The sequence below is a fragment of the Hydractinia symbiolongicarpus genome, chromosome 7 (genome assembly GCF_029227915.1).
Source record: "Hydractinia symbiolongicarpus strain clone_291-10 chromosome 7, HSymV2.1, whole genome shotgun sequence".
Classification (NCBI taxonomy): Eukaryota; Metazoa; Cnidaria; class Hydrozoa; order Anthoathecata; family Hydractiniidae; genus Hydractinia; species Hydractinia symbiolongicarpus.
The window spans coordinates 4,244,514-4,316,602 of record NC_079881.1 but is presented as its reverse complement, the minus strand read 5'-3'; the positions used below and the strand labels follow the sequence as shown (position 1 = coordinate 4,316,602).

The 72,089-nt window shown below is 34.2% G+C and overlaps 3 protein-coding genes and 1 pseudogene across 3 annotated transcripts; 3 read left to right on the top strand and 1 right to left on the bottom strand.

Moving 5' to 3' along the window:
- The first annotated feature begins 27,610 nt into the window (after positions 1-27,610).
- On the top strand, positions 27,611-28,674 carry LOC130649320 (uncharacterized). Its single transcript, XM_057455577.1, has 2 exons — positions 27,611-28,082; positions 28,211-28,674. Exons 1-2 carry the CDS (start codon positions 27,611-27,613, stop codon positions 28,672-28,674), a joined length of 936 nt encoding a protein of 311 aa, XP_057311560.1.
- Positions 28,675-42,114: 13,440 nt separating this feature from the next.
- Positions 42,115-47,297, top strand: LOC130649472 (uncharacterized). Its single transcript, XM_057455752.1, has 4 exons — positions 42,115-43,011; positions 44,722-44,926; positions 45,184-45,444; positions 45,902-47,297. Exons 1-4 carry the CDS (start codon positions 42,655-42,657, stop codon positions 46,114-46,116), a joined length of 1,038 nt encoding a protein of 345 aa, XP_057311735.1. The 5' UTR covers positions 42,115-42,654; the 3' UTR covers positions 46,117-47,297.
- Positions 47,298-48,738: 1,441 nt separating this feature from the next.
- On the bottom strand, positions 48,739-52,526 carry LOC130649262 (uncharacterized; annotated as a pseudogene).
- Positions 52,527-60,519: 7,993 nt separating this feature from the next.
- Positions 60,520-66,354, top strand: LOC130649152 (zinc metalloproteinase nas-36-like). The gene is made up of 7 exons (XM_057455379.1): positions 60,520-61,176; positions 61,999-62,153; positions 62,361-62,606; positions 62,684-62,836; positions 64,295-64,469; positions 64,692-64,885; positions 65,237-66,354. Exons 3-7 carry the CDS (start codon positions 62,378-62,380, stop codon positions 65,731-65,733), a joined length of 1,248 nt encoding a protein of 415 aa, XP_057311362.1. The 5' UTR covers positions 60,520-61,176; positions 61,999-62,153; positions 62,361-62,377; the 3' UTR covers positions 65,734-66,354.
- Positions 66,355-72,089: the final 5,735 nt, after the last annotated feature.

The window sequence follows — 72,089 nt, the reverse complement described above, 5'->3', positions numbered from 1 at the left end:
TGTTTCTAACATCCCATTGAACTTTTGGCAGCCTACATGTAATATGCCATGCTTTTTGCAGGGTTTTTTTTACGTTCGATTGGAAATTTACGTGAGTTTAGGATGACTTTGGATTAAAAAAAATTATAAGAGAGTGGTATGATTAAGTCAGTTTAATATTGTTTGTGTTGCAAAATGCTGTTTTTTAAAATTTTGTGTAAATTTTTGTAGAAATAAACCACATGCAATGTATACTGAAAGAACAAATTTTTGTAGAATCAGACTTCACTGTAAGCTGTTGTATAAGCTGATGTTTTTATACTTCATGATATTAACTATTGCTGGGGAGAACTAACTGTATGTAATGTCATTTTTGGTGGAGGAAAATTCCATGGTTTCACGGTTTTGCTTTTCTTGAGAATTTTACAAAATTTTGTAGGGATATATAAATGTTTGCTGATGATAAAAAAACACTTAATGTTCTGACTGAAACTGTTTTTGGTTTTTATATTTTGTAATTTAACGGGCGAGGACTGTATACACTTAAATTACTGATTTTTCTAAATTTTATAACCTTTTTGTGGAAGATTAATGGGTATTGGCAATATACGATATGCTGAATGAAATTATTTTTGTTGGTTTAGATGTGTTTCTCAGAAACCAATCTGTTTTACATTTTGTGTAAACTTTTGTTTACAAACCGTATACAATGTTTCCAAAATAATGAGCTTTTTTATTCAAGTTTATTCTTTGCTTATTGATTTTTTGACATTTAGGTTCAAAATTGTTGGTAAAGGGCGGTACAGATCAACATACTAAAAAAGAAAATTTTTTGTCTTCTTAACTGGTTTATTTTTACATTTTGTGTAAGTTATTTGTGGGAGAGGATGGTATGCAACTGAAATGACTGGTTTTTGTAGATTTAAATTTAATGTTTTCCAAGCTATGGCTTTTTCATTTTTTTGAATAAGCTTTTAAGGGAAAGACAATATTTAAAATGTGTGAAGAACTTATTTTACTCTTGCAGGCCAACTTTTTGACATTTCAAAATAAAAAACTGAGGGTTTTCAACATAATCACTTATAAGATGTATACATATTTGAGATGCGTTATTTCTGACATTGTTATTATCTGTGTTGTGACTATCAGTGTTGTAACTGTCAGTGTTCTTACTGTCGGTTTTGTGAGTATTGGTGTTGTAAGTGTCGATGTTGTGAGTGCCGTTGTTGTAATTTTTCATCAACTAGATTTTGCACCTTGCATGCTGTTCTTTTTATTGGTGTAAAATTTTAAGAACATTTTTTGTGTATGCACTGCTGGCGGCAGCAAAACATCTAAAGCAACCTATTTTACTGGTTACTGGTTCAGACCTTGTAGCTAAATTTCTAGAAGTTCTAACAACAAAAGAAGCAATCATGACAGAACAGTTCAAAACAGGAAAATATTCGGAACAACGACTCATAATTGATATTCTGTGTGATTATTCTATTTTTACTTTACCTACAAAAGATAATATAATGGAGATCATCTTGAGGGCAGCCAAGGCGGCCTTGATACGCATCCCATCATCTTCATTTCAAATAGTTGTTGAGGATATAGGAATGATGTAGAAAAACATATCTTAACATATGATGGACGCTTCATACAAATGCACCATTCCTACTGCCCTAGATGTTATTGACAGTATTCAAGTTGTTAAGAAAAGCCAACATGGGCAGCGTCTAACAACGTGGGTGCATAGATACATACGAAGCTGCTCACAGTCTGATCTTCGTTTGTTTTTACGGTTTATCACAGGTTCGAAAAGTTATATTCGTAAAACTATCATCAAATTGGAATATGCCAATCAACCCCCTGACCATTTGAGACCAGACTCAAAGACATGCTTCAAAATTTTAACACTACCCAGACAACACAGTTAATTTACTCAATTACGAGAAAACCTTTCACTCCATATGGAAAACACAGACAATTGGTACTTACATGATGCAAAACCGTGATGATTTATTGTACTGCTGTAGCAGCTACATACTTTATAGTTGACATATTACATATTTTGTTTTGGTTTGTTATCATGTTGTGTTATATTTTTGCTGAAGAAGAGATTGTTCATTCTTGACATACCTTATCAGAGAAAAAAGTCTGCGAAAATTTTAGTCAGGGGAAAATTTAGTCACCAATTCAAAATTTTGATCACTTTTCCATGACAAGGCAAGACTTAAAGTGTGGTATTTGAAGTAGAATAAGCTTACCAAATGCCTTTTTTAAAAAAAATTTGTACATGTTTTTGCAGATTGATTTTTTTTCTTGAGCAGGCTTACTGTATAATGTCTACCTTAAGGGAAAACATTTTGCAGGAAGAAATTATTGCGGAAGTTATTTTTGCGGTTTTGCCCCTCATCCGCAAAGATTGGAAATAGTGTGAAAGGGATACTTTTCTACATCAAAAGGTAGCTATCTGAAAAAAGACCAGACTAATGCGACTTAGATTTTATTTTGAGTGAGAAAACTTTTATCTGTATAATATTTTGCTTTTTTAATCATTTTGTATTTTATTTTTGAAACAATGCTGATAAACACACGTTCAAATAAATATACCAATCAGAGGGATTAAAGACGAGGTGTGTACAAAAAGTGTTTTTCAAGAAAGCGTAGCTCTTGTATGTGTAGATTGTTTTTTATGGATAAGAAGAACAGCCTTAATTTCAGACATTCTTCATTTTTGACATGTTGGGAAACATAAAAATTCCGTATAGCCGTATTCCGTATTCACAATAGCCTAAATATTATCTAATTCTTCTATAATGAGTGTGAAAAGTTCCTTTCCTTCTTGTGCCGATGTCGCGATTGAGGCAAACTCCAACATTTTGTCTGTACATCCGAACAAGGTCAAGTTTTCTGTATAGGATTTGGCTAACGAGAAATCAGTGTCACTGAGAGGAAACGTGCACTCGTAGCCACGGTTTAATGCTGAAGTATAGTATAGTACATCTGGTCTCCCCGGCGGTGCATCTGCATTTTTAGTTTTGCGGACATAATGACTGTTCCACAAAGTGCGTGTTCGATCAAGTTCTGCCTGAATCAGTCCAGTAAAACAAAATCGCACACAATCAACTTAATGTGGTAAGCTCGCATCAAAATCGAATTCCTCACATAAATCCTTGAAAAACGTTATCCACCAGTCACACCTCGTTCTACGAAATACTGACCACCATGATTCAATTCTCTGGTTTCTAGTGGAAGGGCCGAATCGAAAACCTGCATGTCCCAAAGCATTGTCATTGAAATTTCTTCGGAAAAATCTTCGTATTCCAGCTATCACGACATTTTCCGATCCCCTATCGGTTTGAACGCAGCGAGGAATTAATTGCAGTTCTACAACAGTTTTCATAAAATATGACGAAATAATATAAGGATTGTTGTTGGATGGCCCAACTTCAAGCCACAACCCTTTACGGCTGTAGCCGTCAATAGCTCCATATATTGTCAGTCTGAATGATTTTAGTTTATCATATCCATCGATATGCCAAATTCGGTCCTCTTGAATAATACTTTCGGCGTCTGAAACAGTGGGTTGTCCTAATGCGCACACCATCGGGATCCAATGCTTTGATTGCAATTCTAACATTTTCTCTATCTGCACTGATTCCATCGGACCTCAATTTATGATGCATCAGCCGGTATCCAAAACACGATCCCGAGCCTAAAAGTTCTTTCTGAACTGCCTGTAAAACGACATTTGGTGACACATGATTATATCTTCTAAACAAACTTTTTTTTCTCAAAATTTGGTTCAGTTGGCGAACCGAAAGAGCTATTCCATGAACCGACCACAGTTAGTGAACAATTTCTTTGTATGAAAAAACAGACGTGAAGTGATCTTTGATGATATCTTTTCTCGACAAAACCATTCCCCGTTGCAAGACAAAATATCTTTTCGACAAAAACACAAACACTTGCTTTCCGTTTAACTCCACCAACAATCATGACCATAAAGTTTCACGTGCGCCGAATGAACTGGTACCTTGTAGGAGCGTTGTGTCCTGTAAGAAGTAATAGTTCCATTCATGAACTCGCACTTATGTGTTAGCAATAACTCGCATTTTTCCTTTTTAATAATAACAAGCAATTTCATAACATAACTCGCATTTTGCGTGTTAACAATAACTTGCATTTTTGCGTGTTAATGATAACTCAAATTTTTGCGTGTCAATAATAACTCGCATTTTTGCGTGTTAACTATACTTGTGAGTGGAATATATTATAAGTGGTATATTTGCATGTTAATCATATAACTCATTAATATTGTATATTTTGTGTGTTATTATAACAATAATTCGCCACGATAGCAATACAAAATATAACAGGCTCAGGATTGCCGGTCCCTCGAACATTTTATGGTGTTTGTATTAACTGCTTCCTACAAGGGTTTCAGTTTTGCCAAAAGGTTATTCAAAAGCCAAAAGTATTGGATAATCTTTAACCTCGTTGTACCCAGCATTGAACCAAAACATTAATTTGATGGTTAGTGATGCTCAAAGATCTGTAAATTAAGGAATGTAGCAGGGTCATAAAATTATGGAATCTTTTTTGTGTAGGGACATAGTAATAAGTAACCATATTACAATAACTGAATGGTATAGACAAACTAAAAATCCGTAAACAGGCAACGAAGTAGGTTTTTGTTGACTTTAATCTCTTTTTATTATAAATAACTATTAAACCAGAAAAGGTGAGGATTGCAAACTCCTGTATAAAAAAATATCCAAATACTGGCAAAATTGTTGACTAAAACTATGAGGGAGTTGATTTAAAAAACTAAAACTGAAGAATGGAGCATATTTGGAAAAAAGTATGTATTTTGTAAGTCAAAATAAGATTACGACAAAGTTTATTGTAAAGAAATAACTTACACTTTATAGCTACCCGTTTTAGGAAAAGTAGAAAGCAAGACAACAACATTACCTGCACGTAAGTTACGTTGATCTGCATATTTAGAGGCAATACATACCACTGCTCTAACCTAATTTTTATTTCGACGAATAAATGGAAGCTAAATGAAGGGCAAAAAATTCTTGCGATATGCAATTGTGTAAATATAATATTCAAACCTAGTAAGCTTATGACATGAGTCATGTTTTGGTTACAACCAGGCTCACCACGTGGAAATAATATGAGATACATAATAGGATCGATGTTGCATGATGTATAAGACATTTGCCATAAAGGTTGATTACGTAGATAAACAACAATATCTCTTGCAGCAAGAGGTGCTCCATCTTTACCAAAAACAGATGGGAGCAACTTCCTGATGCAAGGGTGCATTATACCTTGTGCGACCATCATCCTCACGCAATAGCATACTCAAAACTGAATGCTGTCTGTTTTCCGCTGCTGCTTTGGGTTTTTTTCACGTTCTCCTTTAGCCATATTTCTATAAGGTGCAGCATATGTAGAATCCCTGTTAAGAACATCTTAAATTATCTGCACTGTTTCGTTATTATATCAGCTTGTGATGGATCATCAATGCGCATATTCAATGAGATGTCTGTCTCTACAATATGCAATTAAAAAAATGAGGTAAAGACCTTTTTACTGATAGTGCTACAATTTTTAAATTTATGACAGCGCAATGCAGTATGGGAAAATCTAGGGCAGTAGGAATGGTGCGTTTGTATGAAGCGTCCATCATATGTTAAGATATGTTTTTCTACATCATTCCTATATCCTCAACAACTATTTGAAATGAAGATGATGGGATGCGTATCAAGGCCGCCTTGGCTGCCCTCAAGATGATCTCCATTATATTATCTTTTGTAGGTAAAGTAAAAATAGAATAATCACACAGAATATCAATTATGAGTCGTTGTTCCGAATATTTTCCTGTTTTGAACTGTTCTGTCATGATTGCTTCTTTTGTTGTTAGAACTTCTAGAAATTTAGCTACAAGGTCTGAACCAGTAACCAGTAAAATAGGTTGCTTTAGATGTTTTGCTGCCGCCAGCAGTGCATACACAAAAAATGTTCTTAAAATTTTACACCAATAAAAAGAACAGCATGCAAGGTGCAAAATCTAGTTGATGAAAAATTACAACAACGGCACTCACAACATCGACACTTACAACACCAATACTCACAAAACCGACAGTAAGAACACTGACAGTTACAACACTGATAGTCACAACACAGATAATAACAATGTCAGAAATAACGCATCTCAAATATGTATACATCTTATAAGTGATTATGTTGAAAACCCTCAGTTTTTTATTTTGAAATGTCAAAAAGTTGGCCTGCAAGAGTAAAATAAGTTCTTCACACATTTTAAATATTGTCTTTCCCTTAAAAGCTTATTCAAAAAAATGAAAAAGCCATAGCTTGGAAAACATTAAATTTAAATCTACAAAAACCAGTCATTTCAGTTGCATACCATCCTCTCCCACAAATAACTTACACAAAATGTAAAAATAAACCAGTTAAGAAGACAAAAAATTTTCTTTTTTAGTATGTTGATCTGTACCGCCCTTTACCAACAATTTTGAACCTAAATGTCAAAAAATCAATAAGCAAAGAATAAACTTGAATAAAAAAGCTCATTATTTTGGAAACATTGTATACGGTTTGTAAACAAAAGTTTACACAAAATGTAAAACAGATTGGTTTCTGAGAAACACATCTAAACCAACAAAAATAATTTCATTCAGCATATCGTATATTGCCAATACCCATTAATCTTCCACAAAAAGGTTATAAAATTTAGAAAAATCAGTAATTTAAGTGTATACAGTCCTCGCCCGTTAAATTACAAAATATAAAAACCAAAAACAGTTTCAGTCAGAACATTAAGTGTTTTTTTATCATCAGCAAACATTTATATATCCCTACAAAATTTTGTAAAATTCTCAAGAAAAGCAAAACCGTGAAACCATGGAATTTTCCTCCACCAAAAATGACATTACATACAGTTAGTTCTCCCCAGCAATAGTTAATATCATGAAGTATAAAAACATCAGCTTATACAACAGCTTACAGTGAAGTCTGATTCTACAAAAATTTGTTCTTTCAGTATACATTGCATGTGGTTTATTTCCACAAAAATTTACACAAAATTTTAAAAAACAGCATTTTGCAACACAAACAATATTAAACTGACTTAATCATACCACTCTCTTATAATTTTTTTTAATCCAAAGTCATCCTAAACTCACGTAAATTTCCAATCGAACGTAAAAAAAACCCTGCAAAAAGCATGGCATATTACATGTAGGCTGCCAAAAGTTCAATGGGATGTTAGAAACAAAACAATAAAAATAACTTCACACACACACTTTAAATTCTATAAAATTTGTTCCACTTCTCATATTGGGGTCCCCTTTGTAAAGCTCACAGGTAATGTGAAAAAATTATACTCTATGGGCATAACAATGAGTCACACCATCCTAAAAGTTCAAGAAAGATTGTGTAGCTAGCTTGTTACATCATAATTCGTATTCAAAAAAGAAGAGATAGGTTAGAGCTATAGCTAAAAGCTTGGGGATGGGAGCCTTGAAGCTAACATTAGCTATCAGATAACAGTAGCTAAGACACCCAGTTAAATATACTTAAACTGGGGATGACTTAACTGGGTCTATAGCTAGCTATTCATGCTTAGTAGAAGACGTTATAAAGAGAAACAATAGTAATGTAAAACAAACCAAAGTTTTCTGTTTGTACAGCAAATTAGTTTGTTAACCAGCTAACAGCTTTATCTAGCATTTTGATTTTTAGTACAAACACATTAGTTACGCACCAGGGGATACATTAATTATGCAAAAAAATTGTAAGCAAATAAGGCTAGCTTTTTTATTTTTAAAAAAACGCGGTAGAAACTTTAAGAACTTGGCGCTCTTATGGATTTTTTTGAGAATGCGATTCTGCTTGAGAATTTTAAGTGTACTACATAAAAAAGTAACACGCAGCTTCAGCGACATAAAAATGGAACGTCTAAATTTATCAAAGTTCTTACTTTTTCTGAATTCCAATCCACTTGAAACCGTAGCATGCATTTTCTACTTCTAACTTTACTTTACTACTTCCTAGCTCCACTTTTCACTTCCGAAGTATCTTCTTGTGGCTTTCAACTTTATTTTTGTACTTCTACTTCTTTACTTAGAGTTTTCTCTCTCTGAATCACTTTTTGCATTTTGTTCAAGACGAAGAGACCATTTTTGGAGAGTTAGCCGTTAAATTTATTTCACCAAATCAAATTGAGTCGCTTTCATCACGTAATGTGAACAAAGTAAACCCGGTAACAAAATAGACACATTTTTTTCGGTAACATCAAAAATTTTTCGGCAACATCAAGGGAAAATGACGATATCAACTTCGCCTGTCACAGACACACGGAACTGGCGTATTATTATATAGATAAAAGATGGCGAAAAGGACGGACGCGCTGTACGAACTCTTCTTGTTGTTATTATCTGTTTTTTCGTCAAAAGAAAGAGTTTTTGTTCTCAAGATGTTATTGGGTTATATTGTGGAATGGATCAACTTATACAAGAGGTTAAAAGTTATATTTCATCAAGCTTGTGACTTGTACGTAGTAAAAACTACGCAAACGTTTCTCTTTCTCATACAAACGATAGATATTTATGTTTTGTTTTCTTGCTATGTGGAGATATTGAAACTCAACCTGGACCTAAACAAGATATTCCTGAACTATCACATTTTATGTTAAGACGAGGAATGAGGATATTTCATCAAAATGTTCGGGGCTTATTTTCAAACTTAAACAGTGTGAGAATTCTACTTAAAAACTTTGAAGGAATAGATCTGACCGCGTAAATTGGAAAAAGAGAGATGACTTAGAACATTATAATCTAGAATGATTTGGAATAAAATTTTAATGAAAAATGCAAAAAGTTTTCTTGTTAGAACCATGTATCGACCCCCTGCTGGGTCAAAGTTTCTACTAAAAAATTTTGAAACGTTTCTTAATAACATGCTTTAAATTGCTTCATCAGAGAGTAAGAAAGTTAATCTCTTGTGTGATTTAAACGTCAACTTTCATGACAAAGGTGATAACAAAAAGATAAAAGAGATTTTTAAACTTTACGGCTTGAGGCAACTCGCCACTAAGGCAACAAGATTAATTGAAACATCCCGCACATTGATCGATTGCATTCTAACAACCTGTAACGATTGTACTTATAAACATGATGTTATTCCAACTTCGATCAGCGATCATGACATGGTTGGATTTATACGGAAAAGAAGGACAAACAACCATCGAGAACAGTAAATAGTAGAAAGTATGCTAAATATAACCATCAAAGTATAAAGGCTGACTTACAAAGCCATGAATGGGACCCGTTGTGTGAAATGAGTAGTGCAAATTCTGCTTGGTTATATCTAAATGATATTCTTTTACAAGCGTTCACCAAACATACACCATTCATGAAGAAAAGAGTTAAAGGTAACTTTTGTCCTTGGCTTAATACGGAAATTTACTTATAAATGAAAGGGACAACGCTCTCAGAAAAGCACGTAAAACAAACTCAACAACGGACTGGAAAGCATATCTTACACTTAGAAATAATTTTATCACTGTTATCAGAACGGAAAAATCAGTCTGCAGTAAAAATATTCTTAAAGAATCCTCCAAAAACCCAAAGAAGTTTTGGAAAATTAATAAAAATATCAAAAAACAAACAATACAGCAGTGCGCATCTTACATCTGCATTATTATATAAATGACCAAAAAAATTAAAGGTTTTCAACAACTGCAGTATTTATGTGACATTTAAAATCTAAATCTACTAAAATTACTTGCTCTTACCATCTGACAAATGCGAAAATTATTCGGAAAGAAGTTTCCAAAAGCATTTCAACATACATCTCACCCATAAAATTTAAATCACTCAAAACGCCACATATATACAAAAAAGTTGATCAATGTCAAACACAAATCTCTCTCATTGTATATGTTAAAATCAGTTAGTTTATTGCAAGCCCTGCCAAAGGTTGACACACAATGTGAAAAATAAACAATAAATTGTGCCTCTGACAGAATTTTTTATCTAAGGTGTAAAAAAAGGGATTTGCAAGGACAAATTATAATGCAATAAAACATTATTTGATATATTGCATACAGTCCTTCCTCACCAAACTTTAGACAAAATGCCAACAAAATAACGGTGTTTAAATCTAAAATTAATAAAGTCCTTTTAGCAATTTGCATGCTGTTTTACCATCAATAAAGTAAACAAAATTTCAAATCTCACATAGTATTCTGTCACAAATTTTCATAAAATATATATATAAGTCATAATGAGTCCTGTTAAACAACAGCAATCAATCTGTATATAAGTTCATTTTATGTCAATTTTTGCACCAATTTTGCAACACAAAATACAAATTCTAAATAATACTAAAATCTCTTATTTTGGTCCTTCGCATACCGACGGTCTCCCACAAAAGTTTAATCAAAATGTAAAAAATGAGAGGTAACGACAAAATCAAAGTTTGCAAAATTTAACTATTTCAGTACATATATCTACTGCATATGCCCTCTAAAACAATATTTTAATCCAAAATGCCAAAGAAAAACAGTTTGCAACAAAAATCAGTTATTTCGATAATATTGCATACACTCCTTCCCCACAAAAGCTTCACAAACTGTAAAAAAAAGAATGGCTGTAGGGAGTGCTTCTGATTCAACAAAAAAAGTTTTTTTGACATATTGCATCTAGCCCTTACCCATTAAATCTTACACAAAATTTCCAAAACTATATACGATTTAGAACACATCAAATTTAAATTGAGAAGGATCAGTCATTTCGATATATTGCACGGAGTCCTCCCCAGTAAGAATTTATACAAAATATAGAAAAACAAAGCTTGCAAGGTGTAAAATTGAATTCTTATTCTGTGTATATATATATGGTCCTTCCTCGCAAAATTAACATAAAATGTCAAAAAGGTTCAGATATAACATCTAACACAACAAAAATCAGTTCTATCAGTATATGTCATGCCATTGTCTTCCACCAAATGTTCCCCTTAAAGTTTCACAGACACAGCCTGTAAATTAAAAACAACTAAGATCAGGTATTTTGGTCTATTTCATACCATTCTGTTCCAAATAACTTATATATAAAATGTAAAAATTGAGTGGTAAAACAGAAATTTCAAAAAGAAGAAAAAAATAGCTTACAAAGAGTATAAAATTGAAATCAACAAAGTAGCTCTTTTGGTGTATTAAATATAAGCCATACGCACAAAAGTTTACACTAAATGTAAGAAAATGGTTGTGTTTAGTAATTCTAAATTAAGAAAAGTTAGTTCTTTTAGCATGCTGATTAAGGTTTTTGCCCACAATTTGAAACTAATTAAATTTACATTTAAAAATAAGTAATTTCTGAACTTTATTTTCAGAATATTTGGAGGAAAAGAACTTCGCGAACCAAAAAAAACCCAGAAAATGTTTAAAATTTTCAGGGTTAATAACGTTGTTTGATGTGTTTTGTGGGAATATATATACTGGGAATCTTTAGTTTAAAGCTAGCATTAGCTAGCTACAGCAGCTAATAGCTAGTCACTTAAATATAAACTGGAGACTTAGCTAGGTATAAAGAACATGGCTACATATATATATATATTCCTAGCTAGCTAGCTAGTTGTTGGTGGTGGTTGGCTTTTTATGATGCTAGCTATAAAACATGTCTGGCAACAATAATATAATCAAAACTGAAAATAAAACATGAAAAAACCTTACAGAACCTTGCTATGATTAATTTATAAAACCATGCTCTTCTTCAAATGTTTTTTTAAAGATTTATTTTGAATGAAAGAGTAGAGAATACTCAAAAAGAACAGCCATCTTTTTCGTAAACACAATTTCCGTTTTATGCTGGGAACTTCATTTAACAGTCGGTATGCTTTGTGAATATCTAATACCGTGTCATATGTAGCGATACGTATATATATATATGCTAACATAGAGTTTTTTGGCATAAGGGTATATATATTTATATCGTTATTAGCAGCGGGTTATATATTTACACCTTATGTGCGATTTCTATGAAGTACATCCCTAATCTTTTTAGTTAAATTTTAGCGTACAGCCACGTCATAAGAAAGTAACCCGTGATTTCCGTGTCGTGGACTCACAGTTTTAGTCACGCAAGGGAATTAATATATAAGATTATGCCAACAATACCAAGTAAAAATCAACGTGATACATCGTCAAACACGGCTGATAAAGTGAATTCTTTTTGTAACTTATTTTCAAATATTGCTTTTAAACTGAAAGAAAATCGTTATATTTAAAAGATTATATACGGAACAAACCTCGATATACAACCTTGAGAACATGCAACAGGTTTAAATTCAAGTAAGTATCAAGAATATACATCGAGAAACAGTTGAAAAAATTAAAACAAAACAAAGCAACTGGAGCTAACGATCTTTCTCCTGGACTTCTTATAGATTTTGCATCAGAAATTGCATAATCACTATGCTTATCATCAACATGTCTTTACAACAAACAGACATTTCTTAGGATTGGAAGCATGCTTTGATATCCCCTGTCTTTAAATCCGGTTCTTTAAGTGATCCATTATTATATGGGGGCAAGTGTTTACAACAAACTACCATTGCGTTTGAGGACAGAGAAATCATATGTAAAATATAAAAAAATTATTGAAAACTCACAGTTTTTAATCTATTATTTTAAAACCATCTTATATGTCTCGATACTATTTCTATTTCTATACATATATATATATATATATACGATTTAACTTTTTTAACATTTTATTTTAACACTTTAGCCTCAGGATACATTTGTAATGCAGATTGTTATGTGAAAAGTAAATATCCTATATAAATAGCAAAAAAGCAAAAAAAGGTTCCTGAAGTACCCCCTTTATATTTTAGTAACTGCACCGTGTACAGTTCAAGGCTGTCAAAAGTTTTACATAATCTCAGTTCGCATAAAACATGATATTTTGCATTTTATTTCACGACTGTTTGAAAACATTTTTGTGAAAAAATCTTTCTGGCCAAAAAGTTCTTACTGTGAAAATTGTCCGAGAACTATCTTATCTTGAGAAAAAAAGTTAAGAAAAATGTAGTTTTTTTATCAGAATACTAAAATTCCAACCAGGCTGGTCATTATTTTTATTTCTCTATTGTTCTAAACAATAACCTATTGTTTTTCACCTGAAATTCCAACCTGGTATTCTTATAAGGCATATTCTTATAAAAAAAGAGCGAAATACTAGCAAAATAATTCTTTTCAAAGAATCTGAAAGTTGTCAATTCGTAAAATACATTTTCTGACCTTATGTATGGTCGTTACCGTTTTGCAGACGACTTCCGATTATAATTCTGGCAGCAAACGTACCTTGTTAATTATGTACACCATAACGTTAAAGGTATAAAAGTAAATTAAAAACAAAAAAGGTTAAAGAATGAAGCAAAACCTTTTTTGATATAAATAACCCTCCACTTCTTTTCTGACAATTTTATTCCGACGTTTATGACAAAATATTGTGCCTGAAAATCTTCACTTTTCTTGCATTTTTTTATTTTCTTAATGGTCTCAATAAACAGCTAGTAACTCTTAAACAAACAGGGTGTACAAGGTTTATTCTTAAAAAATTGTTTTTATAAGAAGATATATGAAACAAAAATGACGTTTTTAAGTCAATCCTACAACATAATGAAAGTAAAAGTTGTTTTAAGGTAGCAGCATCTATTGAAATTTCATTGAAAGTTATTGCATGAAGATTGTCAATATAGCAGTTCATGTCAATTGGGTCTAACGGTCAGAGATGACACAAAATGAAACTTATTTCAGAAAAGCGTTTTTCTTTTTTTTTTCTTTATTTTTTTTATACACATGTTGTAGTGACATGTAGCTAGCTCACTAGCTAACATCTTTTTATTAAAACTTATAATTAATTAGTTCTATTTTCTGAAGTCTCGCATCTTTTTACTAAATATTTGTCCTATTGCTTAAGGTGATTGAATCTGATATCAATACCACGCGTCCTGGCTAACTCTCTTTTCAAATTTTAACGGTTGCTACACCAATATGTAAAGTCAATTAAAAATGTTATAATTTACTTGGTTTTGTTCTTCAATGACTGTATATAAAAATAAATTTCTTGATGCATAAAAATAGCTAGCCAGCTAGCTACGTATTTTAGCTATTTTCCGTACATTTTAGGTAGAATATTTCTGTATGCATTATGTGGCGATATATATTTATTACCAAATACTTTTGATATTCTCGTATATATTTCCTTTTTTCTTGCACTTAAAAAAACCAAAACGTAATACTTGTCAAATAATTGATGACCACGATTGTACACCTCCACTATACTCCACCCCCCATCACCTGGCCATAACATATTTGAATTGCCCCTGATCAACCACACTTAAAAGTCGTTGCTCATTATGCTCAATTTTTGTCATTTCAAAGATGGTACTGTATATTAATAAGACATGTTTAAAATATATATATATATATATGTATTTTGTTAAATTAAAACGAAGCTTTTCGTAAGTATACTTACATCATCAGGTATAAAACTTTAAAAACGTGTGCTGATATATATACAAAAATTACATAATTAAAACATCGTCTAGGGGACTTCGTTCATACTAAAATCTAATTTGTCATAAAATTATACTCTTTTAAGTTAGGCCATTATGAAAAAGTGTTAATATGTTAGGGTCTAATTGTTCATTTCAAGTTGGCTTCTGTATCCGTATAAAATATGCTTCAAGAATTTTTCTTTTACGAAAACCCTGAGGCGCTCTTGAAATTATTTTCCACTTAAACGAGTGACCACTATATGCGACAACATGCATGGCTGGCTCTGACTTGCCTTTCATCGATTCATGCTCTCTCCAGCGGATTTCCGCATTACGGATTGTTTCGCCAATGTAATTCCCGCCGCACAAGCACACTCCTTCGTATATAACACAGGATGGATATCTCTTTCTGTCTTTAAAAGGAAACAAAGATTTTACTTTCTTTGTTGACCATAATACAATAAAAATAAAACGGTTATCAGTAAACTCATTAAGTTTGTTAATAAATTTCTTAACATCTTTTTCATTTTGTTCACAAAATGGCAACGTGAAAAACATTTTTTTTTTTTCTTCAAATAACCAATCAGGAATAATGTCCATCTCCTTCTCGTTATTTTTGAAATTATCAATGACACTCGATATAAACCTGTAAGGAAAATTTGCTTTCTTATACTTCTCTCGTATGTACTTTACTTCCTCTTCAAAGTTGCTAGAGATTTTTTGTGCTCTGTGAAGGTCTCCATTTACAGCATTTCTTTTATATCTTATCGGGACTGCTGACTTCCAATGGGTAGCTAATTTATTTTTATTTCGATATACCATTGTTTCAAATGTATTCCATTTTTTAATTATGTGTGTATCAAGAAATTTTGTTGGGTTTTCTTCGACGGTCAATTTAATATTTGGGTGATAACTATTGAGTGCTTCATATAATGAATCATGTTCATTTCTTTTCCTTTTAGTACATATGTCATCGACAAACCGTTTGTAAAATATACTACGTCACATTCCATTTTATTCATGTATATTCCCGAGAATGTTACAGAAATGGGTCCTCCCATTGGGCAACCATCTATTTGTCTAATTAGGCGACCATTTACAGTGAATATGCAATCAAATGACAATCGGATAAGTAATTTTTAAATATATTTTCCTTACAAATTGGTTTTAAGGCTTTTTTGACATAAATTTGGTGGCATATGTAATTTGTCATATCCATTACAGGTATACTGGTGAAGAGTGCTTCTACATCGTAAGAAACCAATTCTTTGTCGTCTTCAAGTGTAAGGTTTCTTAATATATCTGGAAAAAAAAAACAATCATCAATGACCTATTCATTTTTTGATAGAGGTTGTAGATATTTTGAAATAACTTTGGAAGTCTGGTAGATAGCTGTACCAGCTTGTTCTATTATTGGTCGTAGTTTTAATTCTTTAATTTTGCAGTGGCAAAGAATCTAGCGGGTTGACTTGATGATGGTCTCATGACCTTGTAATCAGGGTGATTCTTAAAGTGCCTGTAGAGAAAACTTTGAAAACTTACTAAATCTTTATAAATGGTGTCTTGGGCGGGAACATAAACTCCTTTCTTTATTCCTTCGTTTATCATGTGATCTACCTTGTTAATACAATCTACCTTTTTCATAACAACGGCATTCTTTATCTGCGTTAAGTACAACTATATCACTGTTACACCTTAATTTTTTAAGACTGTTATAAGTGTTGTCTCTTGTGTTGTATACATTTCGAGAGAAACGCGATGACCACGATCGTAGGTATTCATGGACGATCTCTTTATTTTCCGAAGAGATTAAATTGTTCACTGATTTGCTTGAGCGAAAAAGAAACTACTCAAAGATGGTACTGTATTTCGCATTTATGTTACTTGGAATGAGTTGCCTAAAGGCTAAAATATGTTTTTGGATTTGTTAGTATTAAAAAGAACTAAAATTGTCTGACCGTTTTCCTAATATCCTGTTGACATTATGATAAGTCATAATGTCAACAAACGCAACGTCTTGCCAAAATCTTTGCAACACCTAAAACGGTATGCTTCAGCAGTTTTATAAAACAATAAGGGAAAAGGGACGCATAGAAAAAGTAGAACACAGCATGGAGACGAAATTGGCAATCACATCATTTATTTCACGTCAATTTTTTTTTCAAATGAAATATTATAATTGTGTATCAAATTTAAAGAAGAACACGCTGAAAATGAAAAACTCGATACAAATGTATTTACGAAAGAATTTTTATTGGCAACTGAATAAAATGTTACTAGAACAACAACTAAAAAAGTGTTCCTTTTTTGGCCTCAAAATCTAAAAATTTTTACACTTGTAATTTAAATTTAGTGAAACTACCCTTTTTTGCCTTTTTTATGGGAGAAAGCAGCGAAAATTACCTTAGTATCGTTAAGATTGTGCGAACGTGTTATTAGATTTCATTTTTAATTTTATGTTCTAGTAACAGAAAGTAAACATATTGTCACAACTAAAGAATGCAGGAAAACATTCTTGGTAACTGTTCTTTTTTTACCCGCACGTTAAGACATATGTAGTCTATCACTTTGTAATCCCGTCCCACATTGTAATCCCAAACCTATAGCAGTGTGTAATGCTTTCATGTCGTGCTTTGTAATTCCTCGACCAGTCGCAATTTGTAAGACCACTTGTCAATTGAATGTAATTATTTAATTTTGTCACATGGTTTTGTTCCGACCAAAAAGATCAAAATATAAACAAAAGTTTTATAGAATACAGAACATACTTTCTAGAATATGTTTTATAAGCGCTTTTAAAGAAGATGGTAGAAAATATAATCGACTCTGCTTGTCACAGACAGACGGAGCTGGCAAATCAGGGACCATCATAAAAAATTATCAAGTAATTTCTCTAAAAGGATTAGTTTTAGCAGCGTGAGCAACTTAAGTAGTAAACTGGGTGGGGTTGCACGGCGTAGATAAAATGAATAAAGTTTAAGGTCACATAATGTATTTCTGTTCAGTTCAATCTAAAGATTACAAATTTATCAGAAAAATGTCTTACTGCTGTTTGAATGATTTTATCATACTGATAAATCCTGCCGCAATACGTTCCTTCAAGCTGGAGTTGATCATTTTCTTCTGCTTCTTGATCCATCGATCGACATTCGTGTCGGTGCCTTCAGTAGGAATAGCTTGCAAATCCGTCTCTACACTTGGTATAAAGGCGTAATAGAAGCAACAACTTTCCTTTATATCGTTTGCCTTTTTCTTCATCACCATGTAGTGTAACTTCTTTGGATTATCTTTCGCCTTTTTCCCAGTATTCTGTAATTGAGTTAGTTCGACACATAGAATCTTGAAAAATCCAGCGACAGACTCCAATCCTTCGATAAATGCCGCCAACGCAGGAACCAAGACTTCTTTCACTGCCAGTGAAGACGCATTCGCGAGCTTGGCTTCTTCACATGTTGCTACCGATTCAACTAAATCATTATGAGCCCAAACGTTCAGCAGGGGAGTAGCAATGACATTGACAAACGGAACGAATGCTAAAGCCGTAGCCCAACTAGATTTAGTATTTGCTGCTTCTTCGAATTCTTCCTTCTTCTTCTCCTATTCTGCCGTTAACTCCGTCATCTCGGCAAGGTTGGTTTTTGCCTTATCTTCACGCTGTTTTACGGTTACCAAGACATCTTTGTGTAGTTTCACTACCACTTCGGCAACTTGCTGGTGTTCACTAGTGGTTGCAATTATCTCATCCAGATTTTCACACCATTTATCAAAGCTCAAAACAAGGTAGTATTCAAAGTATTCTTGTAGGTTGGCAATAAACTTTGTACAGATGGGCAGAATAGCGTGCATGTAAACCATTGCATCATTTCTAGTTTCGTCACGAAGTTCACGAAATGCTACAGCAGATTTATCGCTTCCTCCTACAGCCTTTTCAGCATACAAACTTCTCATTGATATTGAAAAAGCCCTCATTGAAAATGGTATTTCTCTTAATGAATTGTTAAAAGTAGCAATTTTTTCCTCATCAACAGCCATTGTCTAAAAGTAGTAGAAATTGTGTTTATGTCATATAGGTATTGGAAAAGTCAACAACCAACCCGTAAAAATTTATAAAACCATCTCCTTACCGCTTGAAGTTTTTCTTTAGTTTTAAATATCCAAGTTGTTTACAAGCTTTGTTTACCTCTTGTTATGCAGTTTGAGTGCTATTTATATAATTTTCAAATGAATGGGATAATCCTTGTGCCATTCTGTACAAAATTTTTGACCATTTGATTGACGTATTCCCAGACGTGAGTCACGGTTTTTGCACCATTCGTGTAACATTTCCACGAATGACAGGAAATTGCCTACTGCTTGTATGGACAACTTTCGTATGAATACATAGATTTTTGACCATTTTCGTAGTAGATTGATGTATTTCCAGAAGTGAGTTACGTTTTTTGCACCATTCCTATAACATTTTCACGAATGAAAGGAAATTGCCTACTATTTGTAAAGAGCTTAAAACTCTGATAACAATAATGTGTAGATTATGCGCTTTCAATAAAACGTTAGAAGATGTAGGGTTTCGAAATTTTGCAGACATAAGCAAAAATTTTTCCGTATGCAAAAAGATTTTTTATTGAAACTTGTTTATCCGTTGGCTCCATTGTGTAGAGCTTAAAACACTGATCAAGAAATTGTACACGATCTTGCACCAAAAAATGTTTGAATCAGAATGTCAGAATGAATGATGATGGCCTTTGGAATGTAAGGTCGAAATATCAATTTTAAAAGAAACTTTTTCGACTCTGTTTCTTTTCTAATAATGTGTAAGCTTCTGGTTATATTATTTACCAAAATAAAATTTAATGACACGTTTGACTAAATTTGTGTCGTGTTTTGTTCCTTAAACTTGATATACAATTAAATTATTTCATTTGAAGAAAATCGACGTGAAATAAATGATGTGATGCCTAATGTTGTCTCCATGATGTCTTCTACTTTCTTCTTATTTGATTTGATTGAATGGAGAAAAGTGATTAAATTATCTGATTGTATCGTCAAGTTATAAGCTTGTACCAGACTAAAAGTCTATTCACAAGGTTAAACAATAGTTAGATCGTTTTCAACAGCTGTTTACATGAAATATGCTCTGAGTGAACAGTGATTCTCACAATACGATTTTATATCTTCTCCTTATGCATTACCTTTTCCCTTTTTTCAATTATTTGTTGTCAGGACTGGTAATTGTCAGCATTTTTCATAAAAAAATTACATTATTATGTCTGTTGCTATAAGAGGACTAGCTCTATAAAAATATATTAATTTTTTTTTAAAATTTACATTCAAGACACACATGTTGGTAAGTTACCGTAAAGAAGAATATTGTAAAACAAAAATGTTTTCAAAGAAAGATGTCAACAAATTTAAAGCATTTTATTTTGAGTCATAGATACAATAATTAAGGAATTATCACGCCAATTGTAAACATAGCAGGACAGTATTAACTCAACTATAACAATAAGCTCTCTTAGGTAAGCATAGCTAGCTAATTATAAATTAGTCCTTTGTTAAGAGTCAACAAATTTTAAAATCAATATTAGAAGATCTATAAGCACTAGGTTACCAGTAACTAAATAGGCAAATGAGATATGATTTTTTATGAGACAATGTGATGCCTTTGTAGGTAGCTGTCCATACACCATATTCAGGCCAAGGTGGAGGGGTGATTAAAAAAAAACTCATTTTTCCCTATTTAATTCTAAACACAAAATTTTTGCTTTGAATAATTTATAAACAAATCCAAAAACATATTTTAGCCTTTAGGCAACCGATTGCAAGTAATATAAATGCGGAATACACTACCGTCTTTAGTGTGACAAAAATTAAGCATATTTTTGTGCAGTTGAGTTTTTTACGCAGCTTGTGTGCCCTAGCTGTCTAAAATTCAAATTTCTTGATTACTTTTTTCGCTAAAAATTTAACACGGTAGTTTAAAAATATAAGCGGCATTTTCACCTGTCTGCGATAGATGGATTTTATCATACAAAAATATAATTATTTTCCTTTTTCTTCTGTTTCTTCTATCTCTAGTTAAGACTAGCCAAACAAAACAAAGCAACGGAATCCATTTAATTAACACATAATATACAAAACGTGTTTTAATGTTTTGTTTCTTCTCTTGTTTCATTTAGGGACACTGCGAAATAAGCTTTCAAATAGATAAATCATCTTCTTCAAGTATTACTGCAAAAGTCAGACGTCTATCTTAAGAAAATCAGCAATTTCACTCAAGAGCAGGCCAAAACATAGCTAGTTTTTTCAGCTGTAAGCATTTACATTCGCTTTGCCATCGCAAATTCTATTTCAATTTCGTATTTCTTTTTTGTAAGCAGGCCTACGACAAGTTACTCTTTTCTACTACGTCCAGCATAACGTAACAGGGGGTAACAGCTAACCACTTTATCTTTAACTGATAAGAACTTTCTTTCAAATTAAAGACAACACAATCTCCCGTCATAGGGATTAGAGATAGAAATTTTACTTATCGGTTGCACTGTCGTTAATTCTTTCATATTACAACATATTTTACAAAAGAAGGAAAAAGCTATTAAGCATTTGCACATTGGAAGTCAATATAAAATAGCCAAATGGAAAAAATATAATCTGTGCAAGAGATAAAGGTTTTATTGTTTAATATTAAACAAGTTTGTGACTTGCTTTTATTGGTACAATCACATTGTATATGTGTTTGTTACGTGTTCTACCTTCTTTATTACTTTGAATGCCTAAAATTAAACCGTTTCTTCGCGTTATAATGTTCTAAACTTTCGTTATTAGCGCGGCTTGAGTTGCTGCTTTCTTAGGTCGGTAATTTTACGCAAAATTTCCCCCCTCCTTCTACAAAAAGTGATAAGGAGAAATTGCATTGACACAAAAGTTGGTACAAATATTTAACTGTGCATTGGAGGACAATTTGGAAAACATAATTGACGTTTAGGGAATAATAGACAATAACCATGGACAATAACATTGTATATATTATTTATGTTTCAGATCAACATTGCATAATTATGACGCAAATGGTTTGATTCCTATCTATGTTGATCAATTTGTTTAATCTTACTGAGTCTTCATACAATATGCCGTCTGTTGATTGCCCAGTCCCCGACTGCTCATACGCTACATCAGATCTGGACCCCGTCATTGTTGCTGCTTTGCTGACTACCCACGCCACCACCCACTCTAATGGTAGTTTCTCCGCCTCATCCTCCGCTAAAATCGAGCGCGTGAAGCGCTCAACCATCACATTAGCCGGATCATCAGAAGACTGGACATACTTTCTTACCCGATGGAGGGAATACAAATCAGCTACAAAGATCACAGGCAGGGACGCTGTCTTGCAGTTATTAGAATGCTGTGATGAACAGTTACGCAGAGATTTGACACGATCAACTGCTGGTATGCTGGCAGATAAAAGTGAAGATGTTATCCTCTCGTCAATGAAATCCCTCGCCGTTCGAGAAGAAAACGTAATGGTCGCTTGCGTAGCCCTCAATAACATGTGTCAAGAACCTGAAGAATCGATACGATCCTTTGGTGCGAGATTAAAAGGACAGGCTGGCGTTTGCAAATACACCGTATCGTGCCCTGAGTGTAACTATGACGTTGACTATACAGAGCATATTCTGCGAGACGTACTTAGTCGAGGCATTGCAGATCCAGATATCCAGCTGGAACTCCTCGGCCACACCAACCAGGAGATGCCCCTGGAGCAGGTTATGAAATATTCGTCGAAACAAAAGAAGCTGGTAAGCGATCTGCCACGCGTTTACTTGACAGTCATCAGGCTAGTGTCATACACAGTCAATACTGAAAGGGAAAGCGAGACTCGTTTACCAAGCCTAAAAATGATGTCGACTCCAAACGAGACACTTCATCACCGAAATGCGGATATTGCGGAACACATTGTCATAGTGGTAATTCATTACAGTCCAGAAAATCTTCCTGCCCCGCATTCAGTCACTCATGTGGACACTGTCAGCGCCTACATCATTTCGATCATGTGTGTCGCAACAAGGACAAGAAAAACAAGGATAAGAAAGCTGATCAGACTGCTCTTGTTGAAGAATCCGTTAACACCTTCAACTCACTCTGTTCTATGAATCTTAAGCAGAGTAGAACCAACCCAGCAGACCATCACTGTCACGACAAGCGTAAGAACATGTGGAAGAAAACTCCATCTCAATCGCAGCCATTCCTTAACCTAGCTGTCCGAATCGCTGATACTGATTACGAGGAATTGGGGTTTACAATCCCTCACGGAACAAGAGAATCGCCCATATCCACCCCAGCAATGGCAGACACTGGATGTCAGAGTTGCCTCATCGGTTTCAAATGGGTGCAACGTTTTCACCTTAATATGAAAGATCTTATTCCGGTCCGCATGAAAATGGATGCAGCTAATGGACAAGCCATCAAGATACTAGGTGCTATCATTCTCCGCATCTCTGGCATTAGCCAGGACGGTTCTCTTCAGGAGACCAAGCAGTTTACCTATGTCACCAATGATTCAGATAAGTTCTACCTTAGTCGGAGTGCATGTGTTGACCTTGGCATTATACCTGCAGAGTTTCCATCTATCGGTGCCAATACTATCACTGGTCCACTACAACACAACGAATGTGCCTGTCCAAAACGAACGGTACCACCTCCCATTCCCAAGGAGTTGCCATTTCCACCCACAGAACAGAATCGTGAAAAGTTTGAACAGTGGATTCTAAATTATTACAAAGACAGCACTTTCAACACGTGTGAGCACCAACCGTTACCGTTGATGTCTGGACCACCTGTTAGACTGATGATCGACCAGGATGCTGAACCGACTGCACATCATTCTCCCATACCGGTTCCAATCCACTGGCAGGAGCAGGTCAAAGCCGATTTGGACCGGGACGTCAACCTCGGAGTTATTGAGCCTGTACCCATTGGTGAACCTGTGACCTGGTGTCACAGAATGGTCGTGTGCCCCAAGAAGAATGGAAAACCTAGACGTTGTGTTGATTTTCAAGCACTCAACAAACATGCTACACGGGAAACACATCACACACCATCCCCGTTTCATCAGGTGCGTACAGTTCCTCAGCACACAAAGAAAACAGTATCGGATGCCTGAAACGGTTATCATAGCGTCCCACTGCGCGAAGAGGATCGCCATTTAACAACGTACATCACGCCCTGGGGTCGATACAGATACTGCACCCTACCACAAGGTTACATCACCTCAGGCAACGGATATTCAAGGCGATTCGATGCTATAGTATCCGATTTTCCAAACAAAATTAAGGTGACTGATGACTCTTTATTATGGGCAAGTGACATGGGTGAATGTTTTTTCCATACCTGTCGTTGGTTAGATACATGTGGGCGAAACGGCATTATCCAGAACCCATCTAAATTCAAATTTGCCCACGATACTGTTGAATTTGCTGGTTTTGAGATCACCCCGACCAATGTCCGTCCATCATCCACCACCCTACGCGCTATCACCGATTTTCCGGTTCCCAAGAACATAACAGATGTGCGATCTTGGTTTGGCTTATTCAACCAGGTGTCATATACGTTCAGCATGGCCGACAACATGGCACCCTTCCGTGACCTACTAAAGCCACAAACCGAATTTTATTGGGACGATCGATTAGATGAACTCTTTGCTACGTCTAAGGCGAAAATCGTCGATGAAATAGAAGAGGGAGTGACAATTTTTGATGGATCCAGACGCACTTGTATTGCTACCGACTGGTCTAAAACCGGGGTGGGCTTTTGGCTGTTCCAGAAACACTGTTCCTGCATGGCCGAAACCCTGTTTTGTTGTCATACGGGGTGGATAGTTGTTCTCGTGGGTAGCCGATTTACCCACCCAGCTGAATCACGTTACTCGCCAATTGAAGGTGAAGCGTTAGCTGTAGCGTATGCCTTGGATAAATGTAGACATTTTGTTTTAGGATGCCAGGACCTGATCATCGCTGTCGACCACAAGCCCTTGCTTGGACTGTTCACCAACCGGTCTCTCGACAATATCCCTAACAATCGATTGCAGAATTTGAAGGAACGTACACTACGTTATCGATTCTCCATGCAACACATCTCAGGATTGAAAAATCGAGTTCCAGACGCGCTGTCACGCCACCCGGCAGGTAATCCGACTCCTGAAAAGTTAGTACTGCCTGATGATATCTCCTGTATTGCTGCATCCACTGCATTGTCTTCATTGAAATCTACAACTTGGGAGGACGTCCGTTCAGCAACAATCGCGGACGAGGAAATGAGGATAATGGTAGATCTAATTGAATATGGCATTACCGGAAATCGGGAAGACTTACCACCTCATCTTCAGATTTACCACCAGTATCGTGACCATCTCTCAACAGTTGACGGTGTCGCTCTCTACAAGGACAGGGTTATTGTTCCGAAATGCCTACGCTCCAATATTTTATCAAGCCTGCATGCTGCACATCACGGAGTCACATCCATGACCTTGAGAGCAGAATCTTCCGTCTTCTGGCCTGGCCTTACTTCTGACATCATCAAACTACGACAAGGGTGTAAAAGCTGCGACCACATCGCACCATCACAACAATCAGCTCCACCGACCCCTCTCAATTATCCTGATTATCCATTTCAACAACTATGTGGTGACTTCTTCCACTATGCCGGTCACAATTATCTTGTTTGTGTTGATAGGTATTCGAATTGGCCTATCGTGGAAGAAGCCAGAAATGGGGCCAGTGGCCTGATTGATTGTCTACGCCGCACCTTTGTCACGTATGGCATACCCGACGAATTCGCATCGGATGGGGGGCCAGAGTTATGTGCATCATCTATATCAACCTTCCTTCGAGACTGGGGTGTCCGCCATCGTGTTTCATCGGTCGCGTACCCACATAGCAACTGCAGAGCTGAAGTTGGTGTTAAGACTGTTAAACGGATGCTAATGGATAATGTCGGCCCCAGTGGCAACCTCGATACAGACTCATTCCAACGTGCCATGCTGCAATATCGCAACACACCTAACCAAACCACAAAACTGTCACCTGCCATTTGTTTATTCGGACGCCCCATTTTATCCCGATTCTTCCTGGTAAATACCTTCCCCATCCGACATGGGTGAGCATGCTTGAGGATCGTGAGAAGGCCCTTAGACGCCGGCACATGGCCATCGCTGAGAGGTTATCTCGATACTCAAAGTGATTGACACTCCTCTGTGTTGGAGACAATGTTCGAGTTCAAAACCAAACTGGCTCATACCCGCGTAGGTGGGATAGAACCGGATCGGTGATTGAAGTTCGTCAACACGATCAGTACGTTGTACGCATTGATGGATCTCGGAGAGTGACATTACGCAATCGTCAGTTTCTTCGGAAATTTACACCCATCCAGCCTAACATACCATTTGAGCGGCTTGCAGATGCTTGGCGCACCATATCACCGACTACCTCGCCAATGATACCAGCCAAACCGTCGGATCGCGATATAGATGACAGCAGCCACTCTGCAGACCAGCCTCGATTGTCAAAATCTCCGCCTCCACCAGCTGAACATGTTGCAACCCGGAAACCCATATTTGAGGAGGGCACTTCTACCGCACTCCAGTCCGATAAAAGTCCTCGCATTGATTCACCTTTGCCAACGTCACCACTACCTTCGATTCGTCGCTCTACGAGAGAGCAGCGTCAACCAGCATATCTTCAGGACTTTATCATGAATTAGTTGTCGTAAATCACATCTCTATCGTCATTTGATCCCCAATGACTGGGGGGAGATAGGGAATAATAGACAATAACCATGGACAATAACATTGTATATATTATTTATGTTTCAGATCAACATTGCATAATTATGACGCAAATGGTTTGATTCCTATCTAACGTTCGTCTAGTTCAAAATGATGTCATCATATAATTCTGAGACTGAAGTAAGGCTAAAACGTTGCGACATAAACTTTGGAAGACAAATTTTTTGAAAACATTTCAGATGCGCATAGGTAGTTGATAAACTTATAGGTGGATTAAAACTTAACTTAGGGATTGTGACTAAGGAGGTTGAAAAAGAAAAACTTACGTTAAATGTAAAGGACGAACACTGTGCAAAACTTTTATCGCTATATTTATAGCTATAAAAGCCGCGCTAGTTAACTAGAGATTGTTAATTATGAGAATTATAAACCGTGATGATGATGTGAAATAGTAAGAGAGAGAAAAATAAAAAAAATAAGCGACAATAACTACAAGGAAATCAGTGCTTAAAAAGTTTCTAGTTCCTTTATTGTTAGCGTTACCTTTTATTTTAAAACCACGCTAAAAAAATAAAAACATAAAAAAATAAAACGAAGGACACTTTTTAACGTTTTAATCAAAAACAAAAATGAAGTTTACGGCTGTAATTTTCTTTAACAAGCTCGCGATTTTAATTACCTTGACGTCACGCATAATTAAAAGATTTTAAATGTTTTTTTAAGCAATTTCCTCAGTCAGAGATTGTGTCTCACGAAATAGTATAAAAATCTAATAACCTATTTGTCGCCTCCTATACAAACATTTTACATCATGTGACGTAAAGTTAACAGGAAATAATGGAGAAGCATCGATTCTTCGTTGCTTAAAAAGAGAGTCGAGCTGCGTTGCGGTACGGCGACTAAATAAATATTTTGAAGATCAAACCGACTACAATCCTGAACAAAATATATTGGAACTTTTCACTTTTTACATGTTTTTGCCCTGCTCACATCCCCTTCCCCCTATTTCAATGTTGCAAGGTGCCTTATAACCAGTCGGCAGCCCGGCAACATTGAAATAGGGGGTAAGGGGGCCAAGAAGAGGATTTTCCTCAAAAGTTCCAAAGATTTTGTCCGGGATTGTCTGAGAGGAGAATATTGAGAAGACTTAAAATTTTTTGCAACCAAAAATTTTTGCGAAACTTTTTATACTTGAATTACTGTCTTAAATTAGCAACATGCTTGTCTTTATCGTTATAGTGCGTAAACACACAAAAAATAAAAAAAATGGAGAACAAAAGAAAACCGTACAAAAGAATGCCATCATCTCTCTCAACGTACGTAAAATACCTTCACCAGGAGAGTGGAATTGGTATTGCAGAAATGAAAAGAAGGTATCCAGCCTATTCCAAAACGACATTGTTTAGGCATATGAAGGGTAACGTTGCGGTTGAGTTTGAGGACCGTCGTCATGGAAACAGGGGCAGGCCAAGGAAAGTTTGCGACAGGGATGAAAGATCGATACTGCGCAGCTTGACACAACTTCGCGAGACTGTTGGCACCTTTTCATCGCAGGATATTCAGACGGCTAGTGGCTCTACTCATTTGAGCAACCGTACTGTTAGGCGGGTGTTAAAGAAACACAAATATGGTTTTTATCAGTGCAGGAAGAAAGGTATTCTTACCAAAGAGGATTTAACGAAACGCCTAAAATTTGCCAAAAAATGTAAAAAATTGGCTCCAAATTTTTGGACAGACAGTAAGTTATTATGGTTAATTATCTTGTGTTGTGTTGAGTTGTTTTATACATGCCTTGCTAGTTGATTCAACTTATTGAAACTTAAAATTTTGTTGTGCGCATCATGATATACCTGTGGGTAATTTTAGTGATATCTTTCTACCTTGATGGAACTGGCTGGGTGCATAAAACAAATCCATGCAAGGCAGTAAAAACAACAAGGACACGGATGTGGCGGAAAAGAGGTGAAGGTTTAAGCAGAGAGTGTACGGCGAAAGGAAGAAAGGAGGGTAGTGGCGGTAGGATGGCTAAGTTCATGGTAGCGATTGCGTATGGAAAAGGTGTAATTAAGTGTCATCAATATGAAGGTGGCCTCAGTGGTGAAAAGTGTGCACAGTTTTTTAGAGATCGCTTTCCAGTAATGTTTGAACGTGGAAATAACCAGCGCGGGAGCCTGTTCCTTCAAGATGGAGACCCTTCACAAAACTCTCGTTTGTCGCGTGATGCTATGGATTCCTTCGGATGCAGACTTTTTAAGATTCCACCTCGTTCACCCGACCTTAACCCCATCGAAAACGTCTTTCATTTGGTTGGTATCCAGCTTAAGAAATAGGCCTTGGAAAGAAGACTGGAGAAAGAAACTTATGTGCAATTCTGTCGTCGGGTAAAGAGAACACTTTTAAATTATCCTTCCAGAATTATTGACAAAACAATTGCTTCCATGCCAAAACGTGTTGATGAGGTTATAAAAGGTAAAGGACGTCGTACTCGGCACTAAGCTTGTGAAAGACCTTGTAAAATTGTTGAAGTTTTGGAGCAACGAGTAACCATCGAGTAACCATCGAGTAACCATAGACTGTTTACAGGTTTTCTTAGCAAGATTTGACGAGTAACACGAGTAACCGTACTGTATATAAAGAATATATAGTATTCCCTTAATATAAAATATGGTTACTCGTGTTACTCGTCAATTTTGTTAAGAAATCCTCTAAATGGCCTACGGTTACTCGATGGTTACTCGATGGTTACTCGTTCACTTTTTGTTTGTTGTTTTTGTAGGAAGGCATAGTAAACTATATATGTGTGTTATAATATAAATTGACTTGTTGTATGTGCAAATTACATGGTCGACACAACACCAATTGCTAAAATGTTCGAACAAAATAATAACATAAGCTCATCATAGTTTTGAAAGTCAAAAAAGTTTGTGTACAACATAATTCGTCTTAGGTAGAATGCCTCTGTGATAGGAGAACAGAACTAAAGTAACAATAAATACGTGGTTGTTATTCGTCACAACCCATAAACACAAGTTCGGCGAAACATCTACTGTAAGCTGCCAAATCTCTCTGTAGCAATGTTGGTATTTGAGCAAATAGGTGAAACGTTCGCCACCTTGCCTCCATCATTGCGTCTTCCCCTTCTTTGTTGTTACTTTTGCCAGAATATTTAATTGTGGAAATGATTGTCGCAAATATCGGTATGTCATTTTGTATGCAAATGTCTTTGGAGTAGTGTGTCTTTGGTGTTGAGAGATGGACAAGTTGTCCTTCTAGCAAGTTGAGGAATTCTTGCCATGGAATCATGTCCTGGTTCCAGCGCAAGTCATTTAGGAAAATAAGTTCTTTGTTTTCGACACCAACAAAGGCGTATTTACTGCTTGAAGGATTTGAAAATGTGTCGTAAATCTGTGTCAACGGGGTCAACAGAAATGTCTTGCCACAATTTGCTGGACCGATTAGCAGTAAGTTTCGATTTTTGCTTCGACCGTACTCCAGCAAAATGCGGACTGCTTCTGCAAAGACATATGCATTAATCTTGTTGTTTTTCAAAATCTCTTTAGCCATACATAACCAGTCTTTGTTTATGCAGGATGCTATGCATGTGTTTTTGACACTGGCAGTGAGTCGCTCCATGCGGTTTTGCAATTGTCTGTGTAGTGTTTCGGGTGCTTTAGCCATTTTCCATGTTTTATTGATAAGTTCCCGATAAACGTGCTCTGGTGTGTTAGCAATAAAGCCTTTTAGATCCTTTGATCCATCTGAGGCTTGTTCCTCTGCCAAAGCTAAAAGTTCAGTTTCACTTTCGATGTTGCATGTGCGAATGATATTCATAACCGCTAATTTTGACAATTTTTGATTCTTTTTGCCTTTGCTTTTGCAAATACCGCCTTTATCTACAGGTGTAGATTCTCTACGCTTTCTCATCAAACTTTTGCTTGCACAGGACGTTGTCGGTGATGCCACCAGGTTAAGGTTTGGGTGTCCTACACTATGATAAACTTCAGGGTCCTCTTTTGTCACATATCTGTAAGCACTCATGTAGTTTTGGTGGCCATCACTAAAGTGAACGCTAATCCCAAAGTTTGCGATTAGGTACTGTTTCGCCCCACACCAGCGCTTGTTTCCGCTTAGCTTTAAACACATGTGGAAATGGTTACCGGTCTCTGCATGCAGCTCCTTACTAACTGCCCACTGCACAGGTTGCACTGAGCTTTCTTTCCTAGGATCGAATGCCTCAATAACTACCTCCCCGAACCTTTCTCTGTCAGCACATTTCTTTTCATCAACTTGACTGTAAGTAATCAAATATACTTTTCGTATTGCTCTGATGGCTAAACCGACTTCAAAGTCCTTGTCAACACTCATTTTTATCTTGTTTTTTCTAAATTACAAGATCAGCACTTTTAGCACAGGTCTTTTGGTCTTCTTTTTGTTCCTTTACGTGCACAGTTATGTAAATCACAGCTATGTGCTGTGATTTACGGCCTAAATTTGAGTAAAAAATGTTTGGTTGGCCAATTATCACCATTTCCTGTTCATTTTTTTGCTCAGACAATCCTGGACAAAATATATTGGAACTTTTCACATTTTACATGTTTTTGCCCTGCTCACATCCCCTTCCCCCTATTTCAATGTTGCAAGGTGCCTTATAACCAGTCGGCAGCCCGGCAACATTGAAATAGGGGGTAAGGGGGCCAAGAATTTTCCTCAAAAGTTCCAAAGATCAAACCGACTAGCTGTCCTAAACGAAGACTAATGTTTGACATTAAACATATTAGCAGGAAGTTACAAAAAATTGATAAATTTAATCTGTGCAGAACGACATTACACAAGACCTAAAATATAAAACAGCATGTTATAAATACCAGTTTTGTTTCTCCTGGGACTGTTGGACTATTTATAATTGAGTATGTTTGCACATTTATTTTAGCCACCCATTTAGGTAGGTATATTAGAGGTGTAAAATTAAAAGAAAATGGAAGATATTTGCAATGAGGGGGGTTTGTGGAAAAGTTATTTTTTGGAAAAAATGTTACACCCAAAATGTTATATCGCCGCGGGTGCTACATTCGATTTGCTGTTCCCCCGGCTTTACTTGCACTTAATCGCGTGACAAGGCTTAGTAGGGGGCTAAACCCGGCGTACGGCTAGTCTATATAGTAATACGCTTGTGTGAATGACTATGTGAGTTCATGGTTCTACAATCACGGGTCACTTTCTTATAGTTCATACATTGTGTCCCCAAAGCGTGACGTTACGCTAAAATTTACTGAGTTAAAAAAAAATTGCCACAGGGTGGTTTTTTTGTTGTTTATTTTAAAAGCAGACGTGGTCGTTGTGGTAAGAATAATTTAATTTTACCCCAGGTTTACCATTTGCGCGCCGTATCTCACGGAAACAAGTTGTTTATAAACTGAAAAAAAAAATGAATCGAAGAAGTTGTCTCTTTTTCAAAACAATCCCGAAAAAGTTATTTTAAACAAGGCATGACAACGCTTAGCCATCGTGAGGTTAGCTTAAAGCTTGTGCTCTGGGGCTGAAGTTGCTTCCTTTAAACTATCGCATTCGAATATGAATAACCTAAAATCTAAAAAACGAAAGTGTTGTTGTCGAACGAATCAGTGTTGTTAGTTAGTAATATTTTGTAAAAACGGAAAAACGTACGATGATATAACATCACAATAGAATAGATTGAAAATGTATCAAACAATTGTATACGCTTCCAACTCGTTCTCTTTGGGATGAAGCGAAGTTTAGTATTCGAAGAACTTTTATCCAGAGAACGCTAGGAAGCTACCTACTGGGAAAGCGAAATAAAAGCAGGTGTGTTGATTATTTGGTAGAGAAATGAATTCAAAGCTAAATTTTCTCTTAAATATTAAGATTTTTGTTGTGTCTTGAGCCAGAAAATACTTTCTTTAAGCACTTTTTTTGTAAAATTATACTCTGAACAATGGGTGAGAAGTTAAGAATATCCTAAGAATATATCCAACCTCGGGTCTTTGTGCTAAACACAAAAAGAATTTGTCAAGAGATATAGCAAGTTTTAGCAAGCTAAAGCATTATATATTTTCACGCCATAGCCATACTAATATACTAATACTAATATATTAGGAACAATGAGGATAGTATTTGTCAAAAAAGTTAAAAGCATTAAGGCTGAAAGGAAAAACACACTATTCTTATAAAATACAGCGTGTATATCCTAGAATAGGATTTATACAAACTGTAAAAATTAACTTTTACAGTTAACCTACGACGTTAAGTTTGTTTACATTAAGTACAGTACTCGGCACTAAGCTTGTGAAAGACCTTGTAAAATTGTTGAAGTTTTGGAGCAACGAGTAACCATCGAGTAACCATCGAGTAACCATAGACTGTTTACAGGTTTTCTTAGCAAGATTTGACGAGTAACACGAGTAACCGTACTGTATATAAAGAATATATAGTATTCCCTTAATATAAAATATGGTTACTCGTGTTACTCGTCAATTTTGTTAAGAAATCCTCTAAATGGCCTACGGTTACTCGATGGTTACTCGATGGTTACTCGTTCACTTTTTGTTTGTTGTTTTTGTAGGAAGGCATAGTAAACTATATATGTGTGTTATAATATAAATTGACTTGTTGTATGTGCAAATTACATGGTCGACACAACACCAATTGCTAAAATGTTCGAACAAAATAATAACATAAGCTCATCATAGTTTTGAAAGTCAAAAAAGTTTGTGTACAACATAATTCGTCTTAGGTAGAATGCCTCTGTGATAGGAGAACAGAACTAAAGTAACAATAAATACGTGGTTGTTATTCGTCACAACCCATAAACACAAGTTCGGCGAAACATCTACTGTAAGCTGCCAAATCTCTCTGTAGCAATGTTGGTATTTGAGCAAATAGGTGAAACGTTCGCCACCTTGCCTCCATCATTGCGTCTTCCCCTTCTTTGTTGTTACTTTTGCCAGAATATTTAATTGTGGAAATGATTGTCGCAAATATCGGTATGTCATTTTGTATGCAAATGTCTTTGGAGTAGTGTGTCTTTGGTGTTGAGAGATGGACAAGTTGTCCTTCTAGCAAGTTGAGGAATTCTTGCCATGGAATCATGTCCTGGTTCCAGCGCAAGTCATTTAGGAAAATAAGTTCTTTGTTTTCGACACCAACAAAGGCGTATTTACTGCTTGAAGGATTTGAAAATGTGTCGTAAATCTGTGTCAACGGGGTCAACAGAAATGTCTTGCCACAATTTGCTGGACCGATTAGCAGTAAGTTTCGATTTTTGCTTCGACCGTACTCCAGCAAAATGCGGACTGCTTCTGCAAAGACATATGCATTAATCTTGTTGTTTTTCAAAATCTCTTTAGCCATACATAACCAGTCTTTGTTTATGCAGGATGCTATGCATGTGTTTTTGACACTGGCAGTGAGTCGCTCCATGCGGTTTTGCAATTGTCTGTGTAGTGTTTCGGGTGCTTTAGCCATTTTCCATGTTTTATTGATAAGTTCCCGATAAACGTGCTCTGGTGTGTTAGCAATAAAGCCTTTTAGATCCTTTGATCCATCTGAGGCTTGTTCCTCTGCCAAAGCTAAAAGTTCAGTTTCACTTTCGATGTTGCATGTGCGAATGATATTCATAACCGCTAATTTTGACAATTTTTGATTCTTTTTGCCTTTGCTTTTGCAAATACCGCCTTTATCTACAGGTGTAGATTCTCTACGCTTTCTCATCAAACTTTTGCTTGCACAGGACGTTGTCGGTGATGCCACCAGGTTAAGGTTTGGGTGTCCTACACTATGATAAACTTCAGGGTCCTCTTTTGTCACATATCTGTAAGCACTCATGTAGTTTTGGTGGCCATCACTAAAGTGAACGCTAATCCCAAAGTTTGCGATTAGGTACTGTTTCGCCCCACACCAGCGCTTGTTTCCGCTTAGCTTTAAACACATGTGGAAATGGTTACCGGTCTCTGCATGCAGCTCCTTACTAACTGCCCACTGCACAGGTTGCACTGAGCTTTCTTTCCTAGGATCGAATGCCTCAATAACTACCTCCCCGAACCTTTCTCTGTCAGCACATTTCTTTTCATCAACTTGACTGTAAGTAATCAAATATACTTTTCGTATTGCTCTGATGGCTAAACCGACTTCAAAGTCCTTGTCAACACTCATTTTTATCTTGTTTTTTCTAAATTACAAGATCAGCACTTTTAGCACAGGTCTTTTGGTCTTCTTTTTGTTCCTTTACGTGCACAGTTATGTAAATCACAGCTATGTGCTGTGATTTACGGCCTAAATTTGAGTAAAAAATGTTTGGTTGGCCAATTATCACCATTTCCTGTTCATTTTTTTGCTCAGACAATCCTGGACAAAATATATTGGAACTTTTCACATTTTACATGTTTTTGCCCTGCTCACATCCCCTTCCCCCTATTTCAATGTTGCAAGGTGCCTTATAACCAGTCGGCAGCCCGGCAACATTGAAATAGGGGGTAAGGGGGCCAAGAATTTTCCTCAAAAGTTCCAAAGATCAAACCGACTAGCTGTCCTAAACGAAGACTAATGTTTGACATTAAACATATTAGCAGGAAGTTACAAAAAATTGATAAATTTAATCTGTGCAGAACGACATTACACAAGACCTAAAATATAAAACAGCATGTTATAAATACCAGTTTTGTTTCTCCTGGGACTGTTGGACTATTTATAATTGAGTATGTTTGCACATTTATTTTAGCCAGCCATTTAGGTAGGTATATTAGAGGTGTAAAATTAAAAGAAAATGGAAGATATTTGCAATGAGGGGGGTTTGTGGAAAAGTTATTTTTTGGAAAAAATGTTACACCCAAAATGTTATATCGCCGCGGGTGCTACATTCGATTTGCTGTTCCCCCGGCTTTACTTGCACTTAATCGCGTGACAAGGCTTAGTAGGGGGCTAAACCCGGCGTACGGCTAGTCTATATAGTAATACGCTTGTGTGAATGACTATGTGAGTTCATGGTTCTACAATCACGGGTCACTTTCTTATAGTTCATACATTGTGTCCCCAAAGCGTGACGTTACGCTAAAATTTACTGAGTTAAAAAAAAATTGCCACAGGGTGGTTTTTTTGTTGTTTATTTTAAAAGCAGACGTGGTCGTTGTGGTAAGAATAATTTAATTTTACCCCAGGTTTACCATTTGCGCGCCGTATCTCACGGAAACAAGTTGTTTATAAACTGAAAAAAAAAATGAATCGAAGAAGTTGTCTCTTTTTCAAAACAATCCCGAAAAAGTTATTTTAAACAAGGCATGACAACGCTTAGCCATCGTGAGGTTAGCTTAAAGCTTGTGCTCTGGGGCTGAAGTTGCTTCCTTTAAACTATCGCATTCGAATATGAATAACCTAAAATCTAAAAAACGAAAGTGTTGTTGTCGAACGAATCAGTGTTGTTAGTTAGTAATATTTTGTAAAAACGGAAAAACGTACGATGATATAACATCACAATAGAATAGATTGAAAATGTATCAAACAATTGTATACGCTTCCAACTCGTTCTCTTTGGGATGAAGCGAAGTTTAGTATTCGAAGAACTTTTATCCAGAGAACGCTAGGAAGCTACCTACTGGGAAAGCGAAATAAAAGCAGGTGTGTTGATTATTTGGTAGAGAAATGAATTCAAAGCTAAATTTTCTCTTAAATATTAAGATTTTTGTTGTGTCTTGAGCCAGAAAATACTTTCTTTAAGCACTTTTTTTGTAAAATTATACTCTGAACAATGGGTGAGAAGTTAAGAATATCCTAAGAATATATCCAACCTCGGGTCTTTGTGCTAAACACAAAAAGAATTTGTCAAGAGATATAGCAAGTTTTAGCAAGCTAAAGCATTATATATTTTCACGCCATAGCCATACTAATATACTAATACTAATATATTAGGAACAATGAGGATAGTATTTGTCAAAAAAGTTAAAAGCATTAAGGCTGAAAGGAAAAACACACTATTCTTATAAAATACAGCGTGTATATCCTAGAATAGGATTTATACAAACTGTAAAAATTAACTTTTACAGTTAACCTACGACGTTAAGTTTGTTTACATTAAGGTTTATTTTAAACCTTAATGTAAACAAACTTAAATCAATGTTTATCATGTACGGCAAGCGCTGTTTTTTTTATACATAAAATGAAATAATTGATTTTCTTGATTATAAGTTTGGGTCTGTTAGGCAAACTGTTCCTTTATTATTTTGGATTAAAATCTTGTGTTAGATATAAATAAGTTTTTTTTTCTATTTTATGTTGATTTCTTATATTTTGTGACAAAACTTTGGAAGTGATGCTCTTTTTGCAATAGACTGAATAGATGTGCATATTTTACATGGCTAGCCTCACAAATATCGATACAAAAGAATACCCTGTCTATTATTTCAAGGAGAGGCCATGGCGTAGATGGAGAGTCCTAGAGTATTTAATGCTCATTTTGAGCTACGCAGACCCAATTGGATTAAAATCTTGTATTAGATATAAATAATTCAAGTTTTTTTTTTCTATTTTATGTTGATTTCTTATATTTTGTGACAAAACTTTGGAAGGGATGCTCTTTATGCAATAGACTGAATAGCTGATTTTGGTATGATGTGTTATAAACTGCAGATTATCGAAATCTTGTAATAACCTTTTTTGTACAACTTAACGCTGTTGGAACTTTTTAATGTCTGGTAAGCTTTTGTCCCCTGGTGTACTTTTTGCATGGGCAAAGCAAGTATATATTTTTTTTTAAAAGATTCAGTTTTCAGTTTTACGTAACTTTTGTTAAACACCTTTGGTTTTGTTGGAAATTTAACATTTTTATTTTATTGTTATTGTTTTTTTTTTATTTTTTGTATTAGTGCACATACTTATATTTTTAGACGTTTCAGGGGTTATAAATATAGAATAATGCGGATTGTGACTTTTAAAAATTTAAATTACTGTGTTCTATGTATTTGTTATGGATTCAATAAAAAGTACAGTGGATTCTTTCACGGAAATAAGGTTAGTCTATGTTATAACACCAGTACACATCTGTCTGTCATCCAAAGTGGTAGTTTAGATGCGCATAGTTGATTCCTTCCAACCACGATTGAAAAATGGCTAAACAACAACCATAGCTTTTTTTATTTTGGTTATACCCTTTTCATTGTCCTACAAACGTTTTTATACATCTTTTTAAAGTTACACTTCCTTTTTTGCCACGATTACTGCCACTCCAAAATTTTCGATCTAGCCATCGCGCGTTAATCTTAACCATTAAACCGGTCAGCGTTCTTATCTTCACACTTTCGCCCTTTTGCGCCGGAAATTACTTTCATTATCCAATCAAAAAATTTACTTGTTTCACGTGTTTACGCAACCCGGCGTTTAGTTTTAACCAGGGATGTCCACGAGGTCGCCAGAATATACACATGCATATGCAACACTTAACCTTTTCCCATTCCCTTTCAACTACATATCTACACCTCTGCGTTTCTCCCGTTTATATTGTTTTAATTATCCTTAGGTCCATTTAATACCCTCTATGACCATTGTTTTGAATTATAGTTTCAGAATGAAAAGAATTTTAAATGCTGCACTGATGTCAAAGTGTAATTTCCACCTTTACATCCATATCTATCTGAATAACTGTGTGTGTTAATAGCAATTCTGAATGAGTTAAAACTTTCATCTTATTAGATGCTATAATAACTTGTTCAGTTTTGTTTCTCTGACTGCGGAAATTCGCACTCCTCAAAGATGTGACCCTCCCTGTTTTAGAATTTATGGCCAGATTTTTCATATGATACTTTACATCCTAATGAAGCCTTCTTACAGCCAATTGTATATTATCCAGGCCGAAAATGCCTGCAATATTCACATGAACAACCCTAGCAATAATCAATGCAACATGGAAGTTACTGTACAAACTGTTCTTCATCGATTTCACCTTCGGATTATGGCTACTGTCAAAGGACAAGAACAGAAACAAGCCGATTTGATTTGTCTATTTTTAATAAATGCCCTCTTCAAATCATTAAGGCGTGGCTTTAAAGAGACAATGATTGTATAGTAACGTGGTGTTAACTCAGTTTGTGCTACAATTGTTCCTCATTTTTTAAATGTTTTTTCTTTTTTAGATAAGCTTTTATCAAAGCATCCAACGTCGGCATTTTCGAAAAAAATGAGCGAGAGGGTTAGAGTAACGTCTAAATACTGAAACATTCAATGAACGTGGTCAAAAGTTCAATTTCACATGAAGGGACTTGCATCATAGAATTTCCAAAAATTTCTAGACCAATTTCAAAGACATCGTGTTAAAGCTTTTATTTATTTTTTTGAATATATACTACATGTAAAATATTTTAATTTTTATTTATATATGGACATTCTTTTTTTATAAGAACATTGAAATGTTTTTAACGTTTTTTAAATGCAACCTATAATGTTTTTGGGATGTTCTTAATTTACCGTAAATGACGAATAAGCGCCCGGGCAGGAAAGCTTATTTAAAATTTCGGCCATTAGAGGGGGCGCTTATTTGGCCAGGCGGTTAATTAAGCAGGGACGCGTAGCAAATTAAAACAACAAAATACACTCACTTTGAACTAACTTTTGAGGAAACTAAAGTAAAAATATAGAGCTACACATGTTCTCCCTCATTGATTAAATTATGTGTAATGACATGTACCCAGCAAGCACGTGGTCGATCTTGCCGTGTGTTTATGATCGTGTAAATCGTGGAATGAATTACAAATGTGTTACCTTCTGTTGTTTCTTTCCTAGTTGTTTGTTTTTTATAATAACGCGATGAAATAGTGATTATCATTTCTTTCCTGATATTAGAGGGGAGACTATTAAAAACTAAAGCTCCTTGATAATACGTAAGCTTCCGACCAGCTTCCGTCTTGATGCTAGGTAAGACTAATTTAGATTTATTTCCTCTGGTGTTAATCGAATGGCTAACCAATTTGTAATTGCTGTCAACAGTAATATCGTTGACGACCTTGAACACATTAATTGCTACTTTCCGTTTTCTTTGGGTGACGAATGTTTACCAATTCTTGCGTGTTTTGATGATGTGCTTAGCTCTTTTCAGCAAGGACTCAAATTTCCCAATCTATGTTTTATTCATTGCACCAAATATGTCGTAACAGTAGAAGAACAGTGGATGGATCATTGAGTTAAAGATGGTTTCAGCAACATTTGGAGAAATTTTGTAACGTATTTTATATAAAAGTTTGATGCGTGAGGTTATACGCTTGTATGTTTTTTTAAGGTGATGGTTCATGTTAAGGTGAGTATCCAGTTGAATCCCAAGGTATTCGTAATAATCTGGTTGGTTTATATCATTTTGATCGATCACAATACTGACAGGGGCTTGTGGTTTTCGGGACGCAAGGACGACAAATTCTGTTTTGCCCTTTTTTGGATTAAGAATTAGGCAATTTTCCTTGATCCAATCGTGAATGATTTTTGCATCCAAATTTATACAATGTTCAACTTCATCTAACTACTTGCTTGATGAATATATGACTGTGTCATCAGCATACATCAATACTCGACAGTGTTTTAATTGACATAGTAAGTCATTGATAAGAAGAATAACAATGGACCCAGAATAGAACCGTGGGGAACACCATGCATCATATTTTCAGGATCTGAGTATGCTCCATCAATGAAAACAGTTTGACTTCGATTAAAAAGATAACTGCTTAACCAATCAGTTTCAGTGCTAGTAATACCATAAAAAGGCAGTTTCTGGAGAAGGCAGCCATGGTTTACGGTATCAAAGGCCTTTCTCAAATCAATGAATAGAGCTCCGGTTGTCTTACTTTATCCATATTATACATCGACAACAAGTGATTTAACCGCTTCACGTGTAGATCTTTTTCGTCGAAAACCATATTGGTGCTCACTCAATAGATCTTGATTTTCTAAGTATTCGGCTAGCTGGTCGTGGACGATTCGTTCGATGACTTTAGACAGCACATTTAGTACGGAAATGGGTCGGTAGTTATCTATGTTTGAGCGATCGCCAGATTTATGCAATGGTATTATTTTTGCAAATTTTTCACAGGTTGAAAATGTACCAGTTTCCAAACTTTTGTTCATCAAGAACATGACAGGTGGAGCTAGTTCGTTTGAGATGTCCTTAATTATCCTATCGGGGATAGTGTCAATACCTGCGGCTTTAGCCGTTTTAACCGATTTTAGTACTCTATTCACCTGATTAACTGTCACTGGTTGGAATTTAAATGATAGATTCCTTTTATTAATCGTGCGCATATAATTACGTTTATAATTATAATTACGCGTATAATTATTCATGGTATAAATTAAATATAGGTGGCTGGAATGTTCAATGAAATGTATGCTTTTTTGCTATAGCTGCTTAGGACAAGGTCAAAAAAATAAGAATTATAGCTAGCTAGCAAATTGTAACTAAATTAGAAATAATGGATAATCAAATAGCATGCTGAAAGAATCAAGATATGGATAATCATCAAAGACCATTTTTAAGATTGGACAGAAAATCAGTAAAAATGCCACAACTGCATATGTAGCTTATACTGTCCTTATTACGTGATCATTAAGTTAATATTTACCTCCACCGACTATATCAATTTATGGCTTAGCATCTCTCAAAATAAGTGAATGGGAAGCCAGCGTGTGAAAAGCGATTGAAAACGTTATATTTTTATTGTTTCGACGCAGGCAACGAGGTGGAATTATATATATATATATATATATATATATATATATATATATATATATATATATATATATATATATATATATATATATATATATATATATATATATATATATATATATATATATATATATATATATATATATATATATATATATATATATATATATATATATATATATATATATATATATATATATATATATATATATATATATATATATATATATATATATATATATATATATATATATATATATATATATATATATTGAGAAATGCTAATGTTAAATTTGTCTAACGGATTCATTATCAATCTCATTAGGTTTAAAAATTAAATTTCAGAAGTTTTTTAAATTTTTAATTTGCACTTTGTTGTGAACTTTTTCTGGCTAACTGCTTTTTCTTATTAGAAAAAGTTTTTTGAAGTAAGTGTTTCTTATTTTAGTATATATATGTACGTAACTTTTAGAAACTTTGTAACCTGATGATGGCAATCAGAATTGTCGAAACATGTCGGTAAAAATAAAAAAAAATGTTTTTTTATTTTTAAAAGTTATTTTACAATTTGTGCTGCTTAGATCATTTGGAAACTGCTAAATGAAATTTTATATAATTATTATTATAAGTATGTAATCGTGTAATATTTATTACAAACAATAATCTAGTCCTAGTCTTTAAATGGTTGGATGCGACCGACAGATTGTCCGATCTAAGCAAAGCTACTAAAAGAAATTTTTTTTTCTAACAATTGACTGCAAGTAAAAAATATTAAAAGTCATAAAATGGAAATTGCAGATAAAAAATATATTTGATCACGCAATTGTTGTTTAAGCAAATTGCAAAACTATTTGTGTTTTTTAAAATTCTCACTTTATAGTATCCTCATCATAGGGTTGGAGTTCTTCTTGCTAAATGCTTGGTATATGCTATATTTCACTTCTAACGAGAAACAGTGCAATTTTTATTTATTTTTTAATTCTGCAGTGCAAAATGCTGATTTTTTTTCTCTGGTTGTTTGTGAAAAATATGTAGATATATATATACGCCGTTTTATGAGAAATGAGCTTTTAAGAAATTCAATGGATGAAATTAAAAATTTAACCAGCATCTCAAGATAGCTCAAGAAATTTACAATTTCTTCATTTTTATGGTAACTCATGCACTAAACTATAAATCGTTAAAAATATGATTTTATGTAAAGTCAAGAGACTATTTAAATGATATCAGAAAAGCCATGAAATGTTTGGTATGAGTTAAAACGGAATTAAGATGTAACATTGAAAATGTATGACGATGCTTTAAAAAGGCAAAATATTTTTTCTTTTAAGACATTATTTAGAGTATTTTTAGGAAAAGCCATGGATTATTTATTGAATTGATAATTCTGTAGCCGTCCCTTAATTTATTAACTATTTCGCCCAATGAATTGAAGACCAGCTGAATGTAACATTGTTGTATTACATATCTCTATGTACAATGAATATATGTTAACTATCCATACATCCCTTCTAAATAATTTACTTGCTGAAACGGAAATATTTCGCAAACATAGTTATTGTAATGTAAAAAGAAAGAAAGAAAATCGAGCAGAACGAAAATGAATGTGTTCAGACGCACAAAGTTTATCTTCTGCATTACAACTTATTTTGCAGTAAAGAGTGTCACTCAAAATGTTCACCACATGAATGCTGTGCAGGGCCTCGGTAACATTAAAGTTGGTTGGATAAACTTCAAAAAGTACTCACAACGGCTTTTTAACACATCCCCGTTCCATCAAGAAATCGTTCCAAATCTTGCCAAATGTCACAGGTTGTGCATTCTTAAAGAAACGTGCAAAAGTTTTAACCTGATACCCTTGAAAGATTCTTTTCGTTGTCAATTGCTGAATCATACGTTTTACACTCAAGCTTGCAAACTGGAAAGACATTCGAATGCAACGCATTACATCATATCAGTAAGTAGAGCATGCATTATATGATTTTGGAAAGTTTTATTGAAGCTGATAATTTTTTCTGTAAATAATGTGGTGATTTCTAGCAGTGATGAAATCACATTTTTTAGGATTTGTGATTGATCGTAAGTTGACATTTACTCCTCATGCAGGAAACTATCTCAGCGGACAAGCAAAAGGCTTTGTCGTTTCTCGCCTTCCTGTAAAACATTTTATTGTTTTTACGCAAAGTCTTCTTTAGCTAATTTCGCAATGCAGTTTTTTTTCTTCTTTTGTTATTACTTTTTTTTTACTTGCATGAGATGACTTGTTGTATATAATCATAAAAATGTCTAAGTCATTAAAATTACTGTTTTACCTTAACGTGAATTTAAAATTAGCGAAAAATTTTTATGAATAAAAATGAATTATTAAAACAATGTTAAGCGTATAGAGAATTGGCGATTTATTTCAATGGTAACAACATAGAAAAAACAAATAAATACATTTTATCAGTAACTTGGCGTCCATGGATTCATTGAGTTGTGTGAAATTAACCAAATGGGGAAAAACAATTTTATCAATTGAATACATTCTTTTTAACATCGCGAGTTTAAAGTTTACCGAGCACATTTTGATTTTTAAACACGAGAAAATTCAATAAAAAAATCAATAATAAGACGCCTTTTATTTTGTGCGTCATAAATGTCAAATTTTCAAAAAATTTGACAAGCAGAGCGTTTTCCCTGAATTACCTTTTTTCCATTTATACACCCGACATTTCCTTTTTTTTCTTTTTTTCTGTTTGTTTAAAAAAAATAGGAAGAAGAGAAAAGAAGATATGAAAATGCTTGGTTAGCAATGTCGCATTGGTTATAGGTACAGATGGAAAACTTTCCAATATTTTTATATGACATAGAATAAAAGTAAACTCAGTAATGCCGGCATCCACAGATGAGCATTTATCCTGATTATTGCCGGCTATTTTTACTTAATTTTATAGCAAGAGAAAACAGTGCAATTTCCAATCTTCAACTAAGCGTCCTTGAATTGAATGATTATAACAAAAAAAAATCGTATTTATTTCCGTAAAGAAATATTCGTGTGCCGTTACACGGCACATTAGTTCCAGTCTTAACGTTATAACACGTGCAACAACTCCCACCCTTCTCACAAGTCGACTAACTATCAGAGCTGTAACAAGTTAAAGAGAAAGCCCATCCACCTACCCCCAAAAAATTAAAAAAAAAAAACTTAAATCAGTAGAAAAAAGGCGAATACCTTCTGATTTCTTGTTGTTTATTTTATATTACGTACATATATTTTTTGATGACGTAAAAAATTGTAACGATTAGGAAAAAATATAGTAAGGACTGATATGACGATGTAATAAGGTTTACATATTACGATGAAAATAATTCTGACTGTTAGCTGAGTCAAAGTTGTAGCTTAGTAGAGAAGCCACAGAGACATATTGCTAAGCAGGAAGATCAGTTAAAAATTCAATATCGAGTAGAAGGTAATAACTAAGAAATGGTAAAATTTGTAGTCAGAACTACTACCGTCCCAAAACGATTGCCAACGTTGTATCCTGTTCTTATATTCAAGAAAAAAATGAAAAGAACATAGTTATAGCTATCTTGCTGGCACTTGTGGTGGCGTGTGGCCATCAATTGTTTGTCTGCTAGCTTGTTTGTTTGTTTACTTATTTTATTTCTGTTTTGTTTTTTACAGAATCCATGCGTACAATTGTACAATTTGTGTCCAGACTACAAGAAGTGCGTTCCTGATGACGCCCTTACATCATATAGCTGTCAAAATAAAACCGGTATAGCATGGCCACATATCTGTCCTGTAACAGGGACCAGTCAATGGATTACACTTGAAGTGGCAATTCCAACACCGTTCTGTCACGTATGTGACACAGCACTTATACCTGGTAAGATATTTGCTTATTTTTATTTTACCATTTTCTAATTGGATCAATGAAAGCATCTTGTCAGTTTGCTTTAATGTCAACAATTGTTAGCCTTGTTTAAGGCTCCCGTTTTTCCCTTCAAACTACGGTGTAAAGGCAATGAGTGTCGACGTTACGGTGGCATCTTATTAATTTTTTTTAAATTCTAAGTATAACTTTAAATATTTAGTAAAAGGATCAGTGTATTATTTAAAAATAATTTTCTTTCTACTTGACAGGTTCTTTTGTGATTTTGAATAAAAAAAACCACACACTTTTTAACCGAACCTGGCAAGATTACAAAGATGGATTCGGTGGTGAGGAATTTTATGTAGGGAACGAGTTGATTCATCAAATTACCACGTCACACCAATGTGAATTGCATGTAATTATGTCGGGGCCAATGGGTAACTACAGGTTTTTGTACAAGCATTTTGTTGTGAAAGATGAAGCAACCTTTTACCAATTAGAAGTTGGCGAATTCCAGTTAATTGCAGGAGGTAATTTTTTTGTTTTATGGAATTAATGTCTATCTTTTACCTTTTTTTTTTTTGCATTTAAAAAATTAGGTAAATTATGAAAACTTTTATGGAAATAGTATCTTTTAATTGTAGAAATTTTTTTTGTCATATAAAAGAGAATAATTAAATAACGTTCAAAGAGTATGTAAATGCAGCATGACATCGTAGGGTAATCTGAGATGCTAGTCGATAACTGGTGGAAGAATTTACGGATAAGCCAGTAGATATTGCAGATATCTAATTTTTCTAATTCCTCATATTGCTGGCATTACTTTTTTGAGCTTCTTTAGAAAAGTGAAATTTTGAAAGTTCCATTGACAAAACACAGCTACTATTTTAAAGATGCTTTACCCCTAACATCCCTTAAAAATACTTTAAATTTTATATACTACTGCTAATACTCTTAAACTTAGATGCATAAGATTATTCATTGTAGAGAACCTCGTAGACGAATTTTCGAATTACGATGGTAAACAATTTAGCACCTATGATCAAGGAGCCTTTAAAGATAGAACAAAGAAATTCGGAGTTGGAGGATGGTGTAAGTCGCATGAAAATGCTAATTTCTTTGCAGGTTTTTGGCGGGAAAAGACCGATACTATTCCATCAAAATATTTCACCGTTGTTCTGAGGTTAAAAAAGAAAGTGTGAAACCTTCAACGAATATTTTTATGGACTAGCATTTGTAAGCACTTTATAATATATCCACGTAATTGTGAGCCACAAAACGTGAAGAACTGTTCGAATGTTCACCGTCCATCTAATACGTCATTAGCGTGCTTAAGAAAAAGTCATCAGTTTAGCAGAAAAGAAAACACACATATATATAGTATATCTTGATAACTAGCCATTGAAAAAGTGCCAGAGATTTGGAAATTGAATTAAATTCAGTAAAAGCATAGTGCATTTTTTAATCTCGGAAAAAAACTCCTTATAATATAAGTTTTAATAGTATAATGATAATGATTGAAATATGCTTATCGCTATTATAATACACGTATACGTCTGTCCGTCTTTCACGCAAAATGGTACTGCAAGTAGCGAGATGAACGCAGTGGGGTATTAAAAGGACGGGCGAACCCGTGAATTTTTTCACGGGTCACGTCGCCGACTAGTTACTATTATTGCTGGTTTACCTATTTATGTTCGACTGCGCATGTCAGCAAAAATGTGGAGCAAAAATTCATTTTACAAAACAAGACTCGCACCAAGTTCTTTAGCATTTGGCTCCTATTTTATAATTAAAAACTTTTGAAGAATTAACGGCTACCATTTTTTTTTATCTGCCTTCTTTTATCTTCAAAAAATACTCAACTACAAGTCGCCCTGTCAAATAAGGCACTCTATCTTAATTTCTGTGTATATCTATTTTGTGTGTATGATTATTTTTATTTTATTTACTACTATTATTTTTTCGTATTCAACTTCTGCTTTTTATCGTTTCCTCTTGCAGTGGTGATTTCACTTTTTGTTTTTTGGTAAACTTTTTCATTTCTTGCATTGTGAATGTTGTTTTTAAATATTTTATCATTTGTAGCATATTTGTATATTTACTAACTTTACTACTATTTTACACGACACATTTTAATAGCAGTAATTTATTACTAGGGCTTGGTGATAAGGAAAAAATGCTTTCTGCAAGCTCAAGTCAGTCTTTTAAACTTCTTCGTATGGCTTAGTTCTTTATTATACTAGCTGATGTATGTATATATTTTCTATTCATTTTTAAACGATACGCACTTGTATATATGAATGAACTTGTAACTCGGGGAAAAAAATACACACTACACTACTACTACTGAGAATGTTTTTAACCTGTGTAAATATTCATTATAAATAAATAAATAAAAAAAATAAAAAATTTGTTATCTATTAGTTTACTTTCTTTTTTTTACTAAAGTTACTTATTAAATTTCGTTGTTTTTTATCTCCTTATAACAATGGGCTGATTCCGGTGTTTTTATTTAAACCGAAGTTGCAATAAAATTTTTTTTGGAAAAAGTATTACGCCTATACGGACATGCAATATGGCCTACCTGTGGTGTCACGGTTAATTTTGAAACTTTCACGGAAACTTTATGACGAAAATCCACAATTGTTTTTGTTTTAACAGGGTAAAAACAGACTTTTCCCTGTTTTTATTTAAACCCAAGTTAGGATATAGTATTTCTGGAAAAGGTTATTACACCTATACAATATGAACTATTACTGCACTAAGTATCAGCCTGGTTTCACGGAAAGCTATTCTGCAAAATAAAACAAAATTAACTAACTTCTTTTCCTATCACGGGCTAACAACAGGCTGTAAACTATGTTTTTATTTCAGCTAAAGTTGCAGTAAAGTTGCTTTTTGAAAATATATACTACATAATGCATATCTGTGCTGAAGCCCTCAACCGGAATGTATGGCACAGTTTGTGGATCTTATTAAGCGCTCCACAGGGCGTTCAGCAGTAGGTCACACAGTTACTTGTGACTTAATCCACCGTTTTGATAAAACACGTGTCCAAAATATACAGAAAAATTTTCTTTGACAAAACAAAGTTGTTTTGTAAGTTTCTAGTTCAAAGGACAATTCTAACAAGAGTTATATTTTCCCAATTATAACAATTTTATAGATATTTTTAGAACTAGTTTTAAGTAATAGCCAATGTGAATGCCTTTGAGAGGTATAGGATCACAAAATTTAGCACACAGGTGTCTCATAGATAGGGACCAAATAGGGTTAATTGTTTGTCAAAACCACACATGCATTTTCTTCATCAGAGTTTGTAGCTCTAAACTACACAATAGAAGAAACGCGTAAACAAATTACCGTTAAAAAATTGTGTACTGAGGTGTCCTTGCAGACCTCATTAAGTTATGTTTTTCTTTTTCATTGTTCTCCTGACTAAGTGGATTTCTTCACGGGCCTTATCAACTAGTTGCAAATTATTTTCCATCTTCTTAGACGAAAGGTTTATCTTGGCGGTGGCTAGTTTTATGCTAGCAAGCTATGTCATATAAACTGGAAAAGTAAGCAAACTTTTCATAACCTTTTCTATGGTATATTTCAAAACCACATTTTCTTTACATACTTTATAAAGGTTTATTTCAAAACAATAAATGTGAAAGTGCTGTAAAAAAAAAGCTATACACAGCACACTGACATACTTAGCTTTTGCATCAACTTTCGTTACTTATAGCCGACAATTCAATTAAAAATCCGCCACTGTGGCTACACACGGTTGTATATAGGTATTTCACTATACGGACATATAGATTTATGCAGTAAATAAATTTTATATATGTACGTCTAGTATCCTCTGTATTTCAAGTACTGCCCAAATTTATATTTCTTGGGAAACTGATATTATTTCACGTTTGTCCTCTCTTACAAAGGAGTGACTATCGGACGTTGGGCAGGAAACCCGCAATTGTTTTTTTATAGCTGGACCGTACGCACACATAACTACTCAAAAATATGTAGACCAGTTGAATTTTCCGAGGAAAAATCAAATATTTTTTGTCTTATGTTCTTTAACCTGCTTCCTCGATTGTGCAGAGCTTAAAATGCTAATGGCGAAAATATGAGTGTTTAATTCTTTTTTCATGACGTCACCAACTTTTAAGTCTTACATAAGGTGGGTTGGCCTACCTTTAAGCAGTTCGCACATTTTAATCACAGGTAGTTGAGCAACCCGCGCAGGTAAATTAACTGATATCACCACCCCGTTTCCAAGATATTTAACCTTAAAATTACAAGGGCATTAATGTAAATGAAAGCTATTGACGTAAAAGAGAGGTCTAATTTGTGGATTGACATTCACGAAAAATAAACATATCCCCTACGGGAATTACGTACAGAATTACTATATTACCATATAGATGAGTACAACAAAATAATTTTCTTGAAATGTTAGAACAATAATTAAAACCAATTTAGAAGGCTGCGATAATTAGCACAACTCTCTATATTTTTTTTTTAAAAAAAGGCGCTTATCTAGTCACGTGTACACCGTACCTTTCCAAAATCAATAAGTTAGCTGAGTTAAATTGAATCGAATAAGATCCAGAAAATGGTATAATATGAAAAAATCTCAAACAACAAAATAGCAAAACATTTAAATATTAAAATAAGGAGCTAAATTTTGGACTTTCAGTTTCAATTTCTGGGTATAAATAATCCCATAGGATTAAGTATAGTTTGGTTTTAAAGATTTCATTATGTAGAATACCTTAGCAATTTCATTAAGTATGTTTGAAACAGACTTTTCTACAAAAAACAAAGCTTCATTTTGATAAGAAATATGGTCGAAAGTACAAAAATAATATAATTCTAATTAAAATCACAACGAAATACTTTCGTATCAGGCCGAGTGTGTTTTCCAATAATTTTCGCATTTAACATTAACTTAACAGTAATAAAATGATAGCATTAATACAGTTTCTTCACAAAGCCCAACTAACTACGTAGAAGATAAAAAAACTGTTACAACTCCTTGTGTTCATAATTCAATTACGTGCTGAACTTTAAACACAGAACTGGTTCGTATGCAAGGTGATGTCATAGTTAATATTCTAAGTGAATTATATCGTCATTTATTTCTTTTTTGATACATTTTCTTGTTACTACAACAAGTTTTTTCACTGCTGTGATCATTAAAATAACAAGGATGAATAATGGTGGTAGTAATAGGATGATATCTCGAACCCAAATAAAAACTGTATTGATCAACTGAAAACCTGGCAAATTTGACAAGTCGTACAGGTAATCCAGCGCCCATATTAAATTTAAATTATTTAAAAGCATTAAAACTGATAGCGACGCTGTTTCCATTCTATTTAACATGTTGTTATAAAATGGATATTCATACCAGTGATGTAGTTGGATTACCAGAAGCACAGGAAAGGTAGCAAGCGTCTTAAATACTGGGTTAGTGATACATGTGCACAGAGCAGATAAGATCAGACGTCGAATTAGCACAACAACTTCCCAATTCATTGTGCTGTTTGTCGATGACTGTATTCGGTATGGATTAGTAAACAACTCCACGATGCCATCTTTTTCTTTTTTGTCGTCAGATCGTTTAACGACGTTAAAATCAAAATCGGCAATTCTTCTCCATACGTATTAATGAATTGCATATGGAGGAAAAGAAAAGCAGATATAAAATTGTGTAACAGATATCGTCCCCTTCTCCAGCATCCTTACCGACATATATGTCGTGAAAAAGAATGGCACAATCCAAATGCAAAGGAACACCATAATGAGATATTGCCACCATGAATAACAGACAACATCACCTTGTATGTACAAGTGACCTGTGTTGTTAATATTGACGCAATTTACCATCTTCAAGCAGAATGCTGAAACACCAGTGTAGGTTAACAACGTAAGTTAGATTATGCATAACTTCACCTTTGTTTGAAATCTTTTTGAATATTTTGTTGGCAGCACGTTTGGCTTATTCCTTTTTCTCCCCTTTTTTTGAAGTGCTCCACAAAAGAGAATAAGAAAAAGAAATGCCATTGCTGATGGAATTGTAGCAATTTGAACAATTTCCTTACCAATGATCGTAAGGTTTTCGCTTGGACATAATTTTGAGAGTTTAGCAGATATAACTTTTAAATTGAGCGCCGATGAAATTATCTTCCTACTGTAGTCCAAAAAGGCTTGATTTTCTTGGCCATGTTGTTTGATTTGTAACAAAGCTTCAATTTGATAAAAGAAAAACAAAATTGTTTTAACTCCTTCAATATTTTTTGAGGTGCTGGCGTTCAAGAAATGTGTTGAAGTATGTGGTTTTCTTGATTCATTGGTAACATCGATGTCATCTTTTGATTCCTTGGAGTTATCTAAATCATAATTTGTCGTACTGGACTGATTAATATCTTCACTTGCTTCGTTTGTAGCTTTAAACTTTTCGCATACTTCTTCATATTGGGATGTATTATCTGATAAGTTCTCAATAATGGGTTCAGTTAAATCTCTTTTATTCCGTTTCTCATTTAAGCTCTTAAAGTGCTTTAAAATAAACAGAAATACATCTTTGTAGTACAACAAAAAAACCGTGTAAATGATAGTGTAAAGAGTGCAAAGCAGCCAAAACAAGTACTTCCAACAACTTTTTTTTGCAGTACACTCACCGTCAAAAACGTTTACCCTAAACCCAGGCATGCAGGAACCACATAAAACTCCTTTTCTGTTTTTTCCACAAGTATTATAGGAGATACATATTGTGCCGTGGGCTGAACAACAATACAAAAAAGGGCAAGATATAAATAGTATACCATGATTAGTCATTGATTGGTATCCCCAAAAGTTGCCTCGACTAGTTATTCGGCCATCACAATTTCCACCCAATGGACATTTTCGACATTTTAGATCAACACCAACAACTGAAGAGTTATTTTCTTTGTGCAAAATTCTGAAGTTTACCCTCCGCTCTGTATAGGTTGTTTTTTTGCATCTGATGCATTGAATTTTTGAAATTACACTTTTTCTCTGATATTCTGTAAAAACTGGTTCAACGTCATGGTTTTTTGGACAAGAGTAGGTGTATTCATAACTTTTATTGAAAGTACCTATATTGCAACCTCGACTGCAATAAAATCCGGTTTCTGACCAACCAGGTAACGTTATCACAACTATCATGCTGACATTTCTCAAGATTATTGGAGCCATTGAATGAATTAGAATACCTGAAAGTTCTGGCGATTTTGATCCTCTTAAAGTAACATTGCGTAACAAAACTTCAGCACCTCTACCTTTTTGCTGGATGCCAGTATATATACCTCCACCAGAAAGTCTTGCTTGATTTGAAATAAATCTCGAATCTTTAATTGCAAATAATCTGGAGCCATGTTCCCAATAAATTGCCCCTCCATTTTGTGCCGTATTACTTAAAAAAAATACTTTTTGTGATAATACCTGCGCTTTCCTTTGCATACAAAGCGCCCCCTAAAATCCCGCTGTTCTTTATAAACTTTGAATGAATAATCCTAAATGAATTAATACCAACTAATCTAATAGCAGTATCAGTATAGCCTTGAAAGAGACAATGTCTTATGCTGACGAGAGTAGAATGGGAAACTTTTATTGCAAACTTGTTCGTGTTATTTCCAATAAACTGCGTATTCGATACATTTACCTTTCTAAGAATATTGGATTTCCTGGATTGTTTAAAGCTGGAATTAATACTGATCTCATCTCTTACAATGCAGTTCAAAATTTTTAAATCAAGAGTACCATGTCCCTCTTTAACGAGAAAGCCATAGCCATTCTCTGCTTTACTAACACTTGTATTAAATATGTTTACTTTCAGATGGTCTTTATGCTTTAATAGTAAATATGAATTATTAAGTTCAGAATTAAAGATATCGATATTGTTTGGCCCATATCCACATGCAGGTCCAGTGAAAACATGTATAAAAGGAATTCCATTGCCAATAATGCAGTTGATTATTTTGACGGTCATTGCACACCCAATAGCAATTAAAGATACATTGTAAAATTGAATGCCATTTACTTCTAAAATTCTTCCTCCTCCAAGCGTAGTAAATAAAGTAGTTTGAATGTCCTTTGAGGTAACGATTGATGGACGAACATTTCCAGTTTTCTTAATTGTAATATCTGCATCAAGAAACTGTAAGCTCTTTGCAATGTAAACATATGGCTTTAACATATTATCGCCGCCGTCTATTTTAAAAACAATTTTTGACGCACCGTCTCTGTTTCCAAAGGCATAATCCAATGATTTGCAGGGTGGGTACAACTGATATCCACAATTTTTTTGATCAACTCCCTTATGTTTTGACACAAAAACATCCAATGAATCTATAAAAAACAATTTTGTGACAACTTTTCTAATCTAAATTGTAATACCTATATTATCTGTCTGTCTGTCACGCAGGTAGCGGCAGTAGCGAGACACACGAAATGCAAAAAATAAAAGCCTGGCAATTCCGTTTATTTATCAACAGGTTACCGACTTGTATGTCTATATTAGGCGTTTACATCAGATTATTATTATGTGTAAAAATAATCTAATATTTGTTATCCTTTATTTTTTTAAATTTTACAATTTTTTTTCGCCAGAACAAATCATGTGATAACGTAATGCGATTTTGTTAGCTGCGAATGACATTGCATGTCAATCTTGACGTGGAATCTACAAAAATCAGAGCAGTCAAAAAAAATGCAAAAGTAATAAAGAACACACCAAACCATATTTATCTGATCAAGGTATAAAGCTGGCTAAGTTACTGTATCCACCACTGAATGCTTATAAAAGCTAGTAAAAATTTTACCATTTACTTCATCTATTTTACCTCTAGAAGTAAAAAAAGAATTACTTTCTTCCTTCTAAAATTAAAAATTAATATAACAATGTACACACTACTTGCTCGACCGATGAGAGCAGTGCAAAAATATCATCTAAATAGCGTCTATAGACAGGTGGACATAAGAATGAGTTAGCCAGGGTTGGACAAGAGGGCCCCATTGCAACGCTATCAATCTGCTGGTAATAATTACATTTAATATTTAGTACACTGAGTAAGTGAAGTACGAAAATCTTCTTTGCGTATGCCATTAACTATATCAGTGACCACGTGTAACTGAGAAAGGCATATGTCAATAGTCTCGTCAAGTGGTATGTTCGTAAATAACGAGTGCACATGTAAATTAGCCATGTAACAATTGTGATCATAATTAAGAATTTTGTCAGCAAATGAAAAAGGAATCCTTGGCAGAGAATGAATCAGTAGTTAACGTCTTCAACAGTTCAAGGAATGACTGAGCTAAGTTATATGTTTGAGTGCCAGTTGCAGAGATGATAGGTCTGAAAGAAGGCCATCCTCCTGTTGACTTTTTCGCGAATTGAAGGAATTTCAGTGAAAGAAACACACTTTAAATATAAAATTACTCATGAAATTATATAATAAAAGGGAGAGACACAACGCAATAACTTTTTATTTAAAACTCTTTTGTTCCATCAAACAATTTCCAGTTTATTTCGCGATTTTCTCGCTAAACGACTAATTACCAATCCTTTCTTTACTCAATTCCGACAATTTCACTTGTGAAAGATTAAAAATAGGCTTTTCACTGAATTCTGCCAAATCTTATTGGTAAAAAGCTCTCAAGGGTTTACCCAACAATCCTTCTTTTGTAAAATTATGTGAGAGTTGACAAGCATAATTTGACATCTAATAATGGTCCATACAAAGTCGTGCAATCTGATTTTTAAACGTCTTTTAAATTAATGCTTTGTGCACTGAGCCAAAATGCTTCCGTTATTTTTGGCTCTGTACTTAGAAAGAACTTAATTATTATTATTATTATTATTATTATTATATTATTATTATTATTTAAATTATTTAAATTATTTACCCAGGATAGCCTCTTCAGTTCCTATTAGTACTGATATCAACGAGGGTCCTGCGAAGGGGTCCTTATTGCATTTAAAGCTCTCATTTAAGCTACGAAAGTTGTGCAAGCACAGCAATCGCTCACCTAGACAACCACCTAAGATATCTGATCCTATTCTCATGCTGAACGCTAAGCAGAAAGGATGGATTCACACTTTTATAGTCTCTGGCATGACTCGGCCGGGGTTTGAACCTAAGACCTCCTGCACTGGAAGCGAACGCTCTACCACAACGCTATATGTCAATAGTGCAGTCTGTGCCTAAGAACAAGAGAAGATGCCTTAAGAGTGTCACAGCCACCCAATAAAATGAAGAAAAATGAGCCTAAATCAAAGCACATGAGAATACGTTTCTTGAGCAAGGGTGCATTCACAAACGAAGAAAAAACAGGAAGAAAGCAATCTCACCATTGTACGCAAAAATAATTTTAAGGAGAATATTTAACTTCTGCTAAGTATACACTACTTTGTCATTTGTAAATTAAAAAAAATTAACATTTTCACAATAGCGAAAGGAAAAGCAAAAGTTCGAGAAATATGTGTGAATAAGGCGAAAACCACACAAAGAGCCAAAAAACAAAGAGCCAGAAATATTTTTATGCGTGGATTAATTCTCGGGATGTGACAATTTTGCGTGTTTTCGAAATATAAAATCTCGCGAAAAAGGCAAACATTTCCTGCATCGCGAAATTTAATCTTTGATATATTATTAACCTGTTACTGCAGTTCTTGAAGCCATAATCATGTTTAAGCACTGCATCCCAAACATTTTTGATGCTCTAGACCGTCTTTTTAGCGCAAGATGAAAAAATTACCCGTATGACTGCGATCAATTTAAACTCAATTTTGTTTATTTGTGTAATACTTGAACTTTCACGATTATATGATAATATTGTGAAATAGCTATAAAAAAATTGTTTTAATCTATAAGCCATTAATCACTCAAAAAGTCGTTTATGGTTCGCTGTAATGTTAAGTGAACAAGAATAGTATATTGCAAGTATTAAATTGAAAATGATAATGCCACACATTTACAATCATATCTGGTTTATTCAAGCTGTTAATAGTCCTGAATATAGTAACTTCATGTCAATAATAATGTTATTCGAAAGATTCCTTGTAAATAGCTTCGTAAGGTGGCACCGATATGGTGCAATTTTGCCTAAAAGGAATTTCTAAAAATAACTTTGCTGTCTCTCTTCGTCTGTGCTTTTCAATTAGTTGACAAACAAAAATGTAAAGTTTTGCATTAATGAAAAAGTGAAAGTTGCCTACCTCTGCAGCCGCTATGTCGGGACTGCTACATAAAATCGTTTAGATTCTCTTTGATCTAATTAATCCTAGCAAGGAAGGGCATTAAATAAAAGAAAAGTTGTGACCAAAGCCTTTACATTAAAAAAAGGTTGTTTTTTAAAATTTAACACAGAAAGAACAAATACTATTATAGTAAAGAAGCATAAAGTAAATTCTGCAAGTTTCTTTTGTTTTACACTTTTCTTCTGTGATGTTCTTAATTTTGGTTATGTTTATTTAGTTGTTTGATTTTTTATTTTAATTAGTGTTTCTAATTACTTTTTCTTCTCTTCTTTTCTCTAGGACGAGATTTACTTTCACTTTAACCCTATTCCGATCAAGCTTTCTTTTTGGGAAGGGTGGTGGTTTGAAAAGGGGCGGGGAGGAGAGGAGAGGATAAAAAACCCCACTTAAATAGATAAAGTGCGCCACGAAAAATGATCCAACTGTGTTTTACCATGTTTGAGGCCAATTGGGATGATAAGAATGTTGATGATCTCATCCAATTGAGAGAAAAAATAACGTCATCTGTGTACAACGTAACAAAGTTTATGAGTGTTTTGATAAGAAATATGCTTTATATATATTTATATTTATTTACTTGATTCTTTTATAACTTCGCTATAAATTATAAAAAACATACTTGTAAGGAACCAAAAAAGGGAAGAATAATAGCATAAGGTTGATAAAATGGGACGAAAGTGTTAAGTCAAACTAGGGAGAAGTTTGAGACTTAGGTATTTGGGACATAGAGAAACTACTCTATATGATTTAGAAAATATTTACCTGTTACGGCAGCTGTTGACACTGTCATCATAATTACAAATATAATTCCAGCCATTGTCATATGATAGGTAGGGATCTCAATTAACCAGATTATCTTGTGCTCGAATGAAATCTAATCGGACTCTTTTTCTTTTTTGATTAGTCGATTAGAAGGAGATTATTAACTTGTTTACGTCTTTTTCATAGCAAACGAAAGTCGTTTTAGAGTTTTTCTTTAAAATGAAATAATTAATTGAAATACAATTTACAATTTATTTACAATTTACAATTGACATTCTTTCGTCTATATAGTGCGGTGGCTATATAGTTTTTGTTGAGAAAAAAATGAAGAAATTGCCAATGGTTAGTTTCATTTTTTCTCGTACTATTATTTAATATCCAAATATATTATTAAAAATAATATGCGAACGTCGCAAGTTTCACGCTGCTGCACACAAACCAACATTAGGCCTTTTAATATTCATAAAGCAAACAAAATTTTTTTGTACCAGCTTGTACCTTTTTCTCAAAAATAAGGTTTATTAGCAAGACTTTGACTGTAACAATAACGCCACTAAAACAGCCTTTTTTCCATGGAGGAATCAGTTGAAGATTTCTGCCAATTCAATTATGCTTAATTTAAAATCAAAAAAAGCAAAGCAGGGCATGACCGACCTATTTTAAATAACACGATAAAGTCTATCCCCTTAGAATTTTTGTGATAGTTCTATTGTTACAATTTTATTCTGTTTGCTATATTTAGTATATTATCTCGGACGTTTAAAAAATTTTGAATTAGTGTAAATATGCTGACTGGAGAGAAATATATATCTTAGTTATGTCGTAGATTTTGTCGTTTTTCGTTTCTTTACAAACCCATATGCTAGTTATAGGGATGAGAGTGCAAACACTGCGACATTGTGGATCTATTTTACAAAACTCATAAAAGACTAATCAACTGGATAAATATTATGAGCTGACAAACGTTGCAGTCTATATCTTCTCTATGGTACTTCCTTCCTTGTGGCAAGATATTCGGATAAAATAAAACAAAAAAAATTAATAACTATATTTTCAAGTTTTTTATCAGGATCGCTTCATCCTAAGAGCTTGCAGATCGAAATGGCGTATTAAGGTGGATTCAAGAGTATTTGCTTTCGTGATTAGTTCCTGCCCTTATTTTTCCATTTGTACACGTTAGTGCTTGGTTCGGTAATAAAAATTTGAATACGGTAATATATCCGGTTTGATCCTCAAACACGAAGAGTCAGACAGTAAGCCAAAGTCAGACAGCGGGGCCAAAGTCAGACAGTGGGCCAAAGTCATACAGCGGGGCCAAAGCAATCTTGAATTGCTTATGTTGTATTGTTAATATAAAAATTATTAATGTTTGTCCTATTAATGACCTTCTGCAGTAAAATATTAAATATTTTTTTTTTGAATTTTCCCCGTTCTTTTGTTGGACATTGTATCAATTCTGTGTAAAAAAAAAATGTATCAATCGCATTTGCTTTCAACGGAATCCTCGCCGAATTGCTGTATATTTACTCGTCTCGTCTCGTCAAAATGAAATCTACAATACATTGAACGATAAAAAAATACAGCATACGGGATACGGCATCATATTTCTGTCTATATTTTCTTTAACCCTATTCATGTCGGGATGTAGGTTGTAGTGTAGTTTCAGGGAGGAAAAAATTCCCCACCACAATTACTTGCTAGTATTGGGGTTTAAGTCATAAAACTTGGTACGGATGATGTTTGTCACGTGACAATTAAAACTCATGTCCCCACAAGTATAAAAATGATTTATTTATTTTTTCCAAATTTGTATGCCCGTTGCCTTCATCGAAAGAATCTTAAAAAGTCAATAATAAAGATGTATAGAATCATGTACTTTTAACAAACGGTTACAGAGATTTTGTTGTTTCTGAGGACGTCACCAACTCGGTCATTTTGAAACAGATTCGGCGACCTACGTTTGGGAAACTTGCTCAATTTGATCCCAGTTTGTCCCTAGTTACCCACGCGTCTTATATGACTGACATCATCACCTCACTTCTAAGTTATTTGGGCCTCAAAGTTAAAACTGCATTGTAACAGCTTTAATATTTGAACTTAAGATGTTGACGTTAAATTAGTGTTTTTGACGGCGCAATATGGTATTTGCCGATTAACACTTGAGACATGCATTTTTCGGTGACTACAAAGTGAAAAAAAAAGAGCATTTCGAAATTCGACTTCACAAACACACTAATTCATCGCATTGTTATAAGAGATTAAACGGGAAACCGCGTCGAAATGCCGGGGTAAGTCATTAGGCAAGGTGTGATCCGGCATTAAACACTCAGCGAACTGCCTAATAAGAGCCGTAACTGTGTCATACGATCAGGTGGAGCGCTTTAGGACAGACATACAGTATGTCGTAAATCAAATGAAGGGCATACACCATTATAGTGTTGCGGCTGTGATATATTTTTCAAAAAATTTGCCCACATTAGTTGCAATAAAAATAGAGTTTATCAACTGTTGTCACCCTATCATAGCAAAAAAAACGTCATTGAAACTTCGGTTTAAATGAAAACACAGGAAACCGCTTGTCGTTACCCGTCCAGCTAAAACAATTGTTCAGTCATTTTATTTGCAGAAAAAGTTTTCAGGAAAAAATGAAAGATGCAGCGACCTAGCTAACTAACTGCATTTATCATAAGATTAATTGCTTAAGAATATTGTTGTAGGCAAACTGCATTTTTATACTCTCACTTTGCAGCCAAAGATAGGAGCTAGCTAAATGGCTACAGCCTTAACATATAAGTAAATAATGGGTAGAATAAAAAGCGTTTATACCATATAGAATAGTAATAAGTAAGGCTATAGCTAGCTAGCTAGCCTTAAAATTCTTCGTTCCTAGCCAAACATCCTAAAACACTTTAGAACATACAAAAAACCAATATTACAAAAATAAAAAGCTTATAGAAGACAAAAAGGTGAAAAGACCTATAAACAACACTGGCCACCATCACCTTATAAACTAAAATGACCATCATGTTTCTTCGAATCGCCCGTTTTGATTGGTAAAGTACGTACGAGCGGTCAAAACAAAGCCATCTAAACTGTCAGTAAAACTGGCCTATTTGTTTTTCTGTAGCTTCTGAGCGGAATAGCAACTGAGATCACGGGGGTAATTATTAAGAAAAATGGCGTATTAAAAATAATGCATTTATTTTTGCACTTAATTTATTTTTCTTTAGTGTAGTTAATAAAATAAAGTAATTAAATTAATTAAAGAAATAAATTAATTTTTTGAATTTATTTTATACAATTCTAAAGTTTTTGATTAAACAGCCCCATGGTTTTAAAAATATTACCACCATCAGAGGAATTTATCGCATCAGCATTCCTACCCTTCGTACCAGGTACCAGCGAGATCCTTCGTCGAGTTTTAAGGCAACACAAGATCAAATGCATTCTTACCTCTAAAGACACCCTAAGAAGCACTTTGTCTAAACCAAAAGACAAAATAAAACTGGAAGAACCAAGCAATGTTGTTTACGAAATCCCGTGTGAAGATTGTGACGCAGTGTATATAGGCGAAACAAAAAGAAAGTTTAAGCAACGAGTACAAGAACATATGCGCGCAGTGAGAAACGGAGATATAAAGAAAAACTAAATTGCGGACCACAGGTGGAGCAGAAGTCATCAGTTTAATTGGGATGAGAAGAAAATCATTGACAGAGAATCCAGAACAACGGCCAGGAAGACTAAAGAAACCATCAACAGTGTAGAACGTAACAAACACATAAACAGCATCTCGTATCAACTTCCTGAGATTTGGTTACCAGCCCTACAGAAAAAGTAGTTACCTACATCCAGGTCCGAAAATGTTAATTACCGTAATTAACTGTAATTATCAGCTCGTTTCTGATTGGTTAATTTTTATGAATTTCGATCTTCTGTAATTATATAAATACATGCGCAACATCATTTTACTCTGTCCGACGATGGGAGAAGGATCTCCCGAAACGCCGCCTACTAAACTATCATGTTCAAGAAATGATAAACTTTCCACAGTTATATTCATTTTGCATTTTACTGAAAAGTATGTCCCAATTAAGGGGTGTATCATGTGACGCAGTTTAGTTCGTGCTGATCAGTGAATTTAATTTACGAGAGAGACTGAAATTCTGAAAGAAAGCTTAGTCAACTAAGCTAATACTTTCATGCAACATTACGGAACAAGGTATGATAAAAAAAACAATCTCTTTACGAATTAAATATATTAGTAAGGTATCAAAGTAGATGTCGTGAATTCACAATAAGTTCAACAAATATGCTAGATCATGGTGTGAACATTCTGGAAATTCAACTGGCGAACAACTACTCTGTCTACGAAAATGCTCGATTATTCCAAATAATTACAACGAACATTATGGTTGAACAATAGTTTATTGCTTCTTTTTTTATGTAGTTGCTTATTTATGCAATTTATTTATCTAGAACTTTCTTTAACTTTATGTGTAGATGCAAATGACAAGGTTGCATAGTGAACTGTCGCTAAGTAGAAAGAATATAGTAAATATCATAGCAAAAAAATAATCTTATTTAGACTTTTTTTTGCGGAAAGTATTTCTTGAAAACGAGGGCTGCTTGTGTGCTACAATAATGTTGGCTAACCATATTTGTAGGATAATTTAAAACACAGTTATTTCCTTCTCTTCAACCAATAGCTAATATCCAATAGCCTTGTTTTTTACCTTTCACATAGTGGCTAATTACAAGGGAATTCTATCTCGTACCTTCTTCTTCGCTAAATGCTTCTACCAGTTACTTTCGACCAAAACTTTCCAAAGTCTACACCACTCTAAAGCGGAAGAAACTTTCGACCCGCAAGTTTTCTACTACATAACGTATAGTAATGATTATGAAAAACCACACCGAGAGAACATCGTATAGAAATACAAGCTGCAAAACATAACGTTATGTTAACAAAGTCTAAACCTATTGGATTTTTAAAAAAATAAGCCATGTTTATCGTGTGACCTCATGTGTGATTTATTCATAGCTACAACGAACCTTTCACCCTGCTTATTAAAATGAACAAAAACCAGTGAACCTGAACTAGAGTGCCAGCATCTCACTTGATAAAAAAGCGCTCGTGTTTAAAGTTACATTATTTGGAAGGTTTACTCTTTGAGTTCGGACTGTATTGGTATATTGGTATGTACAAATTTATTGTTGTTTCGTTTATTTATAATTTGCGAGTCCTGTATTACTCACGTGGTGTTTGAGAGCAACATAAGAATAAATGTTTGCTAAAAGTAAAAATTAATTGCATTTGACTGGTAAATTTAAAAAATGTGCATAAAAATTTTTTTTGCTCAAAAAAATCAATTAAACTTTAAGGAAACTTTTTTTATACTTCAGGCAGTCTGCTGACAGACATGAAAAGATATCTTGGTGTTCAGGTGCTCTTGTTAATTGGTTTCCTGATATGTCCATATACAACTGCTGCAAAAACACTAGGTGAACCTGATGACTTTGAAGGGTCTAACGATGCTGAAGATACTGACGAAATTGAAAACACTGATGATGACGAAAAGGAAAACGACGAAGATGATGACAATGATGATGAAGAAATCAGCGCTTCACCTGAGTTGAACCTTAACCATGGTAATAAAAGAAATGCAGCTAATTACTTTGCTTATAAAATTAATTAGTCTAAAGTTTTCACCTTCCTTTACCGTTAGATAAAGGATTGACTCAAGGCGATATGCGGTTAGATCCAGAGCAAAAATCGTTATTTGAAGGCGACAAGAGTGATGATAGCAACAAAAGAGCTGTCAGTAAGAGTCATCTTTGGAAGAATAACACTGTTTACTACAAATTTAGTCAGGGTTTCAGTGAGTATTGCAGTTTGTATTATGTTTATCAAGAAGCAAGGAGAAATGTTTGAGTGTAATTCTGTACTATAATGCTCAATGTCTGTCTGTGAATCAAAAATAATAGACCTGGGAGAACCAGCATAATCCCTTTTGTTAAGGTTGGGTAAATTACACTTGGTCGCAAACAAATTTTCCGCTTTTTTTGACTGTTTACTTTTATTGATCTGATTATTATGAAATATTGTTTTGAGTGAGAATAGTAACCACACCAACTAACATCAATTCTCCTATTACTTAAGAGGGTAAATTGTGGCCACGCTGTCCATTGGTTGATTTAATTTTGTGTAAAAATTATTTTCTGTTTATTGGAGAATTTCAATTGGGGGTTTTCCCTGACACATTATTTTGCGCGTAAAGCTTTCGTGTAAGAGAAAATTATTTTAATATCCGAGAAGAACGCTTAGTTAAATGGACAAAAAATGGGATAGGTGAATTCTCATGGAAATTTTATGCGCTCAAGGCTAGTTTCAATTAAGGTAGATAAAGCACACAAATACAAAACATTTTTTCTAAATTGTTTAATAGCTGCAAACTTAGAATAGCGACACAGCTAGACAATTTCTATACTTCAAAGGTGCCCTGTGAAATTTCAAAGAGGAACTAATTACTTGACATATTGTGGTTTCCTTTTTATACGCAAGGTGGTTAATGTTCCTTTTTGCAGCACAAAAAGGAACCTAACACTTCATATAAATGTCACAAAGTGCCCCATTTTTGTAGCCCAAACGAAGTAACTGAAGCATGATAATTCAGCTTTGTTCAGTGTACCGTGCTGAAATAAGATCACCATCATATGAAATTGCTCTCCAAGCACACATTTTTTATCTAATACTTTATAGTCACCTGAAGAATGTCCGATAAAATTTTCAATTTATGCAATATTTTGCCATTTCTGCGCCCCAAAAACATGATTTCCAAACCTCATCCACAGGGCATCTTGTGAAACCAATTAGTGTGGAGTCTAAGGGAAATTTCCCGTCGAAACAAAGAGGCAGAATGCATGCCTCTGCTGATCAAAAGATATTACCTGGCCTACATAATTCCCTATAGAAAATTCGTGAATTTTTGCGCGGTTACAATGCTGGTTTTTCTGATACTATGATCGGGAGGGTGTGTGGGAAGGATTCTGCACCCCTCCATAATTTTTGATAGGCTTATAAAGATTTCATAGAAATTTAAGAAGTAGTTTCGAGTATTACCCTATCTAATTTCGCTGGAACCATATTTACAACAGAATATTTTACATGCATGTATGCTTGCATGTAATCATAATTTGTAATCTTTCATAAATGTTTACTAAATAAATCAATTGAGAAGGATGGGATCTCCAAATTTGGCATGTTTGTGCATCTAGATAAACACAAAAAATCATGAAGTATCATAACCACGCACTATATTCAACCTTTAACGTTTTAGAACCCGAAACAAAATCTGCAATTAAAAATGCAATAAAGGAGTGGCAAAAGACATTTAAAGGCTGTCTTGCGTTTGTGCATTTAAAAAACAGCGAATCTTTAATGAAGAATATCAGCAGCAAAGAGTTTTGGGAAAAAATGGTCCCTCATATCTTCTTCTCAAGCCACAAAATAGGGTGAGTTTTTTTTTTTTTTTCTTGTTTTCAGTTTGGTTAATCTAAAAGGTTCCTTATTATCGTAATATGAAGCAGCTAAACAGCAACAGCCTAACAACTGTTAAGCTGCAGCTTGGCTTTAAAGAGCAGAAACAAGGACTGCAAAAGCAGAAATAGACTTCCAAACGTCGTCTGTTAGGTTCACGACATGATTATTTCATTTCACTGCAACTAAACATTTAGATGTTGGTTAGGAGATGGTATTCTTCCTGGTCAGCAAATCTTGTCTGTTGATGAATCTTGTGGTGATAAAGGAACTGTCATGCGTCTAATTGGACAAGCTGTTGGATTGGAAAATGAAATCAACAGGCCAGATCGAAGTAAATTTATAGAAGTTCTTGAGAAAAACATATATGACTTCATGAACGATATTTTTGGTAAGTTTAAATCTTATTTCTCAGGAAGGGGAGGGGGAGGTGGTTCGCTCGAATTTATTTTCGCGAAGATGGATAAATAAAAAGAATAACACACATTTGTTGTTCCTTTAATCGTATTCCACCACTATCCTATTATACTCAGGAAATTTAACCCTTTTAACTACTGAACTCCTGTCCCATCCATGTTTGCGAATGTAACAAATTTAAAGTTGTTTTGCGCAAGAACTAATGTTGCCAACTGCCTGACTTTTGTGTATCTCGCGATAAGAAATTTTTGCGAATTATATCGTCTTGTTTTTTTAAAACGTTATTTATACTATACCACGCTTTACTGCTTTCCTCTTCATTTAGAAATATCGAAAGACATTGACAGCATGGGATATCCATTTGACTTTTGGTCAATTATGAATCTCGCACCAACATTTGGTTCCAAAAATAAAAAGCCAACAATTGAAGTTCAAAAAAAATATCGGTACCTACAAACTGATCTTGGTCAACGAAGCTATTTATCCTTTCTTAACATTGCTCGAGTCAGAGCTATGTACAAGTGTAATAAAATTCCAAGCCCGGAAAGCAAAAATGTTTGCGTTAGCAAAGCTACTAAAGGTCGTGATTACAGAGGCAAGTTGGATTACACAGAAGAAGGAGTAACGTGCCAACCCTGGAACATGAAGTATCCACATCGTCATGACTACGATTCGAGTAACCAAGCCGACGGGCTTGGTAAGCATAATTATTGTCGTAACCCAGGTGGCAAAAGAGAGCGACCATGGTGTTTCACAACATTAATGGATACTGAAAAGCAATACTGCGATCTGAAAATTTGCAAGGAAAATGAAAGTGAATAAGAAGCAAGCGTCGAAGACAGGAAGCGGAATATTTGCTTGTTTATTTATTTTTAAGTATTGTAATATGCAATTGTCTGAAAAATCCTGAATCATTAAATTGTTTTTTATTTCAGAGAAGGGTTTTTTCCCAGCGTGGTTAATGTTCTGTTGCGGATAATAAAACTATAAAGCTTAAAAAATTTCTAGCCAAATTTGCACAAACATGGCGTTAGGGGCTAAACATTTAAAAACCAGTCAAAGATTGAATTTCTTACTTGAAGACGTGGCCCGTTTACTTGGAAAATTCCACCATAATAAAAAACAGGAAAAAAACTTAATGATTAAATTAACTTAAACTAGCCGAATTCCCGTGGAAGAATCCACTGAATCTCTCATCGAGTCCATATGATGGCTGCCAAATAAAAACAAAGAACACAGTAATTTGAATTTTTAAAAGTCAAAATTTGCATTATTCTATATCTATAACCGCTGAAACAAAACGTCCAAAAAGTAAGCATGTGCGGCAATAAAAAAAAATTAAAAAAAGTGAGACAAAAAGCCCTGGGATTGAGGTTGCTCACAATCTGCATTATACAGAACGTTTAAAAATATAAGCAGGTCCAACAACAAAATAAAAATAAAATAAAATAAAAATGCAAATCGCACAATCGAAGGTGTCTAACAACGGTTATGTAAAAAGCTAAATCTGCTAAAACTATATACTTGCTCTACCATGCCAGAAGTACACCAGGGAAAATAACATACCAGACATTAGGAAAAAATCGTTAAGTCACACAAAAAAAGATTATTGCAAAACTTCCAGTTTCTAATGCATCATACCAAATTAGCTATTTAGTCTGTTGCATACAGCAACTCTCCCAATGCGCAAACGTGCCGTGCATGATAACAATGCAGTGTTTTCGAATTTAATAATCGAATAATATTTCAAACGGTAACGTAAAAGATGTAAACATTGATTTAACTTTGTTAACATTAAGGTTTATTATAACGACATCAACCACTTCGTAGCGTTAAAAACTGTAACAACGGAAAACTTACTTTTTACATTTTATATATTCTTCTCTACGGTATAAGCGCTGTATTTTATAAGAATAGTGTTTTTTTTCATTTCAGCCTTCATGTTCTTAACTTTCCCTGGTGTATTTGCCCATTGCATTGGAGTCCAAAGGTCCAGTTTGTGAGATATATACGCATAAAAAAGTAAACTTCTAATTAAATTTGTGCATCATACAATATTTGATATTAAAACAAACAATCAAGCTTAGACATATTCTTCGGATATTCTGGCCCATTGTTTAGAGTATATTCTTACAAACAAAAGTTCTTAATTTTCTTGACAAATACTTTCCTCGTGGAATATATATAACTAGCCGAATTCCCGTGGAAGAATCCACCGAATGTCTCTATGAAATGCATGTAAGGATACCAAACAAAAACATATATACAGCATGGAAACTTGGTAACTTTATATTTACACCCGTTGAAACCAAAACGTTGAAATATAAGCAGTTGCAACAACAACAACAACAACAACAACAACAACAACAACAACAACAACAACAACAACAACAACAACAATGCAAAATGCAATATGTCCAACAAAATCAAAAGGCGTCTAACAACCGTTACTTAAAAAGTGAAATCTGCTAAAATTTATACTTGCTTTGCCATGCCAGAAGTACAACAGGGAAAAAAGTATATCAGACATTTAAAAAATCCAACATATTCTGCCCAGTTATACAAATAAAGTTATTACAAAATTTCCACACTGTACAGTTTGTAACACGTCATACCAAAATCAAATAATCAGTCTATTGCATACAGCAACCCTTTTACACAAAATATAAGAAATTAACAGTTATCTGAATTCCCGTGGAAGAATCCATTGAATCTCTCATTAAACCGATGTAAGGGATACCAAACAAAAACATACAACACAGTTATTTGAATTTTCAAAACTCACATTTCAACCTCGACCCAGGACTCTATGTCTCTTTTATAACGGGATGGCAGAAAGATAAAAAAATGCATTGGGATCGAGGTTGCTCACAATCTGCATTATTCTATGTGTATAACCGCTGAAACATAACGTCTAAAAATATACGCATGTGCAACAAAAAAATAAGTAAATAAATAAAATTGTAAAATAAAATGGAAAATGTCCAACAAAATCAAAGGTGTCTAGCGATCGTTCATAAAAAGTGAAATACGCTAAAACTATATAGTTGCTTGGCCATTCCAGAACTCAAAATATAAGAAATTAATAGTTGAAACACATAAAAGAGAAATATAAAAACTTGAATCATTTTGCATATTGTATATCTACCGAAATATTCAAAGAACAGACCCAAACTTATAATCTAGAAAATCACGCATAAAAGCAAAGAAGATAACAATGCAGTGTTTTCGAATTTAAGAATCGAATATATTTCAAACAATTGTAACGTAACAGATGTAAACATTGATTTAAGTTTAGGATTTAGGTTTAGTTTTTTTATAACGACATCAACACTGAATTACACAGTGTGTAGCGTTAAAAACAGTAACAACAGAAAAAATACATTTAAAGTTTGGCTAGACTTTAGAATACCACCTGTCATTTTAATTTTACAATTAAATTAAAATACATGACCAACGCGTAGGCCAACAAAAATAAAAAAGAGAATAAAATCCAAGTAATAATAAAAATAACAAACACAAAAATATAATAATTAAAATTAAATAACAAAAAACTACAGTAACAATCCAAACCACAAAAAGGAAATACATGTACAAACCAACGCGACCTACGCGACCAACGCGTACACCTGAAATTGCAATGTAAAGGTTTCTTCGCGCATAAAAGCAATGCATTGCAATCACGTCCGTTATTAACGATAGCTTTCTCCTAAAATTGCAATGCAAAGGTTTCTTCGCTTATAAAAGCAATGCATTGCAATCACGTCCGTTATATTAACGACAGCTTTAGCGACGAACGGCCGACGTAACAATATAGCTTCTTTACTGTATTAACAAAGAATTAAAATGTCTATAAAAACAATCATAAAATCACAATCGGATGAAACTTGGGCAGAACTAAATAAGAAACTCATGGAGCATGAAATAAACTACAATAAAGTTTTGACAGAACCTTTGTATCAGTTCATTGACGCCATCGCTAAGTCCGTCGGAACAAATATCGGATTCGTATTACCTTCAATTTTAACTACAATTAATTACTTAGCATCAAGCCAAAATTTCAATTGCGAAATAAGAGATGGTTATGCTGTTAATTTGAATACGTTCTTCTTATTCGCGGGACAACCATCGACAGGGAAAAGTCCAGCAATCAAAGTCAGCGTCAGTAATCCTTTAACAGGTTTGGATTTACATAAGGAATTAATTTCCTGTTCTACATCATCCGGTTTAACAAAGTTATTATCAAAAATACAAAGAGCATTTATTGTTAATCCAGAGATTCAGGAATATCTGCTAAAAATAATTAAACAAAATGACGAAAATGCGGCGAGCGATGTCGAAATATTATGCAAAGTTTTTAGCGGAGAATCTTGCACCTTCAATTATGGGACTGAAAACAGAAGAGAGATTTCATCTGACACCACACTATGTATATTAGGTAAGCATCGGCTATTAATATTTAACTACTGATTAACATCCGCGAGCACACTCCTCCTTACTCGAGCAACTAACACGGAAACTCTCTTTCTCTCTCATTATTCTATATATAAACATTCTTTTTTTATATATGTGCATAACTGAGTTGCAGCTTTATGATACTGTAACATTCTCGTTCTTTATAAGTGCATATCTGCGATGCGCTGCTGCTTTTATATGATGATCAAGATTTTGCTGTACGAGTTCTACACTAGTTTAGCAAAACTTTTGGACACAGTATTGAAGCTCCTAAAGTTTATGTAAATTCTTCTGTATATTATGCACCGTGTATTTTATAAGAATTATTCCGTTTCAGCCTTAATGTTTTTAACTTTTTGACAAATGCTATCCTCAATTATTCTGAATATATTCTTAGCATGGCCATGTCCTGAAAATATATAATGCCTTAATGAAATAAAGCCTGCTGTAGCTATTGGCAAATTATTGTTATATTTATAACAAACAATCGAGGTAGGACATATTCTTAAGATATTCTTAACTGACCCAGGGTATATTTTTACAAAAAAGAATATATTCAGGCGCAAGACATATTTCACTTCATATTTAAGGGAAAGTTTAGCTTTGAAAGTGTAAACGGCTTAAATATCGTTATTCAACTAAATTCATTTCTCTACCAGATAATCTAAACAACACACCTGGTTTTCTTTCGCTTTCTCAGTAGGCTGCTATCTAGCGTTCTCTGGATAAAAGTTCAATAAGTTTTTTATTTCGATTATTAAACTTCGCTTCATCCCAAAAGAAAACAAATTGAAAATGTATAGCCACCTACAATTGTCTGATACATCTCCAATCAGTTCTCTTTTTGACGGTATATCATCGTACGTTTTTCTTGTTTATAACAAATATTTCTGAACACAACATAAACTTTTTTTATTCTCGCTCGACAACAACAGTCGCTCTACAACGACAACAGTTTTGTTCTTTACTTCTTAGATTCGAATTATCATTCGAATTCGATAGTTTTTTTAAAAAAAGAAAGCAACCTCGGTCCCAGAATACAAAAATGATAGAAGAAACAAGATAAGACTTAATCTAACCTCATGATGAGTAAACATTGTTTGAAATAACTTTTTTCAGGATTACTTTGAAAAAGAGACAACCTTCTTCGCTTCGGTTTTCATTTTTCAGTTGATAAACTTTGTTTCCGTGTGATACTGCGCGCACACGGTAGCCGGGAGTAAAATTAAATTAACGACCAACGGAGCTTTTAAAACAAAAAAAAAACAAATAAAAACATTTAAAAATAAAATAAAAATTAGTTTTAATAAAATAAAGAAAAATAGTTTTCTTTTTTAAAGTAATGAGAAAAGAGAATTAAATGTTTAAATAGTAACTCCCTGATTTGCGTTTTTTTTAACTTGGTAAATTTTAGCGTAACATCACGTCATAAGAAAGTGACCCGCGATTTGTGTGTCATGGCCTCACCGTTCGTGCACACACACAAGGCGTATTAATATATAGATAACTTTTTCACGTATAGAGAGTTTGGCGCTTTTAGATGTAAGCAGACAGTAAAAAGAACATTAAAGCAACCTGCTTTGACTGCAGCAATTTTAATTAAGGTCTTAATGAAAATGCAAATAAAGTAAAGCGTATTAATCTTACTGCTGATGAAAAGATGAAGAAAACTTTTGATATCTTTCTTCACCAATTTTCTTTAATTTACCTAGATTTTTAAATAACGATTTGCCTTGCTAATATAAAGCAAGCCATACTTTCCTTCATCCCTTTCTGTTATGAATAGGCTTAACTGTGTTTAAGTTGAGCTTTGTTAGGGTTGGCCTAAAAAGGCTTTCCTCTAAAAGCAGCAAAGGCGGCATTTTATAGATGGTAATAACAAAAAATTCACATAAACGATTCTTTTTACATCGAATGACAATTTGGATAAAATTAATTGGAAGATATCATTTAGTAGAAGATGACGTGAATCTAAAAATGCTTCCAAGGTAGAACATAAATTTTGGCAAGAACAAAAATCTGATTAGCGTCGTTATGGTAGCAGAAGGTGATGTTAGTTAGCTAAATAAAAACTGGCAGCTGCTAAAATATAGACTAAATAAAAACCTTATTATGTGTAATTTCTTTTATTCTATTTGGTTTTGTGAATAAATGCCATTAATCACATTATTTGATATCTTCATTAAATATTTTTAGTCAGCACTAGTCAAGGTTGCGTTTGCACGTGTACGCCTATTTAGCTCCGCGTCTTAGTTAACTCAGAAGATGGAAATTTAAAGTGGGTAGGTTCGGCAAGTAGCGGTCAAAATGCACTATTCACATTTCCCAACATGCAAACTGTACGGAATAATCCATCACACGGTCCAACAAAGGTTCAGAAAAATGACCCGCTGAAGTCAGCAACAATTACCACATTTTGAGAGTTGGAATCTAACCAAATAACGTCCCTAAGTCCGTTTTTGCTGTAAACATTGACAAGTGAACTTTGACAAGCTCAGATTTTGTGGATCTAATAAAGGAATCACGTAAATAACTTTGGGGACGAACTTCAAAATTTTTTCAACATGTTTTAATATATTTTGGCAGGAAATGAGGATATGTTCTGTAGCCGATCAATGGATGTGGCTTAGCTATCATTGCATTCGTCAGGGTTATATTAGCGGAAGTTAGAAAGGTGAATCAAATTACTTTTTAAATAGATTAAAATAAGCTTAACTAAGTCA

What these genes read in the sequence shown, in the direction of transcription:
- LOC130649472 (XM_057455752.1), top strand. Translation starts at nt 42,655, where the DNA reads ATGAATGTGTTCAGACGCACAAAGTTTATCTTCTGCATTACAACTTAT. An exon ending in TGACACAGCACTTATACCTG is followed by an intron (nt 44,927 to 45,183) that starts GTAAGATATTTG and finishes TCTACTTGACAG; the next exon opens with GTTCTTTTGTGATTTTGAAT. An exon ending in ATTCCAGTTAATTGCAGGAG is followed by an intron (nt 45,445 to 45,901) that starts GTAATTTTTTTG and finishes TATTCATTGTAG; the next exon opens with AGAACCTCGTAGACGAATTT.
- LOC130649320 (XM_057455577.1), top strand. Translation starts at nt 27,611, where the DNA reads ATGGAGAACAAAAGAAAACCGTACAAAAGAATGCCATCATCTCTCTCA. An exon ending in TCCAAATTTTTGGACAGACA is followed by an intron (nt 28,083 to 28,210) that starts GTAAGTTATTAT and finishes GGGTAATTTTAG; the next exon opens with TGATATCTTTCTACCTTGAT.
- LOC130649152 (XM_057455379.1), top strand. Translation starts at nt 62,378, where the DNA reads ATGAAAAGATATCTTGGTGTTCAGGTGCTCTTGTTAATTGGTTTCCTG. An exon ending in CAAATTTAGTCAGGGTTTCA is followed by an intron (nt 62,837 to 64,294) that starts GTGAGTATTGCA and finishes TTAACGTTTTAG; the next exon opens with AACCCGAAACAAAATCTGCA. An exon ending in TTCTCAAGCCACAAAATAGG is followed by an intron (nt 64,470 to 64,691) that starts GTGAGTTTTTTT and finishes CTAAACATTTAG; the next exon opens with ATGTTGGTTAGGAGATGGTA.